The sequence below is a fragment of the Apium graveolens genome, chromosome 2 (genome assembly GCF_009905375.1).
Source record: "Apium graveolens cultivar Ventura chromosome 2, ASM990537v1, whole genome shotgun sequence".
NCBI classification, from domain to species: domain Eukaryota; kingdom Viridiplantae; phylum Streptophyta; class Magnoliopsida; order Apiales; family Apiaceae; genus Apium; species Apium graveolens.
In genome coordinates, this window is record NC_133648.1 from 131,553,884 (window position 1) to 131,625,972 (window position 72,089).

The 72,089-nt window shown below is 35.7% G+C and overlaps 3 protein-coding genes across 3 annotated transcripts; 1 reads left to right on the forward strand and 2 right to left on the reverse strand.

The window, feature by feature from the left end:
* Window positions 1-29,401: 29,401 nt before the first annotated feature.
* On the reverse strand, window positions 29,402-30,394 carry LOC141693333 (uncharacterized). The gene has a single exon (XM_074498404.1). The coding sequence runs from the start codon at window positions 30,392-30,394 to the stop codon at window positions 29,402-29,404; it is 993 nt and encodes a 330-aa protein (XP_074354505.1).
* A 6,990-nt stretch (window positions 30,395-37,384) lies between these two features.
* On the forward strand, window positions 37,385-38,652 carry LOC141706082 (heavy metal-associated isoprenylated plant protein 45). Its single transcript, XM_074508915.1, has 3 exons — window positions 37,385-37,585; window positions 37,687-37,762; window positions 37,911-38,652. Exons 1-3 carry the CDS (start codon window positions 37,538-37,540, stop codon window positions 38,234-38,236), a joined length of 450 nt encoding a protein of 149 aa, XP_074365016.1. The 5' UTR covers window positions 37,385-37,537; the 3' UTR covers window positions 38,237-38,652.
* A 9,227-nt stretch (window positions 38,653-47,879) lies between these two features.
* On the reverse strand, window positions 47,880-48,581 carry LOC141693346 (uncharacterized). The gene has a single exon (XM_074498421.1). It carries the CDS (start codon window positions 48,579-48,581, stop codon window positions 47,880-47,882), a length of 702 nt encoding a protein of 233 aa, XP_074354522.1.
* Between the last annotated feature and the right edge of the window lie 23,508 nt (window positions 48,582-72,089).

Here is a 72,089-nt window from a genome sequence, read left to right on the forward strand (position 1 = left end):
ATCAGCCATGAGAGCCAAGTTGACATATTCCACATCTTCATCCTCTTCTTCTCCATCAGCTGCCCAGTCTTTTTCTTGAGTAATGAAAGCCCTCTCCTTTTGCTTGAGCAGATCAAAATATTTCTTTTTTGTAATCTACTTGGTCAAATTTCTTCTTTTCAGAAGTTGTCTTTCTGCACTCACTTGCAAAGTGTCCACTTATACCACAATTGAAACACTTGAACTTGGATTTGTCCACCATGTTCTTATGAGGTTTAGTGGCTCTAGTGTTTTTACTAAATTTCATCTTTGCAAATCTCCTGGACAGAAATGCAAGATGCTCATCAATACCATCAGAGTCATCTTGGCTGGAGTTGTCTTCATTCTCAGCAACTTGCTCCTTACCCTTGCTTGATTCTGATTTGCTTGTGCCATCTTTGGAGTTTGATGTAGATCTCACAGTTTCTTGTCTGCATTCTTTCTCATTTTCAGCTACCAAGACAACTGAACCTCCTTTCTTTCTTCTCTTCTCCAATACCTCATCCTGTTCCAGCTCTAGTTCATAAGTCTTCAAGATTCCATATAATCTTTCAAGAGTAAAGTCCTTATAATCTTGAGAGTTTCTCAAGGAGACAGTCATGGGTTTCCATTCCTTTGGCAAGGATCTTAAAAATTTAAGATTTGAATCCTTCACCTGGTACACTCTACCATACAGCTTCAGTCCATTCAACAGCTTTTGGAATCTATTGAATGTGTCATTTAAAGATTCATTTTCTTCAAAATGAAAATACTCATACTGTTGAATGAGAAGCTGCATTTTGTTTTCTTTTACTTGTTCTGTACCTTCACACAGTAGCTGAACTGTGTCCCAAACCTCTTTGGCAGTTGTGCAATTTATCACATTATCAAACATATCCTTGTCAAGACCATTAAACAAAATGTTCATAGCCTTCTTATCCTTGTGGACTTCTTCTGTGTCTTCCATTGTCCATTCTGCTCTAGGTTTTGGAATGGATTGGCCAACAGCAATTGTGGCCGTAGCAACTGTGGCTACTTTGTAGGGAATATGAGGACCATTCTCAATGCAGTTTACATAACCTTCATCTTGGGAGAGTAGATGAAGGTGCATTTTCACCTTCCAATGGTGATAACTGTCTTTGTCAAGAACTGGGATTTTTACTCCAATATCCTTCTTACTCATCTTTGTTAGTTTCCAAGATCTTTAAACTCTTTGTGTGTCAAGAGCTTGCTCTGATACCAATTGTTATTCCTAGTGGACTAACAATGAGATTTACAGAAGGGGGGTTGAATATAAATCTCAAAACCTTTTCAAGTTTTGAGCAGTTTTAAAGGCTTTGTGTTCAAGATAAACAAGTGTGTGAATTGCTTTAAGCTAATACAGACAGATATATATTCAAGCACTAATGTAAGAACACAACAGACCTTAAAAACTTTTCTGGTGGATTTGTTGTTCCACCAGAGATGGTATTTCAGAAAATCTGTGATTCAAGATGTTGATCACAGCTGCGTCCTAGTACAAACTAGATAATTTTTTCTCTCAAGATTTTTCTAAACAGCACTGGAAAAAATTCTCTTCTAATTACTAGCTGCTACTTGGTTTTTATATATCACCAAGTGTACAAGTGAAGAAATACAATAATAAAATAAGTTCTCCACTTGTTTCTTCTCCATATCACTCAAGTACTTTGTTCACTATTGCCTCTTTGTACTAGAGTAGAACGGCTGCTTTTTCTGACATTCCTGAAATTAGGCTTCCACATTTCAGTTATCTCTGTCAACCCATGTGCCTCTGTCTGTTGTTACAACTACCACTTATCAACTGCTATTTAACAGAACATCCGTTGAAGCCTTCATCCGTTGATGGCTTTATCCGTTGATGTGTTAGCAGTTGAAGCTCTATTCGTTGAAGCTTTAGAGACATCCGTTGAAGCTTTGTTTCTCATCCGTTGAAGGTCTTTAAGACATCCGTTGATACCACTTCATTTATACAAAATTACAAGGCATGAAATATTTACAATTGGCCTTCCTATTTGCATATCTTCTAGTAGTCAACATGACTTATATTTTCTCTCAACTTCTAAGAATTATATCTTAAATACAGAGACTGAAATGTGCTACAACACTAGACTTATTTCTAAGTAAAGCTGCACCATCAACGGATAGCCAAAGTGGTCTTATCCGTTGAGGCTGCAAGCACTAAACTTCTACTTAAGTGTTTTGTTAAACATATCATCAAACTAATGCACATATATTCCTAACAACAATACTGTAGAAGGGGGTTGAATACAGTGTAAAATATAATCAAATCGATTTAGAACATAAGTAACAGAAAACAGATGTATTCGATATAATAAACTCTGTTACAATATGTTAGATATATTTGATAATGTCATGGCTAATATGTTTTATGTTTAGATTTCAGATCTTATTTGAATAGAACAAATCAGTACTTAACTGATCAGTACTTATACTGGACGTCAGAACTTAAGGGATATTAGTACTTATGTTATCAGGAGATAAGCATCAGGAGATAGATATCAGAACTTAAGTGATGAAGGACGATCAGATAAGGACAGTAGCTGATTAAAGTTAAGAAGATCAAGATAAACATAAGAAGAGATATGCATGAAGAAGGAATTCCGTAAAGAATGGAATACTTGGAAGGAAAGATATCTGATTGATATATATTAGGAAGCAGAATTATATTCCATATCAATTAGCGATTATCTTGTAACTGTGTAATATATAAACACAGACATGGGGTTTACACTATAAGTGTTATCATTATCGAGAATATTATTTACTGTAACCCTAGCAGCTCTCGTGATATTTTGTTCATCACTGAGAGATAACAGTTCCAGATTGTAACAGAGTTTATTGTTTTAATAAAGTTTGTTTTTTGTTACATAAGTTCTTGAAGTTTGATTTGATTGTAATAAACACTGTATTCACCCCCTCTACAGTGAAAGTGTGACCTAACAAGTGGTATCAGAGCCTTCTGTTAACACACATACAGTTAAAGATCCAAACACAATCATGTCTGACACAGAAACTCCAACTAAGCCTACCAAAACTGAGGAATCATCAAAGACATCAACTCAGAGTCGATATGAGACTATCAGAGTTCCCATATTGAGACCATCTGAATATCCCATATGGAAGGTAAGGATGACCATGTTTCTGGAAGCAACAGATCCAGAATACCTTGATAGAATCAAGGAAGGGCCTCACAAACCTACCAAGCTCGCTGTTGTAGTTGCAGGTGAAGCAGCAAAGACCGTACCAAAGGAAAAGAGTGATTACACTGCTGAAGATATAGCATCTATTGCTAAGGATGCCAAGGTACGACACTTATTGCATAGTGCCATTGATAATGTAATGTCAAACAGGGTAATCAACTGCAAGACTGCTAAGGAGATATGGGATGCACTGGAGACAAGATGTCAAGGAACTGAAACAGTTAAGAAGAACAGGAAGACAATACTCACTCAAGAGTATGAACACTTTGACTCTAGGACTAATGAGTCATTGACTGATGTATATGATAGATTTGTCAAACTCTTGAATGACTTGTCATTGGTTAATAAGGAGTATGATCTTGAAGATACAAACCTTAAATTTCTGTTAGCTCTTCCTGAATGTTGGGATTTGAAGGCAACAACAATAAGAGACAACTACAATCTTGATGAAACAACTCTTGATGAAATCTATGGAATGCTCAAGACTCATGAACTTGAGATGGAACAAAGAAGCAAGAGGAAAGGAGGAAAGTCAAGGACAGTTGCTCTCAAGGCTGAAGAGGAATCCCCCAAACCACCTTCCTCAAAGAAAGACAAGGGTAAAGCTCTTATCATAAAGTCTGATACTGAGTCATCAAGTTTTGAGAGTGATGATGACTCAGATTCTGAAAGCTTGCCTGAAACTAATGCTGATGAGGAGATGATGAAGCTGTGTGCTCTTATGGTGAAAGGAATCACAAAGATTGCATACAGGAAGTTCAGGAAGGGAAAGAAGTTTTCCAGGAAAGGTATAAGTTCTGATAAGAAGAATTTCAGAAGATCTTAAGGAAGAGGAGGAAAGTCTGACAGAGGAGATTACGCTAATGTTAAATGTTATAATTGTGGTGAGAAAGGCCACATATCTCCTGATTGCAAGAAGACCAAGGGTGACAAAGGCAAAGCTCTTGTCACAAAGCAGAAAAGCTGGACAGACACCTCAGACTCTGAAAGTGAGGAGAACTATGCATTGATGGCAAATGCTGATAAATCAAGTTCTGAGAGCAGTTCTGAAGTTGCTGAAACAAAGGTACCTCAGACTACTTATGCTTTTCATACTGATGATATTAATGAGTTGAGAAGATATCTTAAAACCATGTTTGTTAGTTATAGAGATCAAACTTTAACATGTGAAAGATTAACTTCTGAAAATCTTGCTTTTAGGAAAAGAAATGATTTCTTAGAAAAAGAGTTAGTCATGTTCCATCAAACTCAGAAGGATAGAGATGATGCTTTTTATGTTAGGGATGAAGTGCTAAAAATGAATGAATCTCTAAAAACTGAGTTAGAAAAGGAGAGAGAGATTATCAGAACTTGGACTAACTCTGGCAAAACAACTCAAAATTTGCTAAGTAGTGGAAACTGGAAAGAGGGCTTAGGTTATGGAGAAAATAAAAATGAAAAAGGAACTGTAGAAATTAAGCCTGTTGATAAGCAAAAGCCGAAGTTAAAACCTGTTAAGTTTGTAACTGAAAAATCTGAAAATGAGAAATCAGAAGTTAAAAAGGAATCAGCTTCTGACAAACTAAAACAGGAAAAGACAGTTGAAGTTAACATAGGCTTAATGACAAAGAAGCAGCTTAAGCATAAGCTGAAAGATGTTAAGAATGAAAACAAGGTAAAATCACCTAGGAAAAATAGGAATGGAAAGGAAGGTGTGAATAAAAGCAATAACTATAAATCTGTTCCTGATGCTCCTAGGAAAGTGTGTCATAACTGTGGAAGTTCTAACCATCTGGCTTCTTTTTGCAGGAAGAATAAGAATATTAACTCCTTATCTACAAAATCAGGAGTTAAGAGTCAGTCTGTTAGATACAAACCACAAGATCCTTGTTTTCATTATGGTAGTTTATGGCATTCCATTTATACTTGTAAGGAATATCATAGTTTGTACTATGATTATTATCAAATAAAACCTTCTTTAAAGAAAGTTTCTGTTGCTCTTTCTAGTGTAAGTTCTGATTCAAAGTCTGGTAGTATAAGTTCTGATAAGAAAACTGTTAACATAAAATCTGATGCTAAATCCGCTGCAAATGTTAACAAACCTAAAAAGGCCAAAGGATCCAAGCAAGTCTGGGTCCTTAAAACTAATAATTAGTGGTCTTTTTGATTACAGGGCAACAGGAAAAATATTTTAGTTCTGGACAGTGAATGTTCAGGACATATGACTGGAAATAAGGCCCTGCTATCAGACTTTGTGGAGAAAGCTGGCCCAAGTGTTTCTTATGGAGATGACAACATTGGAAAAACTTTGGGATATGGCAATATCAATCTTGGGAATGTCATCATTAAAGATGTAGCTCTGGTCTCAGGACTTAAACACAACTTACTGAGTATAAGTCAAATCTGTGACAGAGGTTATCATGTTGATTTCTTTCCAGAACATTGTGAAATAGTTAGTAAATCTAAAGAAAAAAATGTTCTGAAGGGATTCAGGCGTGGTAACATTTATGAAGCTAAGCTTTCAACAAGTTCTGATGGTTCTGCAATCTGTTTAGTGAGTAGAGCCTCAACTGAAGAAAGCTGGAATTGGCACAAGAAACTCTCTCATTTAAACTTCAACAAGATAAATGAACTGATCAAGAAAGATCTTGTGAGAGGACTGCCAAAATCAGTGTTTGTTCCTGATGGTCTTTGTGACTCATGTCAGAAGGCTAAACAAAGAAAATCTTCGTTCAAGAGCAAGACTGAATCATCAATTCTTGAGCCTTATTATCTACTTCATGTTGATCTATTTGGTCCAGTGAATGTCATGTCTATTGCAAAGAAGAAATATGCATTGGTCATAGTAGATGAGTTCACCAGATACACATGGGTGTATTTCTTGCACATAAAAAGTGAAACTGCATCTATCCTGATTGATCATGTCAAACATCTGGATAAATTGATCAAAGATTCTGTGAAAATTTTGAGGAGTGATAATGGCACTGAATTCAAGAATCTGATAATGGAAGAGTTCTGCAAAAATCATGGAATAAAGCAGGAATTTTCTGCTCCTGGAACTCCACAGCAAAATGGAGTTGTTGAAAGGAAGAATAGAACTCTCATTGAAGCTGCACGAACAATGCTTGAAGAAGCAAAGCTTCCAACCTATTTCTGGGCTGAAGCTGTGCAGACTGCTTGTTTTACTCAAAATGCAACACTCATTAACAAGCATGGAAAAACACCATATGAGATGGTGAAGAACAAGAAGCCAAATCTCAAATACTTTCATGTATTTGGATGTAAGTGTTTTGTTCTCAAGACTCATCCTGAACAGCTATCCAAGTTTGATCTAAAAGCTGATGAGGGAATCTTTGTTGGATATCCACTTTCTACAAAAGCCTTCAGAGTCTATAATTTGAGAACAAAAGTGGTCATGGAATCTATCAATGTCTCTTTTGATGACAAGAAGATCACTGGACTTGAAGATTGCATTGATCATGATCAGCTGAGATTTGAAAATGAAGATTCATATTCTGATACCTCAAGTCCTGACAGTCTAAGTCCTGATACTGTAAATTCTGATGGATTAAACTCTGATGTTATTGAAACTGTGGTGACTACGTCAAAGGAAGATGCACCAATGCAGGGGGAGCATACTCAAGATATTATCACATCTCAAGAAGCATCAGAACATACATATGGCTCTTCAAATTCTGATTCGTCAAGTTCTGATAAGCCAAGTACTGACAGTACTGAAAATCTAAATGCTGAAGGATCCAACTCAGAGAGCATAGTTTCAGGGGGAGCATCAGAAAATGAAACCGAAGACAGCATGAATCATGGGGGAGCATCCAGTTCTAGAGAAAATCTTCCATCTGCAAGGAAGTGGACAAAATCACATACACCTGACTTGATAATTGGAAATCCTGAGGCAGGTGTCAGAACTAGAACAGGTACTTCGAATGAATGTCTTTACAATTCTTTTCTTTCTCAGTCTGAGCCAAAGAAAGTGGAAGAAGCTCTTCAAGATGCTGATTGGGTGCAAGCAATGCAGGAAGAGTTGAATGAATTTGAAAGAAACAAAGTCTGGACCTTAGTGCCAAGACCTAAGAATAGATCGGTTGTTGGTACAAAGTGGGTATTCAGAAACAAAACTGACAGTGATGGCATAATTGTAAGGAACAAGGCAAGGCTGGTTGCAAAAGGATATTCTCAACAGGAGGGCATTGACTATGATGAAACATTTGCGCCAGTTGCTAGGTTAGAAGCCATAAGGATATTCATGGCTTATGCTGCTCACAAAAAGTTTACTGTCTTTCAAATGGATGTGAAAAGTGCTTTTCTCAATGGAGAATTGGAAGAGGAAGTATATGTTGAACAACCTCCAGGCTTTGTAGATTCCAAACATCCAGATTATGTCTACAGGCTTGATAAAGCACTTTATGGACTTAAGCAAGCTCCTAGAGCATGGTATGAGACTTTAGCTCAGTTTCTTCAGGAAAGTGGATTCAACAGAGGAACTATTGACAAAACACTGTTCTATCTCAACCATGGCAAGGACTTACTTTTGATCCAGATTTATGTTGATGATATTATTTTTGGGTCTCCAAATGACAAACTTTGTAAAAAGTTTGCCAAACTAATGCAGTCAAGATATCAGATGAGTATGATGGGAGAACTTAGTTATTTTCTGGGCCTTCAAGTCAAGCAGAGTGAAGAAGGAACTTTTATTTGTCAATCTAAGTACACCAGAAACTTGCTGAAGAAATTTGGAATGCAAGACTGTTCAAGTGCATCCACTCCCATGGCCACTGCAACAAAACTGGATAAGGATACTGGTAATTCAGTAGATATTACTGATTACAGAGGTATGATTGGCTCACTTCTCTATCTAACTGCTAGTAGACCAGATATCATGTTTGCTACCTGTCTTTGTGCAAGATTTCAAGCAGATCCAAGAGAACCTCACTTAACAGCTGTAAAAAGAATCTTTAAGTATCTTAAAGGAACAGCTGATCTAGGATTATGGTATCCTAGAGAATCAGATTTTAAATTAATAGGTTACTCAGATGCAGATTTTGCAGGTTGCAAAATTGACAGGAAAAGCACAAGTGGTAGCTGCCAATTTCTTGGAGGCAGGTTGGTTTCTTGGTATAGCAAGAAACAAAAGTCAATTTCCACATCAACTGCAGAAGCAGAGTATATTGCTGCAGGAAGCTGCTGTGCACAGATTCTTTGGATGAAGAATCAGTTACTGGATTATGGGTTAACATATTTCAAAATCCCTATTTACTGTGATAATCAAAGTGCTATTGCTATGACAGGTAATCCAGTTCAACACTCTATGACAAAGCACATCAGCATCAGGTACCATTTCATCAGGGAACATGTGGATGAAGGTACAGTGGAATTGCATTTTGTTCCCACAGATCAACAAGTAGCAGATATCTTCACAAAACCACTGTGTGAAGCTACCTTTACAAAATTGGTAAATGAACTTGGAATGATTTCAGGTTCTTTCTCTAAATCTGCTTAAACTTGTTCTATGTTATCAGACTTTATGATCAGTATTTACAGAATTAATCTCTTTGTATATTCTGTGCATTAATTGATAAATGTTTTTAAGTACTGACTGTTGTCTGATACATATCTCTTAACTCTAATAAGTGATATATCTGTTTAAGTAATCATTCTATCCTATGAGGATAATTGTGCTAGATACTGACCTACTAGTCTTCAATAAACAAATGATCCCATAAAAGAAGTAATTATTTCTGTGGAAATCTTATGACACAAGCAAATTCTGATACTTGAGCTTAGTTTAGTTTACTTTGTTCATCTTATTACTAAGTCCCAAATTAGAATAATGCTACTCATCTGTTTAAGTTCTGATTCTAGTAAAACTGCTGAATGTACTAAGTGCTGATCAACCTCACTTATCAAAAGAAGAAGAAAAAAAAAATCAAAGAATAATATCAGGTACTCCTTTGAGATCTAGAGTAAAAATGTGAATGGGACGACCCAAGTGCATAGCTGGTATTAAGTAAATATGCATTAGAAAAGCAAAATATTTTTCTTGGTGACTGTTCACACTCTATGATTACTGGAGAAATACTCTGATAATAGCATAAATTCTGATAAGCAGTCGTGACTCACTTACACTGAGAAGCCACTGTAAAAGAGAATTTTAAAGATCCATAAAATAAGCACAAAAACAGTTGAGGTGGGCTCATGCATGAACTCATTTATCAGTAGGTTTCAGGATAATGACAGCTCTTTAGCAAAATTTTAATTATGACTTATTTCTAAGATGTACTGAAGTAGATCAGACTTTACTCTTTATTAGTTATTTAGCTTAATGCACACACAAATCACTCCATATGAATGATGAAATTTTTGTGGTGGTCTATGTTCTTTTAGACAAACAGTCACTGTGTCCCTTTGCACAAATTCTGAGGACACGTTCTAGTTATATGGTCTGATGATTAAGTCCTGAAGACTATAACTCAGAACTTGTATGAAAACTTACTAAGATAGATATTCCTTGTTCGAGTTAAGACATTATGTTCTGATGACTGTTAAGTTCTGGTATAGGTCTAAGTTCTGATTTTTCAGTCTAACCCTTTACTTGACTTATCTGTGAGTAAAATTTGGTAACAGTCTCAGATTAATTTCGAAATGTTGAAGTGGAAGATAAATAGTCTATGGTTAAAACATAATGGCACTAGTCCTTGAACAGTTCACTCTTGTTACATGTGCACATTCCTTTTCCAATGACTATTATTCTTTTTCAAGTCTAGGGAGACGAGGTAGACTTAACTCTATCTGTCAGCATTAAATATCTTCGCGTCTCCTGGCATTCTCTTGCCTATATAATCAGCCATTTCACTTTAGCCCTTTCATCAATTTTTCTCACAATCTTAACTTCATATTCTTTTTCAAAAGCATCATGGTTCGATACAACATGTTTTTGAATTACCAAAATTTTCATATGGAGCTTAGCTGCGCCGACTGGCAGCAGGAGTGGCATGTAACTGCCATTCCTGAAGAGATATGGGGCTCTGTCCCACAGGCGGTGCTGAACCAACTTCTGTTCTTCGAGATGGACTATCAGCTTCATCTTGATCGATTGGAAGAGGAACGGCGGGAAGCTATCCGTCAGCAAGAGCGAATCATTCGACTCGCTATCTTGTTTGTCGAAGATAGGAAGAGGAAGATGACTTAATCTCGTCTTCTTCCTGTTCTTCTTCATCCTCAGCTTTGTCAGGCTTCTTAGCTAGGACTAAGGCTGTTGATGTTAGATTTAGAAGCTTAGGACAAGAATGTAAAAGTTCTGATGTAATTTCAATTTCATCAATGTATTATTTTGATATATTAATGGAATTTGTTTTAAGTCTTCTGATCTTGTCTCTGAGAAATTTTGATACGCATTGATAAATCCTGATAAATATTCTGATAAATTGTGTCTGATTTTAAGTTCTGAAAATGTTTTATCAGTACTTACTTAACTGATTGATTTTACTCATTCTCACACACAGTTTTTTCTCGGAATATTAATATTGCAGAGTAAAATATTTGAATTAGTGGGAACAGTTTCAATTTTAAATTAAAACTGATTCACCTTGATTAATGGAATCTAGGTAAGTGAAACGGTTTGTTTTTCCTTGAAAAACTGCAAGTGGGTGGTAATTATTCCTTATTTACCGTGCCCATTACTTTTTGCTTTCTCTATGAAAAACAGGTGTCAAGGTATTTACCACTACTTTTCAATGCATGTCTGCCATGTGTCCTCAACGGTTACTTTTTGTGTATAAGTAAAAGAGAGCAAAGATTGTCAAATCTTTTATTTACCATTATATTTTATCTCTCTCTTTACTTTTAACCTCTCTCATCTCCTGACGATTTTCTTTTCAGAGGCATTTTCTCAAACACATTACAGGTTACCGTTTTCTTATCAAAACATAATGGCACCCAAGGACATTCTCTTTGATGGAGCAAAGTTTGTTCCTAATAACTTCTCTGCGATACTACACACTACAGAGGCACCCTCTGAATTTCATTTTATTCAAGACTTTCTCACAAGTTCTGATATTGGGTTTGCTCTAACTGAGCCTACATCAATTTCTGGGGTTCAAGTACTGGAGTTTTGGAGGAGTGGAGTATATGACAATGGTGGTGCTCACGGGTCCCCAAGTTTAATATTTTCATCAGGGGAAAATGAGTATGTTGTGACTCTGTCTACAGTTAGACAGGCATTACAGCTTCCTGAGGACTGTGTTTATTCTACTGTTGATGACTCAGTTCTTCAAAATATGATGGTTAGTCTGGGATATGAAGGAACATTGACCAAGCTTGGACAGTTGAAGAGATCCTTCATACGGAGGGAATGGAGTTTCTTCTTTGATTGCATTACCAAAGCTTTCGCCAACAAATGTACAAATTTTGATGCAATTCCCATATTCAGCCAACAAATCGGGTATGCACTTCTAAATCACACTGATTTTGATTATGCACGTGCAGTTTTGGGTTCTATTGGGGATAGGATGACAGAAGATCGCAATACTGTATATTTTGCAAGATTTTATCAGCTTATTTATAATTTTTGTTGTAATTCCCCCCAAAATTTTGGTGATCTCATTCCATCTTTCAGAATAGCTAAGAGAGCTTTTACTGATTTATTATCTTCTGATAATAAAAAGGCTGTGTTAAGACCCCTCTTAATACCTTTATCTGTCAAACAAGCCTTAATCACCTATGATCCTGTTAAGTACACTGCACTTTATCCTGATGTTCAAATATCAGAACCTGGTTCATCAGCACCTACCATCTCTACTCAGCCACCTCAAACCTCTCAACCATCTCTCAGAACATATCTCAAGTCCTATGTGAAACCTACATCTTCCAAGCCAAAGAGAACAAAGACTGTTTCTCACACACCTCAGAAGAAGAGGAGGATCACCTTGAGAGATGACTCAGATTCTGAGGAACCGATTCTTTCTTCAGAACATGTGGTAACTGCAGCTGAGAAAAAGATTTCTCAGAAGGATTCTGAACTTGGAGGATCTAAGCTTCTCAAAAGGCTTAGAAAAATGACAATTCCTGACACTTCCAAGGACTCTAAATTACCAAGGACATACAAGAAACAGAGGGCAAAAAGGCCAGTTTCAGATGATGATGAGGAAGCAGCTAAGGAAGGGGCTCAGGAATCTCTGATCTCACAAGAAAAAGAATTTGCTCCAGTTCCTTCTTCTCCATCCACTCCATCTCAGGAAACTGTATCTGACAAGGCTACTTTCCCATCTGTGTCTCTTGGTCATCAAGGCACAAGTGCTGATAATGCTGATCAACACTTAGTTGTGCCTGGAGTAATTTTCTTAGAAGCTCCAACAACAACAAATCTTTTGCCAACAACTGTTACTGATGCTATTAAAACTCCGGAATTATCTAAGTCACCTTCTCTGCATCTCGACACTGATGATCAGACTTTAGGTGAGCATCAGGATTTGGCTGTTGATCAGAACTTAGCATCAGATCAGCAATTAGAGGATGCTGACGCCTCCATTGCTACTCACACTGCTATTATATCAGATGATGCTGATTCTATAAGTTCTGATGCTGCACATGCTGGAGATACTGGTGATGCTGCTCCAACTGCAAATACTGATGCAGCAGGTCCTTCAGGACACATTCCTCTTTCAAAGTCTGAACTAGTAAAGAAGTATGTTACAGAGGAACCACCAGTGCCTTGGAGTGAAACTCCTGCAGGACAGGAGTGGACTAAGGAATGGAACTCAGTCTCATGTATTCCATCTGCGTTACATCTTACTGAGCACTTTACTAAAGCTGATGAAATGTTAAATTCTGATGATTTCAAAGCTCAGCTTCGTGTCACTGCATTGAGTACTAAACATTTACAAGGTCTTCATTCAACTACTCATGCCGAAATACACAAGATTCAGGAGAACTTTACCAAACAAGAACAAGTTTGGAAACTTGATAAGAAAAAGTTCTTTCAACCATCTATGGACAGGATTGCTTATATTGAGAAGACTCAAGATCGCCAACAAGCACAGATTGATAAAATTCTGCAAAATCAAGCTTCTCAGCAATCACAACTGACAGATATCCAATCTTCAGTGGAATTGCTTATCTCTCTTCTACTTCCTGCTGATGCCAAAAAGGGGGAGAAAGTGATTAAGTCCAAATGCAAGGATGACAAGACACTGCAAGGAAAGGATGATGAAAAAGATGACCAAGGAAACTCTGGAATGGGTGGAGGTCATAGTCAAAGTAAAAGATTCTCATCAAGAAATGCTGAAATTGCAAGTCACAGGATAAGTTCTGATACTGGGAAGAGATTAAGTTCTGATACTGGTAAAAGAATAAATTCTGATGAACTTCTAGATCTTGATGAAGAAATGTCAAGACAGTTATTTCTTCAAGAAAATCCAGGAATGGACTTGGAAAGTTTAAAGGAAGAAGAAGCTAGACTTAAATCAGAGAAAGTCACATCTAAATCCGAAGCTTCTGGTAAAAAATCACTTCCAAAACTGAAAGGTATTGTGATTAAAGAAAAGGCACAAACTGAAGCAACATTTGCTAAATCACAACCAAAGATAGATCCAAGATCCAAGGGTAAAGAAAAGGTTGGTGAACCTGTTAAAGTCTATGTACCTCCTGAAGATGAAGAAATTACTGATGACAAAGATAATCTTGCTCTGATTTCAAGAAAAGTTCTTAAAACAACCTCTGACACAGCTCAAGTTGTTCAGAGTCAAGAAATTAAAAGTTCTGATATTCAAAAGAAGCAAGTAACCTCTGACACAGCTCAAGTTAACTTGATATCAGAAGGAAGATCAAATACACTCCTACCAGGATTCACTAAAGCAAAACAAACTCAACCTTTGAAGACTACTGCAAGTCGTTTTGAAGCTAGAGTAGTTACTGGAAAGGAAGCAAGAGATAAAACTGGATTGGGAAGTGCTGATGAAAGAAGAGTACACAACACTACTAATGATCCAACTTCCTTGTGTGAACCAGGAATTGGAGCAACTCCTGAAAGATTGAATCAATTGGAATCTGTACAAATGGTTTACCATACCTACTTGAAGGAACACATCTTGTTGTATTTCATGACAGATGGTAGGGTTTATCATATAAGACAAAATGCCATTCCATTGAAGTATTTTGAAGAATTGGAGCATGTATTATTCTTACTTCAAGTGGATGACAGATTGACAGGGACTGCTGCAAATTATTTGAAAGAACAGATTCAGAGACAGAAAAGACTTTATTCTGTTAAGTCTGACAGCATATATGTTCCAAAGTACAGAAATCACAATGGTGATATTGTTGATATGAAGCCTAATACTGCAAAGATCAGAACATATCTTGGTATTAAGGGGCTTGAATTCAATCTAGAGTCTAACAAAGCTTATGTCATAAGACTAGATCGGGAGTTGAGAAGAGCAAAGATTAATGATCTCAGAGCTGCAATATTTCAAACTGGTGAAGATACTGCAGAGCTTAAAGATGTCAAACGGAGAATGATTGATGAACTCAGATATGCTGAGAAATGTTTGTTGAAGAATTATCTCAGAACAACTCCTGACATCAGAGAGATCAGAAAATAATGAAGCCAAGTCAAAGATCTACAACTACTTAAATTCTGATGTGTATACAGACTAAAGTTGTTATCAGAAGTTGAATTGGTAAAAGCTTTAAGGACTGTAAGTTGTAGTTATCTTGTCTATTTCTCATGCATTTGTACTTAATGTTTTTGACATCATCAAATATCTGTTAAACTTGTATATTTTGCTAATTTACAAGTTGGGGGAGATTGTTAGATATATTTGATAATGTCATGGCTAATATGTTTTATGTTTAGATTTCAGATCTTATTTGAACAGAACAAATCAGTACTTAACTGATCAGTACTTATACTGGACGTCAGAACTTAAGGGATATTAGTACTTATGTTATCAGGAGATAAGCATCAGGAGATAGATATCAGAACTTAAGTGCTGAAGGACGATCAGATAAGGACAGTAGCTGATTAAAGTTAAGAAGATCAAGATAAACATAAGAAGAGATATGCATGAAGAAGGAATTCCGTAAAGAATGGAATATTTGGAAGGAAAGATATCTGATTGATATATATTAGGAAGCAGAATTATATTCCATATCAATTAGCGATTATCTTGTAACTGTGTAATATATAAACACAGACATGGGGTTTACACTATAAGTGTTATCATTATCGAGAATATTATTTACTGTAACCCTAGCAGCTCTCGTGATATTTTGTTCATCACTGAGAGATAACAGTTCCAGATTGTAACAGAGTTTATTGTTTTAATAAAGTTTGTTTTCTGTTACATAAGTTCTTGAAGTTTGATTTGATTGTAATAAATACTGTATTCACCCCCTCTACAGTGAAAGTGTGACCTAACACAATAGATCTGTCATCTCTCAGTGATGAATAAATATCACGAGAGCTTCTAGGTTACAATGTATGATCTTCTCGATAATGATAACACATATAGTGTAAACCTATGTCTGTGTTTATATAGTACACAGTTACAAGATAACTTCTAATTGATATGGTATATAATTCTATCTCCTAAAATATATCAATCAGATATCTTATATAATTATTCTAGTCCTCTAACTCTTTCCTTGCATATCTTCTTCTTGTATTAGTCTCTATCTTCTACTGTTAATCAGCTTCCTTCCTTAACTGTAAGTCCTCTCGTACTTAAGTCCTGATATGACATTAAGTCCTGACTTCCAGTAAGTACTGATTCCAGTAAGAACTGATATTTCCTGTTTGTTAAGATCTGAAAAAACTAAACATGAAACATATTAGACATGACATTTCAAATATATTCAACATGTTATTTATGTTAATATTTATGTTCTTTAACTTAATATCACGAGTTCTACAATATTTGTCATGTGTTGAGCTAATATTTTTTAGTATTTCTTGATTATTGTAGTTTTTTAACTATTATTTTGAATTATAATTTTTTTATTTAATTTTATAGAGTTTGTTTTATGATTTTGTTTTTTAATTTTGTAATCCTTTATGTTATAAAAAATATAGGATGGAAATTTTTTTGTTTTTCCCTTAGTGTTAAGTGTTTTTACTTAATGTATATTTTTCATGTTTTGTGATTTTCAGTAATTTTATGTGTATTATAAATATTTTTATAAAATACATTTAATTATTTTTATATAATACACGTGGATTAAATATGTTATGTACTGTATATTTTTCTTCAATGTTATGTAATTTTCAATAGATGTTCTTGTTAGTGTTTGTGCCCTAGAGACAACATTATAATTTTTTAGTTTAAGACTTCTAGATTATTAATGTTTATGTTCTATCGATTATTTCCTTTATAATTTATTATGTCTTAAATTACAGTGATACAAATACTAGATTGATAAATGTCCTTTGAATATGATATGAATTCTATATCTCTAAGTACGTGACTATGAAATGAGATTATGATAATAGTATCAATATTCCTAAAAATCCCTAGTCGGGTATTATTATTAAGTGACAATAATAATGCATTAAGACTGGTGTATTTGTTGACTGATGATCACATCTCATTGATCATAAGTATAGTGTTACTAAAGTAAAAACCACAGGTAGATGTAAATGACACGGTGCTGGACAGACCCAATGTGAGTTTCTACATGTCTGTTGTGTCATAAGTAATTCTCACAGTGATAATGATGTAATGGTCCGTAGACTTGAAATTACCTTTTGATCGGGTAATGATAAAAGTGTATTTCGAGTATATTATGAATCCTATGAGAAATATAAATGATCTAGAAAGGATTTAGCCCTCCTAATTTTTGGAGTGATACTATTGGCCTCTTGTGTGAGCCGGGCTATGAAATACGTGGTCGCGCTCAAATGTTAATTTGATGTGATAGTCTACTCATTGATCAAAAAAACCTGGATTAAACTATGACGAGGATGATACATTATATTCCTCTAGTTTAATCTATAATATATGGTTAAAGGGATTATATTATATTATACATTATTCAAGAAATGTTTAATCGATCACCGATTTTATTATTATTACATGGTTAGCAATGATGTATTACGAGATGCCGCTTATTATTTACGATTTTAAACTCGTTTCTAACGTAAAAATAACCTATAGGGTCAAACATAAAGAATACTTGAAAGATTATTTAATTTAAATTGGATTTAAATTAAATTAAAGTAAATCGAATTATTTATAATATTGATTAAATTTGATTTAATTAAATGGATAAATAATGATATTCAAATTTAGTAATTTTAATTATAAAATTCAGTTATTAAATAATTAAGTGAGACTTAAATATTTTATAAAAAGAAATTTTGAATTAATAATAACTCCTAATTAGTTAAGAGTTATAATTTATTTTTCTACCATATATATAATATCTCTTATGTGGCTGATGTTGAAGGAAGTACTTTTATTAAAAAAACCCTAGCCACCAAGAGGGAAGATGGAGAGAACAAGAAGAAACGATTTTGTGCTAGTAGCCCAGTACACATCCAATCCTTGCGTACAAGCATTCATGTGGATACCGATAGAGCGTAGATCGCGAGAGCGAGATACGTGGTGATTGAACAAGTTTCGGATCTCCAATAATCAACCAATTTGTAAAGCTTCTTAAGGTAAACAATATGATCTACAAATTATATATCTATTTTTTGCATGGATCCTATAGTAGGTTTCAAAAATTCTGGTTTTTCACATTTTTAATTACAGCCTCCGTTGCGTTTTATGCCTCAAAACCTTTCAGTTCTGTACATTAATGTGTTTCATAATAATTTATATATTTTGTTCATATTTTTTTCATGACTTTTATTTTTTTTGTTATGTAATTATTTTTTAACTTTAATTTTTTTGTGTTATGTAATTTAATTTAATTTCTATATTCTGTAATTCAATTTAATATGTTTTATAATTTATGTGTTTGTGTTCTGCTATTTGGTATTTATATTAATATTATGTTCTGTAACTTAATTTCATGAGTTAATATTTGTCATGTGTTCAACTAATATTTATAGTGTTTTTCAATTATTGTAGTTTATGTAACTATTTTTCTGAATTATAAATTGTGTATTTAATTTTATAGACAAATGGTTTATTGAATATATAAATGGCTTGTTGACTATATAGTAAATAAAGTTATTTTCACTTTGCATCCCTTCGATTTCAGCTTAATGCAAATTGGGTTAAGAACTTTAATTATATGCAATATGAATCCCTTAGATTTCTATACTCTTAAAATAACCACCCCTTAGCAAATTGTCTGTCAATTTTGACAGTTAAATTCGGTTGAGTAGGGGTAAAACAGAGATAACACATATAAAATATTTGAATAAAACATTAATACATTTAAAATATTGGAAAAATAGTTAAAAAATTGATTTTTTTTAAAAAAATTGAATCAAGTGTTAAACTGATTTAAGCCTTTTTTAAAAAAATAATAATAATTTTTCTTAGTTTCTTTATTTAATTATTTCATCTTTAAAATATTCAAGTTAAATAATATTTTTTTGATATATTTAAAAATTATTACGCACATTATAAAATTTGTTATATACATACTCGCACTATAAAAAAATAACTATATTTTTTACATTTTATTTTGTAATTTTTCGAATTTTTAATATATTTTTTAAATATTTTATACTTAATTTCTCCATTTTACCCCTAGTCAACTGTTATTTAACGGTCAAAATTAATGAAAATCGGTCAAAAGGTGGGCATTGTAAGGGTATGAAAACCCTAGGGATTCATATTGCATATAATTAAAGTTCTTGACCCAATCCGTATTATGCTGAAACCAAAGGGATGTAAAGTGAAATTAACTCTAGTAAATATAATTAAACAACACATGTATGTGTATTTTAGGGTAGTGGGATGTATGTTAATTTTTTAAATGTGTATATGTTAGTTTTCTAAATGTCCGTTTAAGTTATTGTGTGCTACTTTCTAAATAATCTCAACCATTGAGATAAAATGAATCTGATGGTTGTCATTTAGTTAATTAGTTACTTAATCAAATGAATTAACAATTGATCTTTCCTCTTATATATATATATATATATATATTTATATATATATATCAAGAAACTTACCATTAATTAAACAAACTACGAAGTACAAACACAAAGTACTATTAATTTCATGAATATCGAAGATCATAATATTAGAATAAATGAATCAATGATACATGTTGGCTCTTGGATACTTGGATGAAAGAATCTTTGATACTTGAAACTTGAAAGAAAGATCGAATTGGGCTGGGTAGCTAGATTGAATTGGCGGCGATTTTAGAGTTTTCATTAGGTCATCTCATATACTCGGTACCCACTCATCTGATGGTCAAGTCGATATTTTATGTTCTGTTTAATATTTACTAAATTATATAATATATATAATTTAAAAATATAAATATATACATTTCAGTTAATTCGGTTAAAACCCAACCAAAATTTTGATAAACCAAACCAAAGCGATTTTATTTTGATTTGAACCAAAAAATTAAAATTACTTGGATTTAAAAAAAAATAAACCAAAGCGAACCAAAATTTACCTGTTCGGTTTATTTTTTCGATTTCGGTTCGATTTTGCACACCCGTACTTGCTCCAGAAAATTGTAAACTTGTTGACGCGCAACCCTTTTGTGAGAAGGTATGCAGTTTGTTCTCCCATATTGACATGCTACAATAGAAAAACTGAATTTTCCTTTACATGTTTAGTTCTGGCATGAAAATTGAATTTTCCGCCAACTTTATTGTTGATAAGTTATCAGAGCACACATGAATATTATCCTTTATCGGCTGATGTAAGTTCTTCAATAACAATATACCCTGTACTTTCCTGAGTCGCCATTGCCGCTGCTATATATTCATATTATGTGCTCGACAGAGATACTATTGGTTTCCTTTTTCTACACCATGATATTTCTCCAGACCCAAGAAGAAACGTGTATCCAGTAGTTAAACACCTCGTATTATGATCACATGCATATTCACCATCACAATATCCAATTAACATGCAGGCTCCTCCTTTCTTGTACATAATACCATAACCAAGCATCCCCTTTATATATCTCAAGATTCGTTGAACTACTTCAAGGTGATGCTTCTTCGAATTTTGCATGTAGAGGCTCACTACGCCAACTGTAAAATAGATATCCGACCTTGTTATAGTTAAATATATAAGGCTGCCTACCAACTGCCGATACATAGTAGCATCTTTTAAATCATTTCCTTCATAGGCTGACAACTTTATATTTTGCTCCAGGGGTGTTAAAATTGGCTTGCATTTAACCATTTCAAACTTATTTAACAAATCTTAGGCATATTTGTTTTAATTGAGAAATATCCCTTCCTGTGTGCGATCAATCTCAAGACCAAGAAAATGCTTAAGTTGTCCAAGATTCTTCATTTAAAAATAAACAGACAATTTGTCTTTGATTCGGAGAATTTCATCATCATAATATTCTGTAATAATTAGGTCATCTACATAAACTAGCACAATTGCTAGCTTCCCTCCTTCAGATTTAAAAAACAAACTAGAATCTACGGATGTTACCACATAACCATTTTGTGTAAGAAATTCAACAATCTTACCATTACATCCTCACTGATTGTTTTACTCCGTAGATCGTCTTCCGAAGTTTACACACATAATCAGGATGTTCTTTACTCTCGAAACCTACTGGCTAATTCATGTAGATCTCCCTATAGCCTTGTATATAAGACATCATACATATATGTAGACCAAGAACAGTAATTCTGGTTGTTCAGCTTTTTGATTCCACCGACTTGAAGATCTGCCATCTTTTTTACGAAAGATATCACCACATCGAACCTCCGAGTAATAGATCTGATACCAGAATGTTGAACACAAGATATGGTTGTGAAAGACTCACTATTTCATAACCGACAAATATCTTTTAAATAGCACATAAATTACATGTCGGTTACACTATTTTCGGTACTTGCACAATGATATAATATATATTTTAAATGATTAATGTTTCCATATTAATTCTATTATGTATTTAATCGAACCTTTAATAATTAGTTTGTAATATTCTATTGTAGGAAGCAAGTAATTCTAATTTGGAAAGGATTGGAACTAAATTAGAAGAAAATTCGGATTTGTTGGATTGTTTGCGGGGGACTCGTTGTTTAGGCCGTATTTTGAGTTTTGTATATCAGATTTGGGCGGTTCAACAGTCCACACAAAGATAACGAGATTCTATTTAATTAGAGAGTGGTCCGGACTTCAAAATCTATTTGGATCAGCCCAGTAACAGCAAGAAAAAGTCAGCTATAATTTTGAATTTAGAATCCTATTCAATTTTTGAAACTCTTGTTTATTCCTAGAAATAATAAAAAAAATTATATATTAGGTTTATAATATTAGAGATAAAAGATATGTATCGATAGCCACCAAGAGGAGTGCCAAGAAGAGGAGAAGAAGAACTTTATGTTTGGAGATTTGAATGTCAACAACATTGGGATAATTCTTCATTCTCTATACTTTGTATTGTATTCTAATCTTCTCATGAACCTTATCAGTTTTATTATTATTATGGTTGGCTAGATTTTTATTGTTGGATGGTTGTTTGAAGCCCTAAACTTTATGACAATTATACAGTTTTGATTTTCTGAGATGTGTTCTTGATTGTGCATGTATATACATCAATGCTTATAGAGATGCATGAATTAACTATGGTATGTGGTCATCCAGTTATGTTTAGTGATTGTTATCTCTGTGAAGTCAATTAATCTTTCTATATGATCATGGGATTGGTTGTATAAGTGTGTAACTCGTTTTAACCTTTCTATGTGGTCATGAAGTTATATGGGTAGCGGAACTTATTTCTATGTGGTCATGACAGGTTCTCTATAGGTATCATTCAGAATATATCATATAAATTTCAGAATTATGTCATGAGTTTAGGGTGGATCGACATGTTTTCCAATATATTTATTTAGACCAAGAACAGTAATTCTGGTTGTTCAGCTTTTCGAATCCACCGACTTGAACATCTGCCATCTTTTTGACGAAAGACATCACCACATGGAACCTCCGAGTAATAGATCTGATACCAGAATGTTGAACACAAGATATGGTTGTGAAAGACTCACTATTTCATTACCGACAAATATCTTTTAAATAGCACATAAATTACATGTCAGTTACACTATTTTTGGTACTTGCACCATAATATACTATATATTTATATATATTTTAGATGATTAATGTTTCCATATTAATTCTATTATGTATTTAATCGGAACTTTATTAATTAGTTTATAATATTTTATTGTAGGAAGCAAGTAATTCTAATTTGGAAAGGATTGGAGCTAAATTAGAAGAAAATTCGAATTTGTTGGATTGTTTGTGGCGGACTCATTGTTTGGGCCTTATTTTGAGTTTTGTATATCAGATTTGGGCGATTCAACAGTCCACGCAAAGATATCGAGATTCTATTTAATTAGAGAGTGGTCCAGACTTCAAAATCTATCTGGATCAACCCAGTAACGGCAAGAAAAAGCAGCTACAAATTTGAATTTAGAATCCCATTCAATTTTGGAAACTCTTGTTTATTCCTAGAAATAATAAAAATACTTTATATATTAGGTTTATAAGATTAGAGATGGAAGATACCTATGGATTGCTAGGGCTGCACAAAGGTCAAAAACCGGACCAGACCGGACCGACCCGGACCGGACCGAAGACCGGATTTTTTCGGAATTAAGGACCGAGGACCGGAGCGGCTCTATCCGGTCTTGAGACCGGACCGGACCGGAAAAACCCGGACTGGACCCGGACCGGGACCGGACCGGTTTGGACCGGTTTAATTAATATTTATATAAATAATTTTTTATATAAATTTTTTTAATTTTTTTTCCAAATTTATATACATTAAAAATTTTGTTACTTGGTACGTTAATAAAAATTTAAAAATAAGTACATATCTTATTATTTTAAAAGTAAATATAAAATCTTAAGAGTATGAATATATTATTTTATTACATGAAGTACGGAATTTAGTAATTTAAAGTGTCGTATCGATCTATTTTATTATATGAATTTATTATCTATTAACTTGGATCAATAAAAAATGATATGGGTGAATATTTAATATTTATATATAATCTTATAAGACATAAACTAAATGTAAAACAATTATATATATGAATTCAGGTCCATTCAGGTCTGGACCGGATTTTTTCAGGTCTTGGACCGGACCGGACCGAAGACCAGATTTTTTCAATTATAAGGACCGGGGACCGGACCGGGTATGTCTGGTCTGGTCCAGGTCTTGGACCGGTAGACCCGGTCCGGTCTGGGTTACAGGCCCAGACCGGAATTCTGTGCAGCCCTATTGATAGCCACCAAGAGGAGACGCCAAGAAGAGGAGAAGAAAAACTTTATGTTTGGAGATTTGAATGTCAACAACATAGGGATAATTCTCCATTCACTATACTTTGTATTGTATTCTAATCTTCTCATGAACCTTATCAGTTTTATTATTATTATGGTTGGCTAGATTTTTATTGTTGGATGGCTAATTGAAGCCCTAAACTTTATGATAATTATACAGTTTTGATTTTCTGAGATGTGTTCTTGATTGTGCATGTATATACGTCAATGCTTATAGAGATGCATGAATTAACTATGGTATGTGGTCATCCAGTTATGTTTAGTGATTGCTATCTCTGTAAAGTCAATTAATCTTCTTATGTGGTCATGGGATTGGTTGTATAAGTGTGTAATTCGTTTTAACCTTTTTATGTGGTCATGAAGTTATATGGGTAGCATAACTTATTTCTATGTGGTCATGGAAGGTTCTCTATAGGTATCTTTCAGAACATATCATATAAATTTTAGAATTGTGTCATAAGTTTAGGGTGGATCGACATACTTTCCAACATATTTATTTAATCCTTTACGAATAAAATTTTCCTTGCTTACTAGTTAATTTAGTTGTTAGATAAACAAAACAAATCCATTCTTGATAATATTATTGAAATAGAAGAAAAGTGAGCTCTTGATCCTCGGCGTAAATCGATACCCTATTTACTCTACATCACAAATGACACAAAAAGGGTTTAAGTTGAGTCACACCACACCACTACTAAAAAAATGCTACGACTAACTGCATAAAAATTGAAAAAAAATAACCAACGGACTACTTCCATGACTTATTCCTACTAATTTATCCTAGCTTAAAGATAGAAAATAAAATAGGTAGACAAAAAAAACATCAACACTCAGTAAGCACTACTAAGAGCTGATGTTGACTTGTTCAATAGGGGGATTGTTGGGTTTAAATCCAATAAGTTATATGGGCTTGGTGATGCAAGATATAATTGGATTGAGTAATAATTGTATTGGTAAACAATTATTATCATAATTGGGTTAGACAACTATTAAATATTCTATGTATTGGTCACAAGTGTGAAGATTTGGCATCAAGAAAGGAAGACTTACATAAAAAGTATGGGAAGACTTATAGAATAAGTATGATATATTTTGGTGGTTAAGTTTTGAATGACTATATATACATATTCATATTGTGTTTGATAGACGAGAACAATGTTTAAGATGTAGGCTTAAGCATCGCTCGTGAGCGGATGCTTAAATATTATTAAACGTACGCATGCTTGATTGTTTGGAATACCATTGAGGTGTTATATTTTGATTGTATTATTGATAATTATGTGAATTAATAATACAGATTGGGGTGGTTTTTCCTCGCCATTTATTTTATGTGTGTGGTGAGCATTGGTAGATTGAATATCGAATAATTCTAGATGTTTCCGCCTTACCGACAATGTGAGGCCAGAACCCACATTTACCAACAATATGTTAACAACAATATGTTAACAGAATGCTTTATGATCCAGAATAAAGATGGGAGGTTTGGACATGCCACAACAGTTAGATGCTGATATTTTCCTGTAGACCAGTCACATCTGGCAGTAGAGATCACTTCTATCAACAATGAGGTATTACAAGTAAATGACAAGTTTTCTGGCATTCATTTATTGCCATGATACACAGAGTTCCTGGCAGTTCCAAAAGGTTTAGAATATATAGGCTTATAAAATAAGAATAAAGAAGCTAATGGTTCCGTTCGATGATCAATTGTCTGCAGACTCCAAAAGGTATTCATTGAACAAATGACAAAGAGTGTGTTCATAATCATATAATGAAGTCCTGTAAGTAGGTTGTGTCATAGCATACCTTGTGCGAGATATATTTCAATAGTACTCAAATGGAGTTATTGCGCACTTCAGCATTCAGAAAAGGCTTATGACTTAGAGATTGAATACATGAGAAAGCAGTTGACGAGCTTTAAGGTGACATAGTAGTCGCACAGTGAAATTACTCGAGCAACAATTTTGGACATCACTGAATAGATGAAATGGTTTGCAAGTTTGCATCTCCGTCTATCATACATAGTTTATGTTCACATCCAGGTCTTTCGATTGGAGTAGTTGAATAACATGTATAATCTCTGGCTCTGTAGTGATATTTAGAAGATCCAAGCTCATACTGTTACAATATAGAATCGATCAATATGAACTCATTTACAATTCATCTACAAGAAGTTCCTGAAGGTATTGATTACTAGTTACAGATTGAGTGTTTTACATTTCTTAATGAAGGAGATAAGAAAAACTACTACTTGCTATATGAGCATTTCTATTCTTTTATATTAGTTATCTATATGCTTCTCAGGTGCTCATTCTATTATTCTGTTACTACAACTAGCCACGTGAGAGCTGTGACTTAGCTTAGTTGACAGCTGTGATTTGATCGATGTCATCCTCCTGTTGTGGTGATGTATCAGTGATGTCACATATATCAACATCCCCCCTCAAACGAGGCATCCCAGAAGTCATGCCAAGTTTGTGCAATAGTGTGTTGAACTGTCCAGAAGGCAGGATCTTTGTAAAGATATCAGCTAGCTGAGAAGAAGTAAGAAGATAAGTAATCTGCAAGAGACCTTCTAAGACTTTATCACGGGTAAAATGAACGTCAATTTCAATGTGTTTCGTATGTTCGTGATGAACAGGATTGCGAGCAATATGGATGGCACTATGGTTGTCACAATGAAGAGTCACAGGTTTGAGTTTGGTGAGGCCTAGTTCTTTAAGTAGTCGTACCAACCAAGTTACTTCGGAAGCAGCTGCAGACATAGAACGGTACTCAGCTTCAGAAGAACTTTTAGAAACAACACTTTGTTTCTTTGATTTCCAACTGACTGGGGAATTCCCAAGAAATAAAACATATCCAGAAATAGAACGTCTAGTATCAAGACAAGCACCCCAGTCAGAATCAGAGAAAGCTTGGAGAGTTAAATGATCATTGGCCTTTAAAAGTATACCCTGGCCAGGTGTAGAAGCTACATATCTGAGAACATGAAGTAAAGCTTGATAATGTGGCAAGCGGGGAAGCTTTAAAAACTGACTTAAGTGTTGTACACTGTAAGACAAGTCAGGACGAGTATAAGTAAGGAAATTAAGCTTGCCAACTAAACATCTGTAATGGGCAGGATCAGAAAAAATCTCTCATTCATCATCTTGGAGCTTGAGATTTAAGGGCAATGGAGTAACCGCAGGTTTGAAATCTGTAAGAGATGCTTCTTTTAATAACTCAGTGGTGAATTTCTTCTGAGTCATGGAGATTCCTGTAGGCAAATACCTAAAAAATAGCTTAATTTCCCCAAATCTTTAATGCTGAATACAGTGTCAAGATAAAGTTTAAGAGCACATATACTCTGATGATCATTCCCTGTGAGAATGATATCATCAACATAAACAGCTACAATAGTTATAAGCTCATCAGTTCTCTTAATGAAAAGAGAATAATCATTTTTTGATTGTGAATATCCCTTGAAAAGCAGTTCACTAATAAGCTTAGAAAACCATTATCTTGAGGCTTGTTTCAAGCCATATAATGACTTGACAAGTTTACATACCTTGCTTTCTGGATTATGTAACCCAGGTGGTGCCATCATGTATACTTCCCCGAGTAAGTCGCCGTGTAAGAAAGCGTTGTTGACATCTAACTGATGCAGCAACCAGCCTTTATGAGCAGCCAATACAATAAGACACCGAACAGTTGCCATTTTTACCACTGGAGAAAAGGTCTCCTTAAAGTCAATTCCCCATCTTTGATTGTAGCCTTTGGCTACTAACCGTGCTTTGAACCTTTCGATACTACCATCAGCTTTTCGTTTGATCTTGTATACCCATTTGCACCCGATTGGTTTCTTTCCCATAGGTAAAGAAACTAGATCCCATGTATGATTGTTATGTAAAGCCTGAAGTTCTGTATCCATAGCAGCTATCCATCTAGGATCAAGACTTGCTTCTTTGAATGTAGTGGGTTCAACAACAAGGTCATGTTGAGAAAGTAAAGCATGAATATAAGGAGACACCCTTGAATATGAAACCAAGTTGCACCAATGAGAAGACTGAGCAGACTGGCAAATAAATTCATTGTATTTTGAAGGAACCTTAGTCTGTCTAGTACTTCTTCGCAGAATAATATCAGTGTCAGGTGCAGATGAAGTACTGATATGATCAGAATCAGAATCATTATGTGTAGTATGATTATGATCAAAAGAAGAATGCTCATGAATTGAGGAATTTAAAGTGTGAAAAACATCTGGTAGAGGAGTATCATGAAATGGTGTGAAATTTGTACACGTAGGTAAGAAGAAAGAGGGTGGAGAAGATTTATTATGTTTAAGGTGAAAGGGAAAATGTTGCTCATGGAAGATAATGTCCCTGGATGTGAAAATTTGTAAAGATTCCATATCTAAAACTCTGTAGCCCTTTTGGCCAGCAGGATAACCAATAAAAGTACATGGTTTTGCTCATTTATCAAACTTATTTCTGTTGTTTTGAATTGTATTCACAAAACATAAACATCCAAAAACTTTGATATGCTGCAAATCAGGTGGAAATCCATATAATTTTTCATAAGGACTGGTAAAACCTAATACCTGTAATGGCATTCGGTTGATAAGATGAACAACAGATAAGACACACTCACCCCAGTAAGCAATTGGCAGTTTGGACTGATAATATAATGCTCGGGTTGTATCAAGAATGTGCCTATGTTTACGTTCAATAATGCCATTCTGTGAGGAGAATATGCGCAACTTTTATAATGAATTATCCCTTTCTGTTGATAAAAAATCTTCAAATTACCTTCACAAAGTTCTGTAGCATTGTCACTACGAATAACTAAAACATCAGCTTTGAATTGTTTCTTTGCATAGGTCATGAAATTCTGAATAATGTCAACTGCTTCTGATTTATGAGTCATAAGAAAAATCCAGGTCATTCTGCTATAGTCATCAACAATTGTATGAAAAAACCTTTGCCCATTATATGTAGGAATCTTGAATGGCCCCCAAGTATCAACATGAATCATATTTAAAATATGTTCTGCTCTAGAATTGCTTTCATGAGGGAAAGAGGCTCGAGATTGTTTTGCTGCTGGACATATCTGGCAAATACCATCTAAAGTAGAAGATACAGCATCTGGAAGATGCTTGATGTGAGATAGAAAGGGTACAGGCAAGTGACCCATCCTGAGATGCCATAATTTGGTGTTGAGCTCTGCATTGTTAGTGTTAGATAAAAGAGAAGTAGAAGTAGCTGCAGAGTGAGCTATCGCTACCGTAGAATGGTCCTGTATATTTGAAGGTTCTTCAGAATGACTACTATTTGACAAGTCCTTCAAATAATACAGGCCATCTTTAAGACTACCAAGAACTTGTGGCCTCATCGAAGGCCCCTGTAGAAAACATGAATTGTTAGTAAATGTTACTGAACAATCTGTGCTCTGACATAGCTTGGGAATGGAAACCAAATTGAATCTAAAATCTGGCACATATAAAACATCTTCAAGTATTATGTCAGCATTGACAATCACTGTTCCAACAAGTGTAATAGCTACTTGTTTACCATTAGAGATAGTGATAAAATTGTTATGTCCTTCGATATGATGGTAGTTGGTAAATAAGGAAAGATCAAAACACATGTGGTCGGTTGCACCACTGTCTACTATCCACATGACACCAAATAAAGATGTAAAGCAAAATTTACCTGCAACATTTGCTTATTTGTTGCAGTGACCTCCAATGTCATCTGATTTGTCTTTCCCAATTAACTGTAAAAGTTGTTGATATTGAGCTGTAGTGAAAATATTAGAAGAGTCCATCTTTTTATCAACATCATCCTCGCCATTCTGAGCTATAGTTGCAACCCTTTTATCAGATTTATAAGTCTGTGGATAACCATTCAACTTATAACATCTTTGAATGGTATGACCCTGCATCTTGCAATGATCACAATAGAAATTAGCTCTATTGTTTCTTGAATCAGCTCTGTTATTTCTTGAATCAGGAAAACTGATATTTCTTGACTGTTTGAACCTATCTTGTCCAAACCTTCTGTTTACAGCAAGTGCTACAGCATCATCTGATACAGGAGATGTTTGATACAGCTTCTTGTGATTCTCTTCCTGGATCAGCAACCTATAGGCATGAGAAATGCTAGGCAATGGGTTCATGACCAAAATACTGCCTCTTATGACTTGAAAACCATCATTAACTTTCATCAAAAATTCCACCAGTCTTCTATCTTGTTGTAATTTCATCATCTTTGCCGTAATTTCACAAGTACAATTTGTACACTTGCACATAGGCATAGTATCCACTGAATCCAACTGATCCCATAACATCTTCATTTTCGTATAGTAACCTGAGATGTTATCATGACCCTGCCTGATATCATGAAGTGCTTGATGTAAGGCATATAACAATGTTCCAGAGGCTTGCCCAAATCTCTCTTCAAAATTCAACCAAATATCTCGAGCTGTGTTGAAATACAAAACACTCCTGGAAATATCCTGATCTAAAACTCCCAATATCCATGAAATCAACATATTGCTACATCTATCCCACGCTCTGTAATTAGGATCAGTAGAGTTTGGTTTTGTTACAGTTCCGTCGACAAAACCTATTTTGTTCTTAGCAGCTAAGCTTATTAACATCGATCTCTTCCAATCTCCATAACTACTTCCATCAAATTTCATCAAGACAAGTTTCATACCGGGATTATCAGATGGATGAATATAGAAAACAGATGAAGGATCCTATGATGGATCTTGTGTATGTGTTTGTGTTTGTTCAGCCATAGCTTTTTCAAAGAAAGTTTGATATCAAGAAAGTTTAATATCAAGAAATGATGAAAAATCAGATAAAACCTAAAGATTTGTATTACTAATTCTTTAACAGAAATCACAAGAATCACACACGTGATGTAATCAGGATATCATGAAAAGTATAATCTCAGAATCATAAAAATGGAGATTGAAATCACCTTAAAAAGACGAGAATCGAAGAAAGTTTTACAAAATTGAAACACAGGAATGAATCGCTACGAATCGCGATGAATCGCTGCGAATCGCGATGTAGAACAAGATCAAAATTATCACCGGCTGGCTCTGATACCATGTTACAATATAGAATCAATCAATATGAACTCCTTTACAATTCATCTATAAGAAGTTCCTGAAGGTATTGATTACTAGTTACAGATTGAGTGTTTTAAATTTCTTAATGAAGAAGATAAGAAAAACTACTACCAGCTATATGAGCATTTCTATTCTTTTATGTTAGTTGTGATATCCCATATTTTTTCAGAACTATTATTATTATTATTTGAATATGTTTAGGTGATTTTCTGATTAGGAAGGAATAAAATGGTGGATATTTTATTCTTGTTTGACGAGTTGGTTTTATTAAATGGTAATGTGCTAATTGCTAAATGTTATATCGATCTTTGTTAAATTCTAAAAATAGTTACTTAAATGTATTATTTTTAAAAGTTTATTTGAAAACCGATCATTTTATTGATATCGGTAAATTGAGTTCATTTAGTAATATTAGGGATTGGATGGATATTATGTCTGCTATGTGGTGTATATAATATTAATTGTGTGAGACTCAGTTGTGATTGAGGATTATTTGTATTATTAATTACTGAGTCGTATCGTTTTGTTTTTATCTTTAAAAGTGATTTTATTGAATATTTAATTTCATAAATATTTAAATTATCTTTAAACTTATTTTTATGACTTTATAATTACAATAATTATTTTTGGGATTTTATAAAATTTATAAATCAATATTTCATCAATTATTTAGCCCTGTATGATTTTCTGATTTCATTTATTTATAAAATTCGTATTTAATTCCAAAATTCTTCAAAAATTACGAAACTCATAATTATTTAAGTTGGAATATTCGGAGAATTTTAAAATTATTTTGGGAATTTTTGGGATTAATTTTACCCGCGCGTTGAATCATTTAATTGTTAAAAACGGGTATAAATTGCGTTTCAAAGATTATTTTAAAATTACAAAATTTGTGTTTTTATAAACTTCGGGATATTTGTAACATTTTAAGACTATTTTTATGGTTTTCTGAATTTGTTTCAAGTGTAGCTCGGTTCGTTAATTGTAAAATACGGGTATAGTGCGCAAGTCAAAAATACTTTAAAAATTACGAAATTTTCATTTTACTAGTTTTTTTATTATTCCGAGAATTTTAAAATTAGTTTCGGAATTTTCTGAATTTTATTTATCCGTAAGTTTATTCGTTAAAACGCAAATTGCGGGACGGAAGTGAGCCGTCAGAAGTTTATACCAATCCTATTTCTACGTGGCAATTTCTCAAGGTAGGCTGTGATACGTGTATGAATTCTATAGTACCCCTCGATTCTTGTCAGTTGTGCATCGAATAAAAGGGAAAAAAAACAAACGAAAATAAAAACACACGCACACAACTTCCTCTCTCTCCTCCCTCTCTCTCTTCTCTCCTCTCTCTCTCTCTACCTTATTCCCCCACTCCGTTCCACCGCCACCCTGGTCTCCTTCCACTCTCTTTTTACGTCCAATTTCTTTCTGTCCGTATATATTTATATACACGAAATATTCAAAAATTCATATCTTATAAACTGTTTATCCAAATTTCAATTATTATATATATAAACGATCAGCGCTTCGATATCTACGCATAGGTATATATATTGCGAGGTTTTGAGAAGAAAAATTGTGGAGCATATTTTCGATTTTAATTTATTATCGGGGCATAGAAAAGGAATTTGAAGGTGTTGATTACTCCACATGGCATCTCAGCGTGTGTATGTTTACGACTATGAATTTCGGATTTTTCTGGAGATTGTCTTCGGGGTGATCAGAATTTATTTTGGGTAACGATTTTGAAATTTCGCCTTCGTACTTGTGTATATTATAGCATATTAGTGTTTATATATTTATTTCATAATTTTTTGAAATTGTTGGAGAAGTCACTTTTGGTCCGAGTTTTGGTTCAGGTGGTCGTGTTATTCATTTCTGGAGTGTTTATACATGTAAATATAAATTATTGTGTTGATTGTTGTTGGTGGTGTCGATATGATATCGACTGGCAGTCCGAGAAATAGAGGAGGTGCTTTCCGATTTCCAAGAAAATACTATTTTTAGTTCTGAAGATTATTATTTTTATTCTTATTCGAAAATAAATCCAAATTATTTAGTTAATGAATTTTAATGATTATTTAATTCGAGTTAATTATTTCTTATGATTTAAAAATTCCGAAAAATAGTTTCGAGCTTTAAAATATTATTTTCAAGGCTCGAGTAATATTATTAAATAACTTATTCTTATTTTATTCGTATTAAATAAACTCTTCATCCGTTTATTACGGAACGAACGCGTATAGACTCAGAAAAATATTCTGCTTCTATTAAAAATACTTTCGAGACCCAAATTTTTTTGTTTCGAAAGGTCGCTTGTTTTACGAATCATTCTGAGTCGATTTTTATTCGATAAATCATATTTTTGACCCGATTTCCGTTTTAAACGTACCGAGTCGACCCTTCTGATGAACCGAGTCTTATGTGATATGAATTATGTGATATATGAGTTATGTGCTTATATGCTATGTGAATTATGTGCATATGTGGATCAAGAGTCCTGTGTTTGTCTGTTGTATTTATGTGTGGGTTATCGTATGGGTAGACGATAGGCTTTTGACGCGTAGTTCGTCGAGTGATTATCGATTAGACGATTAAAGTTATATATTTTAATTATATATGCGGATCTCTCGAGTTGATCGGGACAAGACGTTGGATAAAGAATGAGATGGAATGGTATTGGGTATCTGGCTTCTAGCAATCGCAAGAGCAACATATTGATGGAGTGTTGAAAAGAAAGATGGTGATGTTTTGAGACAGAATGTCAGAATAGATGCGTCTTTACGAGTCTGACTAAGTACTAAAACCCAAAGGCAAGTATCCCTATCATCACTTATTGTTAAAGTGATATTTATTTTAAATATTATCATGCAAGTATTGATTTCCCTATTCAGTCGAGATAGATAACTGTTTTACATATCGATGAATTAAATAATTCTGTTTACACAAGTACCCTCTGCTATTCTATGTTCAGAATAGTACTATTTTACTTATCCAATTATCGTATTTATAAATATTTTGGATTTTGAGAAAAGTGATTTGGTTGCGAATATTCCTACCCAAGAATTGGGGGAATAAAATTATGTCGGGTGTCGGTTATTATGACCCCATCTCAATAAAAGGTTTTAAGATTGGATCATAATTGCGTAAGTGACCGGGACGGACGGTCCAGCGGAGGGCTATTTCTAAGTGCCATATGGAATATTATGACACAATTTTTACCACAGGCAGGTATATTGCCTTTTTGTTTGAGTACTCGTGTTTTTGGGGTCACGTTTCTACGAATCATGACCTTGTGCTATCATACGGGCCGATCAGCATGTGATAGTACGTCCGTCGGAGAATGACCATAATCTAAATTATCATATCATTTTTTATATTCATAGAATAAATGATTTATCAACTGTTTCTATTTTGGAATAATGGTGAAATGCAGTTTTGATTCAGATTCTGATTTATGTTGATACTTACGTTGTTGTTAAATATCAAAGGTGGTATTAGTATAGATGATTGATGTTGACTTTAGTATGGGTGTTGTGAGCATCAAAGTTCGTATTGATATCTAATTTGATATGACAGCAAAACAAGTATTAATTTGAAGAGTTCGATTTTGAGTAAAGTTTATGATTCAATCCATACTCATTGTTTCTTGTTATTATTGTTTACGATATTTCCGTAAACACTATTTTACGAGTTTGATTCTCGTCAAGATTCGAAGTATTGCCGAAGAATTTCGCTCAAAAATATTAAAATGGTTTTGAATACAATTAAGGAATCAATTATGGGGTTCCTCGACTAAAATTTTATGATTCAGCAATTATGATTTTAAATGTTCTGCTCCAACGCAGGGGCCGGTTTTATATCAAAACGAACCTATATTCGCTATAATGATCTTGCTGAGCATTTCTTTCGCTCATACTTGCCTATTTTCAAATTTAACCTCCAGTGAGGATTAGCTTGCGCTACTTAGCTGCGTAATTCGAGGAAGCAAAGAAGAAGCTTTTGGAAGGTGGTTGGTCCAGGATTTGCGAACTAGTGTAACTTTTAGTGTGTAAAGTTGTTTATATTATATTATATTATAGTGGTGTATTTTATAGTTGGGCCTAGTATACTTCTTTTCGAAGTTATACTAGGGGGTTTAGCTTTGATTTGAGAATTGTTGAAAAGAATTTTAAAAGAACGTGAAAAATTTATTGGTGGAATTTGGATTTCTTGTTTCTAGAACTGTAACCTTAAAAGATCTTGGATTAGTTTGGGGTCATTTATGATAAATATCTTCCGCTGGCATTTATTTATTGATTTAACAGGTAATTTGTATTGAGGTTTCATAGTGACGACCAAATTCCTTGACCCCGGATTTGGGGGCGTCACATTAGTTATCTATATGCTTCTCAGGTGCTCATTCTGTTATTCTGTTACTACAACTAGCCACGTGAGAGCTGTGACTTAGCTTAGTTGACAGCTGTGATTTGATCGATGTCATCCTCCTGTTGTGGTGATGTATCAGTGATGTCACATATATCAACACATACCATGAACCATTTTTCAGTATTCTACGTTTGATAATCTTCTTCACTGCATAACATACTGTTATGATAATATGTCCCTTCTAAATGTTTGCTATATCATCTTTGCCTAGACTCAAATTTTAAAGACTTATGTGTTCTATATTTTAAGTGGCTGCGATGTCTCGGTGAATATAAATTTGCACAACAGAAGCTTCTGTAAATCCATTTGTGAAGTTAATTTCATGGTATATTGAGTTTGATATTAGGAAGAGTATCTGAAAGTTAGTTACATGATGGCTGATACAACTTTAAACTATTATATTAAGTAGGAAATTACTTGAGAAATGCTTGTATCTGTTGGTGCAACGGAACTCAATAGCTATTCTCGAAGATTTTTATAAATTATAACCCCAAAATGATGCCTTACGATAAATCTTATCTTTAGGCCATTCAATCTGCTCTCCTGGTGCAAGGTGTGTTAAAGAGTATAAGATGATGTTTAAGCATTTCTCTACCATCTTAAGGTTTTAGTGCGACTGATTACGTAACATGATATCAGAGTTCAGTTTAAAGAGAGACTCAGAGTTGAGTCCTCCCACCCCTATTTATTTAATTTAAATATTTATTGTTTGTATTGATATTGGTGTTAGTTATATTTGTCGTTGTCAATCGTTGCGAAAAGTATTGTATAGTGTGACTGGTTACTTAACAAGGTGCAAGAAGCACCATTCAGAGACTTTATGAGTTGCTTTTTTTGCATTCTGTCTGCAATGTGTCAGTAATACACAGAAATTTGAAAAGGTTTCGCAGCTACAAGTGTTGTAGAATTTACAGCTCCAGCAGTCCAGCTCCAGACCAAGGAACAGACTTCCACGGTACAGTACTCTTACGAAATACCAGTTTCCTACTTATGGGCGGATAGGATCGGTCTTTTATTGGTGGAATTGATGTGAATGCAGGGGGTCATTAACATTTATTATTCAACCACCAATAAGAAAGCCCATTTAGTGACTATTGTGTGCCCTTGCGCACACCATAGAAAATCCCTAGAATTAAAGCACTGTTTTTAAAATTTGAAATGATTCCGTCAAATGGATCTCACTTGGTCTTGAAGTACACAATTAGTTGTGAACATCTAGAAGACTAGAACCTGACTTTGTGTGTATCATAGGAGTAGCAATTGTATTAAATCTTTACAGAATTTTAGATTTTTGAAAGGTCTAGGGATATTAGAGTTATATTTTGATTTTGGGGTCGAGGAATGTACTCTTGTATCCGCTAGAATATCAATGGCTGATCCTAGATAAATACTGGTATAAAACTAACAACTTTTTGTGTTACAAATCCATTATTGTTTAAACACTTGAAAACTTGTTACAGACTGAATGACTAATGTGTCTATTGAACCTGTACAATGTGGAACATGCAACAAAATAATGTCTTGATTTTTTCAAAAATAAAAATAAATTATACATATTACTTCTTACGTCCCTAAAGTTCTTCACATATTCCTGAGCATCAGGGTATATATTCCTTGCTGCGTGACCACGGACCACGAGTAGACCAGACCAATTGATGTCATCGCCATTGGTGTATATAAAAAGATGGTGCTTAACAGAGGCTGAAAGGTACTGGAGATGCCCATATGAATATGGCTGCTTGCCAGTGGCCTGTCTGTAATATATTCCACACTATTATTTGCCAGAAGAATGCAATGCTTTTACCATCAACTACCTACGTGGATTAGCTGGCTCAGGTGCTCACTTCTCCTCAGCAACCACTTGCAATATCCGAGCAAATTGAGTCTTTGAGAAATGTGCAAATCCAATGTCAAACGACGTACCTTATCTGCTAGTCACCAATGGTTTCGGAATCACTAGAGAGAATATTGGAGTACCATGAAGATAAACATCGCAGATTATTTGATAACTTCCAAATTCCGTTTTCAGCTTGTGCTTCACATTTACAACATGTTTGCATAGGTACTAGCATAGGGGAATCTACATATTATATGTAGGTGGCCTAGTGATAAGACATAAAGCACCAATAAGATAGTTTCATGATCAGAAAAAAAAAACATACTTGATTTCAAGTTTTCTTTATATGCCCTTCTCTCTACTTGTATCTGTTCTACATAATATACTAACACAATCAGTGTATAGGAAGGGATTAACACGCTGATCAACAGAGCCAAGCATCACTGACAATGCTGGGTCGCTGTTTTAAGCAGCCACAAATGTCGAATGCCTTATCCGTAAGTCAGGCTTCTTACTCAATTAACTTTTGCTTTGTTTTGCTTGGTTATATTAGATCGCATGTGTAACATACATACATTTCCTGTGTATTGTTGGATAGATTGTGGAACTATTGGTACATATGGATTGCGACGGATGTGAAAAAAGAATACGAAGAGCAATCGCCAAAATAAATGGCAAGGGCACCATTCCTTTTTTTTTTTTGAACCAGCAAATATTGGCATAATGCTAGTGCAGAAACACAAATCTACACTATCAGATTCTCTTTACTCAATCAAAATTAGTAATCTGCAAAGAATCTCAACAAATTTAGCATGTTTTCAGGTGTAGATACCTTGGAAATTGACATGGATAAGCAAAAGGTTACAGTTAAAGGATATGTGGACCAGAGGCGGGTGCTGAAAATTGTAAGAAGAACAGGAAGAAAGGCCGAGTTTTGGCCATACCCATACCATGATGAGTACTATCCTTATGCATCTCAGTACTTGGATGAATCAAACTTTACATCTAGCTATAATTACTATATGCATGGCTACAACGAAAGTATTCATGGATACTTGCCTGCTGGCCTTCCTTACTCCACAATCATTGAAGACGAAGTTGCTGATCTTTTCAGTGTTGAGAATGTCCATGCTTGCAGCATAATGTGACAGCATTGACCCCTGGAGTCTCAAAATCAGAATCTCCTATAACCCTTCTGGTTCTTCTCATATATCTTTACTATAACACAATAGTAATTAATATTTGAATCATAAACATTAAGACAAGCAACAACATCATGCAAAAATATCAAGTGTAGCCATAAAAATAAGATTCCTTGGCGCCATCTATAGCTGTCTACTTTCTAGTCCTGTTTGATCTCTTTATGGATCGAATTAGCTTTCTATTAGTGGTGACTGGTGACGAAGGGGAAGAAAAATAATTTAAGGTTAGACTGCATGATGACATTCAAGTTGTATATATGAAACCTTAGACTTGTAGCAATTCTATAATTTAACGAAGATGGAACTTTCAATTGGAATTTGGAACCAAAGACTTTCTTCTTTTCATGTAAATAGTTGAGGAGAAAATCAGTCACTGCCTCTGCTTCTTTTGCAAACATGGAAATGTTGAACTTTCATGCAAATATGAGTATACATAATCAGTACTGTTTGCCAACATTGCTCAGGTTCTCATCACTAAAGGGTAACTACTTCAAGGAGAATACTACATACATTACATAAAAAGGAAAAGAGTTATTTTCACTTTACATCCCTTCGGTTTCCGTATAATGCGAATTGGGTCAAGAACTTTAATTATATGCAATATGCATCCCTTAGGTTTTACTATCCTTATAATGACCATCCTTCGGCCAATTTTTGTTAATTTTGACCATTAAGTAATGTTTGACTAGGGGTAAAATGAAGATATTAAGTATAAAATATTTAAAAAATATATTAAAAATTCGAAAAACCTACAAAATAATATGTAAAAAATATAGTTATTTTTTATAGTGCGAGTATCTATATAAAATTTTTATAATATGTGTAATAAATTTATATATATCTTAAAATATTATTTAACTTGAATATTTTAAAGATGAAATAATTAAATCGAAAAACTAAAAATATACTATTATTATTTTTAAAAAAGGCTTAAATCGGTTTAACACTTGATTCAATTTATTTAAAAAAAAAATTATATTTTTTACTATTTTTCCAATATTTTAAATTTATTAATGTTTTATTTAAATATTTTATATGTATTTTTTCCGTTTTACCCCTAGTCAACTGAAACTTAACGGTCAAAATTAACAGAAAATTGGCTAAAGAGTGGTTATTGTAAGAGTATAGAAACCTAAGTGATGCATATTACATATAATTAAAGTTCTTGACCCAATCCGCATTATGTAAAAATCGCAAAAATCGAAGGGATGCAAAGTGAAAATAATTCAAAAGAAAAAATAAAACCATTAGTTATTTTTGTAACTTCTAACAATAAGGTACAAAGTGATTTCTTTAATATAATCAGACTGGATATAAAGCCTGCCAAATTTCCGTAGCCCTGAAATCGTCATTTAAGTTTACAAGAAGAATGTAAATATCCAGATTCAAGGTCAGATTGCAGACGATAATGAGGCGTGAACCAATAAGTGCTTAACAGTGTATTAGTGTCAAGTCATAGGTAGTAACTCGGTTGATATCCTAGTAGGTACCACTTGCCTAAAAAACTTAAGCAGGTTGTACGAGTACAGCCGGCAATTTCGTACATGAAACGATAACACGACACGAAAACGACATAAAAATAATGGGTTTGATTTGACATTTTTGATACACGAACACGAAAGTACACGGATGAATTTAGTGTCGGTTTTGGGTTTACACTTGGGTATACGACACGAAACAAAAGTAAACGAAATAAATAAATATTTAATTAAATTTATCAAAATTTTATGAATACATATATCTTACAATAATAATATACATCTAATAATTACAGAATATAGATACAAAATAGATTCAAATTTAAATTTCATTAGACTTGACTGCACTTGAGTCTTTATGATTTATTGACTTAAGACTCGACTAGTAAAAACTTAATATTTAAATATATATTTTATTTATCTTTATTTTTATTATTAATTTTAAATTATACGAAACGTACACGAAATGAAGGTACACGAACACGAAACGAAATGAATCTTTAACGGTTCGAGTTTGGGTTAGACATTCATGACACGAAAGTACACGAAACGAACAAAGTGTCAGCTCTAGGTATGAGTTGTGCGGAGAGATATGCTACTGCAACCAAATTACAACAAAAGTAAATCGGCTGGCATCACAGGCAAACGGTTCAGTCTCTTATACAAGATTCAACGGTTTTTATTACTCTTTTCATCTGATAAGAGTTGTTCTTTTATATAGGAAAGAAGTTCACTGTTTTATTACCAACCAAACTGGTAAGAAGCTGAGTGAACTAGTTAGGAAATGGTTAATTAGTGTACTTCTCTTTCTGTTACGCTCAGATTCCTTCGGATGGATGAACAGGCTTCGGCCTTCGTGTAACTGTCTTCGGCGGTGACCTGAAAGAGAAGAGAATGCAAGGGATTGTTCCCCCATTCACCTCCGACATGAGAATAAGAATCTGTTTGTAAAGTGGGTAAATAAGTACAAGAAAAGTAGAGTGTTTGAGAGAATGAGAGAATGTTTTTTATTTCTTACTTTTCAGGGGGTTTTATACCCAATCTGTCATTAATGTTCTTCCGTTACTCATCCCCTGGAAGTTCACTGTTTTATTACCAACCAAACTGGTAAGAAGCTGAGTGAGCTAGTTAAGAAATGGTTAATAAATGTGCTTCTCTTTTTGTTACGCTCAGATTCCTTCGGATGGATGAACAGGCTTCGGCCTCCGTGTAACTGTCTTCGGCGGTGACCTGAAAGAGAAGAGAATGCGAGGGATTGTTCCCCCGATTCACCTCCGACATGAGAATAAGAATCTGTTTGTAAAGTGGGTAAATAAATACAAGAAAAGTAGAGTGTTTGAGAGAATGTTTTTTATTTCTTACTTTCCAGGGGTTTTATACCCAGTTCTGTCATTAATGTTCTTCCGGTACTCATTGTTAATGAGGGAGTAAAAAGAGGGCGTTGTGCCTCTCTGTTTCCAACGGTTGGAAGACGAAGTGGGCCTCAGCCTATGGTACTCCGTGGGCCTTCGGCTCATGGGTCTGTTGGACCTTCGGCCCAATAGTATAATTGTCAGATGGGCCTTTGTTCAGTGGGCCATATTTGGCCCATAGCCAACATGTTCGTGTCCTTCGACTGGGCCTTCGGTTGGGTCGATGGACATCAGTTTTGGCCCATATTGGGGCGAAGAAACCCTAGGGCGACTGTTCCAGTTTTGCCTTGATCTTCGTTCGTACACGTTGCAAGTTTGTGGAAATTTGGGAGTGCATTAATGTGACAGCTGTAAGCACGTCGTTTCATGGCTTAATCTCAGTCGTTGAATCTTAATCGTTTCAATCTGGGACGTCCATTTCAAAGCTCCCCAAACGTCGCCCTTTTTGGCACCTAAACTCATTTTTGAGCGCCTATATAAGAGTCACAGTGTATCTCTTTTTGCTTTTATCATTTTATGGCATCCAAATACAAACAACAGCAATCTTTTTCGAGTTTTCCAATCACGGGTAGCAACAACTCCACATTCCCAGATCATCCCATCTCAGCTAAACAACATCTCCAAATCAGTAAGTCTCTTTTTCCATTTTAGTGCATTTTACACTTCCATGCAAGTTTAGCAGTTTTGTTGTTTCTGCATGTAAGTCCAGAGGTTCTTTCCTGGGCTTTGTATGTGTTATGGGGTTGTTTTTGGCTTTATGGGATGTTTTCTGGGTAGTTAATAGGGGTTTTGTGGGGTTTTGTTTGTTTAGGGGTGCCCAACGGGTTTAAAGAGGGCATGTGAGATGTTCTTTAGTCAAGAACTCTCTTCGGGGGGTTCTTGGCTGTAGAACATCCTTCGAGAGCCGACTTAGGGTGTAGGTGTTTTGTCTGGGGTTTAAAGATGGCAGGCGAAGGGTTTCTGAGGGGAAAGAACTTCCTTCGGGAAACTTGTCTGTTAGAACATTCTTCGGTTGTCGGCTCCAGACACTTTCTTTGTTCGCTCGGTTCTAGGACATGTACTCGGTTTTTTGTTCTTTTTATTTTTCTTTTTGGTTTAATCCGAGTACATGGACTAAGGTATCTCTGTTTTCGAATACAGGGACATGGACCGAGCGAATCCTCCGGCGGAGACTTGGGACCAGAGGTCAAATAGTTTGGTGGGGACATCTTCTATTCGTCCAGAGAGGATGAGAAGATATCTTTACGGTTCCGCAGAGAACTACCCGGCGGCTAACAACCAATCGGAATTGTCGAAGGAGCGGGTAGGTCAGATGTATTCTGGATTCTTCGATCCCCGGGGCTTCTTCTAGCTTTATGCTGCCAAGTAGAACGAACGGATTTACGACACCCCAGGAGTGCCAAGGGGCTACTGCGACTGTGCTGTCGGGGTTTCGGAGCCGGCGTTCAAATGCAGCTTCAGAGTGCCAGTGTTGAAGATTTTGAGGCATCTCTTCAGCCAGACGGGGATTGCCTTGGGACAGATGGACCCCAACGATTTCATTCACATCAACTTTTTCCAGATAGGTGCCTTCACGCCGGAATTCGTCCTTGCACTCGGCTATTCTGGTATCACTATGATTTCCGGAAGAATCCGAAGAGCCCGGGTTTCTACACCATTGCTCGTCGGGCTGGGCGAGCGGATTGGACGACTACCAATTCCAGCAACAAGACCACCCACACCCATTGGTGCTTCATCAGTGGGCCTAAGCTAGCCAGGATGTCGGTGTGGCGTGATGTCAATGCTTCGCTTCTCCTTATGCCGAACTTGACAGAGGAGGAGAAGGATAACTATGCGGCATTGGTGGATGTTAATGTGGGCAAGCTCGGCCTCGAGGAGTTTCGGTACAGGGACCGGCTCTTGAGTTTGTGGGGTGGGGGTAATAAACTCTTCCCTCGTCTGTTTCCTTTCCCTTATAGTTGTTGGATTTTAATCGCAGCGGGGTCATGGCAAAACACTTTTACACATACAAAATCCAAATAAAAGCATATAAATTGTGGTAAAAACGTAGGGATCGATTACTAACCTTTAATATGCGATCCAAGAGCAACGATCGGAGATCCTTAGCAGTTGCTCCTCAAGTGTGAAGCACTCCACCGGTATCCACCAAGAAAACGATGTTAAGGAGGAGGAAGGAGGTGGAGAGAATTGGGTTTTCCAAACTTTTTGGGTTTTTGGGGTTCAAAAAAAAAATAAGATGTATAATAGTATATTTATAGGCAAAATTTTCAGCTGAAATTTTCCCATAAATATTATTATTATTATCCCATTTATTATTCTCATTAATAATTAAAACACCTTTTAATTATTAATCCTTTTTTTAAACACTTTAGAAATAATTCTCTCTCTTGATTTAATTTTCAAAAATTAAATCCTTAATTAATAATATTAAGAACTTTTCTTAATTAATTTATAATCAATTAAATCTCATTTAATTAATTATTAAATTTGCCAATTAATTATTTATTTCATAAATAAATAATTATCAGCCATTATTAATTAATTCATCCACCATTAAATCATTCTCTTTTTATGGTGTGACACTGTAGGTTCAATATTAAGCCGGTAGTAGAAATAAATAATAATAAAACTATTTTATCATTATTTATATAAATTCTCTAATTTATTAAATATGATTAATTAATTAATCATATTTATTCTACATCGTGAGGGATACTTCTCAGCATATCGCGACTATCCGGATAATATGAATTCACTGCTTAGAATACCAAGAACCTATTCAGTAAATAGTTACCGTACAATAAACTCCTTCTACCCTACAATGTCCCGATTAAATACAAGGCATGGATCTCGTGTCAAGCCTATCTAATTTAATCACTTGCTTACCATTTACTATGCGTAGTTCTATGCAAATTAGAAACTCCTTTCTAATTTCATTCACTCTGGCCAGAGATTCCTGAACTAGCATAAGTGGATCAGCCTTGAACATTCGCTTTCTTCACTGGAAGGGGTAGATCCTTTATTGATCATACACTATCTTCGTGTACAAATTCCTATACCCAGTAGAGCCCTAATAATTGTCCCTGGAGACTAAGAACTAAACCAAAGCATAGTTCAGTGTACACAAGATGACTATGATGACCTCAAGTCTAAGGATATTTGTACAACTATCACTATATGAACAACTGCTGACACGTGAGTGAACTCCATCAGTTGTTCAGCTGTGCGAGTCATGTTCAGTGAACTTATTCTATAATAAGCACCTACATACTAGCTATAGTGTCACCACACAAATGTCTATGAGAACAGACATCCTTCATAATGAAGCAAGCATAGTATGTACCGATCTCTGCGGATTATTAATTACCAGTTAGTAATCCTACGACCAGGAACTATTTAAGTTTAGAGTTATCATCTTTTAGGTCTCACTATTATGATCTCATCATAATCCATAAAAAGCTTTACTCTAAACTATGGTATATCTTATTTAAACACTTAAATAGATAAAGCCCGTAATAAAAACAAAACAAGTCTTTTATTAATATCAATGGAATCAAAACAGATTACATAAAAGGTTATTCCTAAATCCTAATACCTGATTGGACTTAGGACATATTCCTTTCAATAGTTTTATTACACTTTTATTTTTTTGCATAGTTTCTTTCCTTTCATCGTTCGTCATCTTTTTTCTTATGTCTTCCTTATTTACTTGGTATACTGTATCATTTGTTGAGACTTGACTTTTCTTTTGTCTGTCGATTTTTAGTGTCTTCAAGAGAGGCCCTGATTGAGAGAAAGAAGGCCAAGGCGGCTGAGAAGAGGGCTGCAGAGGAGGCAGCTAAGGAGAAGGTTGCTGGGAAGAAAGCTACTCTAAAGCCCTCTGAGGAGACGGAGGAGAGACCCCAGTAAGAGAGGGTTTCACTGTTTCGTCGTGTCCCGCTTGCTTTGGAGGGCGGTGAGTGGAATGAGCTGGAGTTTATGGGGGAAGGGGCCCATCCCAAGAGGACCCGAAGCCATGATGGGGTCATTCAGACGTACCTTCATAGGTGGGGCATTCTGACGTCCGACCATACTATATATCCGGCTAGACAGTCAACAAAGGAGGTGGCATCGAACTTGTGCCACTTCCTTCAGCTTCCTTCCGACCTTCCTGCCTTTTCATCGACATCTACGACCGAAGCTTACACTGAGCTTCTGTCCTTTATGTCCCTAGTACGTAGTTAATTTGCATTCATTCGTCATTATCCTTCTGTAGATTTCTTATCTTTAATTTGACATCTTTGCCTTGTGATTTTTTTGCAGGCTGCTCCTTGGGCTACGGCCGTGGAGGACAAAGTTAGGGATATGGAGATTCGGATGACAGAGATGAGGGAGCTGGAGAGGAGGGCCACGGAGGCCGAGGAGGAGCTCGGGAGGGTGCAGACCCAGAACGAGACGCTGATCAGCCAGGCCAAGGTGTTGCAGGATGACAAGAAAAGGTTGGAGGGGGACCTCGACCGGGCGAATCGGAGAATCAGCCACCGAAATATCCAGCTGAAGAAGTGCCACATGGAGGTTCGGAAGATGAAGAGACGGCTAGACAGGACGGAGGAGCGCTGCTTCCAGTTTGGCGCTGATTATGTTCTGGAAAAGGCTCATGGCCTTAACTGGGATTATAAGCAGTTGTTTAGAGGATCCCATCGGCCGGCCAGTGGTTGAAGCCCATCCTGTCTCCTCCGGCAAAGACGAGGAGCTCTGGAATGAAGACCTTCAGTCTTAAGCTTTCAGCCCCAAGGTGCTTGATATGACTGAAGATGATCCTGTGGCGAAGTTTACTGTTGGTGTTTCCATGGTCATACCCAACTCTTGCAGCTGCTTCATACGTTCGTTTATTCTACTTGTAAATTTTTTTTGTAATTGATACTCCTGCCTTCGAGCTTTTGTAAAATTACTAGCCTTCGGGCTTTCATATTTTAATGCATCTTTCATCTTTTGTCAACATTATTTTTATTGCATAGTAAATTTCTGCATGTTATTGCATCTTGGGCTTAATCTTTTGCCTTAATAATATTAATTGTTATTGCATCTTTGGCCTAATCCTTTGCCTTAGCAATTTTTAGGATTTTTACTAATGTCCTTGTTACTTCTTATGTCCTTTTTCGGCCCCAAGTGTTAAAGGCCGAGGTCTTAGTTTAAAGAGAACCTCAGGATATTGACACTACTAAGGGCTTATGTTGGGCGAAGGAACAAGGAGGGTGGTCGTCTTCGGATTGCCCCTTGACCAGCGTTCCTTCGTTCCTTCGGTCAACATTGGCACGTCTAAAAAGTAGCTGATATCTTAAGCCAATAAGAGGATGGGCTGGTCTTCTTTGGGATCGCCCCTAGACCAGACCTTCATTGCTCTTTAGATTTAATAAATATATGTGTGATTTGAGGACGAAGGGTCCTGTCTTCTTCGGGATCGCCCCTAGACAGGGTTTTCTTCGGTTTCCTTTAACATCATGTTTTTGAACTATAAGGGAAGGACGAAGGACAAAGTATTATCTCAGGATTGCCCCTAAAGATTCTTTATTTGTCCTTGCCACGTGTTCATTACAAATTAGACAATATTTATGGAGGGAAGGATGTTTGATTTTTGTGGGATTGCCCCTAGATTTTATCCATTCATCCTTTTTTCATAAGCAAACCAAACGTGTTGGCCGAAGGGTTTATCTTTTTTGGGATCACCCCTAGATAATACTACTTCACCAAAGTTTATATTTAATAGAAGAAATATGTGACAAAGAGTGCATTTTCATTTATTATTAAACTTTTACACTTTTCACATAAAATTCAAAGAGAAGTACAAATTGACTTTAAAGGAAATTTCTTGCTGATAAAAATTTTGAATACGATTGGCGTGCCAGATGTTTTTGATTGCTTCGCCGGTTAGTGTTTCTAGTTTTTTTGTTCCTGGATGAACAACTTCGATCACCTTGTACGGTCCTTCCCAATTCGGCTGAAGCTTCCCTTGTTTTGCTGGCATGGATGCAGCTAGCTCTCTTATGACTAGGTCTCCTATTCCGAACGACCTCTTCTTGATGCCGGAGTCATAGTGTTGGATGCATGTAGCAGGTATTTCATGTTTCTTTGGTGGGCAGCCTCTCTTTCTTCTTCCAAGAAGTCCATATTTTCCAATAGTCCGAAGTTATTAGTTTTCACATTGTAGACCTCAGTTCGGTACGACTCCAAGCCTACTTTGACTGGAATTAGGGCTTCTGTCCCGTAAGCCATCCTGAAAGGAGTTTTCCCTGTTAAAGACCTAGGGGTCGTTCGGTAAGCCCACAAGATCCAAGGGAGCTCTTCGGACCACCTTCTTTTAGCTTCGCCCAGCCTCTTCTTTATTCCTTGAAAGATTATTTTGTTTGCCGCTTCGATTGCCCCATTCCCTTGCGGGTGGGCGACTGAGCTGAATCTCTGTTCAATGCCGAAGTGGTGCAGAAAATTTTGGAACTTGTTTCCGATAAATTGAGTTCTATTATCAGAGATGCAAATCTTTGAAATCCCAAATCGGAGGATAATCTGCTCCAGGAAGAACTTCTTAGCTGCTTCCTCGGTTATAGCTGACAATGGTCGGGCTTCGACCCATTTGGTCATGTAGTCCATGGCAATTATGCAGTATTTTGCTTGTTTTATGCTTGTTGGGAGAATTCCAACTATGTCAATAGTCCACATGGCGAACTAAATAGGGCTGAGAACTGAAGTCATTTCTTCAGGGGGTTGCTTCGAAACTGTGGCGAACAACTGACATTGTACACACTTCTTGGCATATTCACTGGCATCGGCTTTCAAAGTTGGCCAAAAGAACCCTTGACGAAGGATTTTGAAGGCGAGGGACCGACCGGCCAATTGCTCTCCGCAAATTCCTTCGTGTACTGCTTCAAGAGCTTGATGTTGTTCTTCGGTATTTAAGCATCTGAGGAGGGGCTGGCTGACAGACCGGCGATACATTCTTCCATTAATGATAGTGTAGCTCGATACCCTGTATTTTACCTTTAGTGCTTCCCTTCTGTCTGGAGGTAGGATACCTTTCTCTAGAAAGTTTCTTAATGGGGTCATCCAATCGACCCCTTGGTGAATTTTCAGACATTCTTTCTTCTTTATCGAAGGCGTCTTGGCTTCGGTGAGGTAGATAGAACCAGTTAGGCTCTGAGTCTCAGCCGAAGCTAGCCTGGAGAGGGCATCTTCCCGTCCATTGTTCTCCCTGCCAATTTGACTTAGCTCAAAAGTATCAAAATACAAGGAAGCATCTTTTACCTTGGCTGCATAAGCTTTCGTCCGGGGATCCCTTTGCTCATATTCTCCTGAGAAGTGCTTTACTACCAGCATAGAATCATTGAAGGCCCTCAGGTGCTTCGCCTCAAGGCTTCGGGCCAACTCCATTCCTGCAAGGAGTGCTTTGTTCTCTGCTTCATTATTTGTCAGAGGAAAGTCAAATCTTATAGCCTAACATATCTCGAACCCTTCGGGGCTGGAAAGTATTAAGCCGGCCCCACATTTTTTCCCAACGACCGATCTATCTGCAAAGAGTTTCCATTTCCCGGGGGTCCGAATAAGCTGTTCATTTGGGTTGAGATCCTGCGGCCCCGAAAATGTGTATTCGACCACAAATTCAGCCAAGGCTTGGGCCTTAATCGTCGTTCTGGAACATATTCAAGATCGAACTCCCCAAGTTCGATGGACCAGGCTACCACTCTTCCCGAAGCTTCGGGCTTTGTCAAACTCTTCTTTAAAGGTTGACTGTTGACAACTTAAATTGTTCGGCTTTGGAAGTAGTGTCGCAATTTTCGGGAGGCCATAACCAACTCATATGCGAATTTTTTGGCGTTGGGGTATCTCGTTTCTACATTCTTTAGGACATGAGACACATAGAACACAGGGTGTTGATTATCTTCATGATTTTTCACAAGGACTGCCCCTAGCGTTCTGTCGGACACAATTAGGTAAAGTTGAAGCGTTTCTTTTGGATCAGGCCTCATTAAGAGTGGTGCCTTAATGTGGTATTCTTTCACTTCTTCGAATGCCTTTTCACATTCAGGCCCCCACTCAAAATTCTTTGACCCCATAAGCACGGCAAAGAAAGGGAGTGCCTTCTCGGCTGATCTGGAGATGAAACGCCAAAGGGCGGCGAGTCAGTCGGTCAGATTTTGGATGTCTCTAATGCATTTAGGGGCTTCCATGTTAATGACTGCTTCGATCTTCTCAAGATTCGCCTCTATCCTCATGTTGTTTCTTCGGAGCATCTCGAAGCACTCTTTCAAGTCTTCAACATGATCTTGGAACAGTGACTTTACAATCATGTCGTCCACATATGCTTCCATGTTCAGACCGATCTGTTCCTTAAATACTTTGTTCACCATCTGTTGGAATGTGGCTCCAACATTTCTGAAAGGCATCTTAATATAGACATAGGTCCTTTTCGGAGTTATGTACAGTGTCTTGTGCACATCCTTATCATTCATGGCAATTTGATGATAGCCAGAAAAAGCATCCAAAAAACTAAGTACCTGGTAGCCAACCGTTGCGTCTATCAGTTGATCGATGTTGGACAGGGGGTAATGGTCTTTCGGGCATACCTTATTAAGGTTCGTATAGTCCACGCATATCCTCCACTTCCTGTTTGATTTTTTGACGACCACCACGTTGGCTAACCAGTCTGGGTATTCAATTTCCTCTATGAACTTGGCCTCTAACATTTTTTCTACTTCGGCCTCTATTACCTTCTATCGTTCGACTGCAAAAGTTCTCTTCTTCTGCTTTACTGGTTTGGCTTCGGGTTGTACGTTCAAGCAGTGCTTAGCCGTCTTTGGATCCAAACCAGGCATGTCTTCCGGCCCCAGGAGAACACATCATGGTATTGCCGAATTACAACAATCACCTTTTCCTTCAGATCTGATTCCATGTTTTTTCCAATCCGAACCATTTTTCCCGAATGGCCTGCGTATAGCTCTACCTCTTCGATTTCCGTTGCGGGTTTGGCGATCGGACTTGAAAGATCGGCCCCAAACTTTTCCAACTCAATATTCAGTGTTTCTCTGCTTCCAATGATCTCTACTTCGGCCCTTTTTCTCTTCCCGGTTTCGTCCGGCTTCTCATAGTCCTGGTCTTTCTCCAGGTATTCCAATATTATAATTCGGGCAGTTTTTTTATCGCCTCTCATTTCTCCTACCCCTTTCTCAGTTGGAAACTTGAGCTTGAGGTGAGGTATAGACTCCACTACTTCGAAGGTTGACAGGAATGGCCTTCCAAAAATGGAATTGTATGGGCTCTCAATTTGAACCACGTAGTGAAAGGAATATGTCCTAAGTCCAATCATGTATTAGGATTTAGGAATAACTTTTATGTAATCTGTTTTGATTTCATTGATATTAATAAAGACTTGTTTTGTTTTATTACGGGCTTTATCTATTTAAGTGTTTAAATAAGATATACCATAGTTTAGAGTAAAGCTTTTTATGGATTATGATGAGATCATAATAGTGAGACCTAAAAAGATGATAACTCTAAACTTAAATAGTTCCTGGTCATAGGATTACTAACTGGTAATTAATAATCCGCAAAGATCGGTACATACTATGCTTGCTTCATTATGAAGGATGTCTGTTCTCATAGACATTTGTGTGGTGACACTATAGCTAGTATGTAGGTGCTTATTATGGAATAAGTTCACTGAACATGACTCGCCCAGCTGAACAACTGATGGAGTTCACTCACGTGTCAGCAGTTGTTCGCTTAGTGATAGTTGTACAAGTATCCTTAGACTTGAGGTCATCATAGTCATCTTGTGTACACTGAACTATGCTTTGGTTTAGTTCTTAGTCTCCAGGGACAATTATTAGGGCTCTTCTGGGTATAGGAATTTGTACACGAAGATAGTGTATGATCAATAAAGGATCTACCCCTTCCAGTGAAGGAAGCGAATGTTCAAGGCTGATCCACTTATGCTAGTTCAGGAATCTCTGGCCAGAGTAAATGAAATTAGAAAGGAGTTTCTAATTTGCATAGAACTACGCATAATAGATGGTAAGCAAGTGATTGAATTAGATAGGCTTGACACGAGATCCATGCCTTGTATTTAATCGGGACATTATAGGGTAGAAGGAGTTTATTGTACGGTAACTATTCACTGACAGGTTCTTGGTATTCTAAGCAGTGAATTCATATTATCCGGATAGTCGCGATATGTTGAGAAGCATCACTCACGATGTAGAATAAATGTGATTAATTAATTAATCATATTTAATAAATTAGAGAATTTATATAAATAATGATAAAATAGTTTTATTATTATTTATTTCTACTACCGGCTTAATATTGAACCTACAGGGTCACACCATAAAAAGAGAATGATTTTATGGTGGAGGAATTAATTAATAATGGCTAATAATTATTTATTTGTGAAATAAATAATTAATTTGCAAATTTAATAATTGATTAAATGAGATTTAATTGATTATAAATTAATTAAGAAAAGTTCTTAATATTATTAATTAAGGATTCAATTTTTGGAAATTAAATCAAGAGAGAGAATTATTTCTAAAGTGTTTAGAAAAAGGATTAATAATTAAAAGGTGTTTTAATTATTAATAAGAATAATAAATGGGATAATAATAATAATATTTAAGGGAAAATTTCAGCTGAAAATTTTGCCTATAAATACACTATTATAGACCCTATTTTATTTGAACCCCAGAAACCCAAAAGTTTCAGAAAACCAAATTCTCTCCACCTCCTCCTCCTCCTAAAGTCGTTTTCTTGGTGGATACCGGTGGAGTGCTTCACACTTGAGGAGCAACTGCTAAGGATCTCTGATCGTTGTCTCCGAATTAATTTAAAAGGTTAGATTCGATCCCTCGAATTTTTATTCACGATTTATATGCTTTTATTTGGATTTTGTGTGTGTAAAAGTGTTTTTCCACGCCCCGCTGCATTTAAAAATCCAACAATGGTATCAAAGCATAGGTTGTATGCATATAGATCTGTGGTAAAAATTTCAGAATTTTATGTGCTTGTGAATTAATTATGATTTTTACAAGTTATATCATGGATTAATTTTGTCTGATGAGAAATCGTTTCTCATAATAATTTTGAATGTTGATCTGGGTTCTACAAGTGTTGTAGATCGTCTGGGTATTTTTTTCATAATTTTAGGATGTATAGATTTTTTATTATGAATTTTTGAAGTTGTTGCAATTAAAATTCGTAATTAAATAATCATATATATAAATTGTAAGTTTGTATATGTATATTATCTGCAATATATCTGCTGTTATGTCTGTTGAATGCACGGAAAGAGAGACACAGATCAGGTGAGACAAGGAACAACAGTCTGACAGCACGGCAATCGAAAAAAACAGCGACTGACGTAAACAGGCGAAGGACCACGCGTCAACCACGCGCGCGTGGGGCTCACGCGCTGGCGTGCCACGCGCGGCGCGTGGAAGACACGCGCTGGTGACGTCATGCTGACGTCATGCTGACGTCATCAGATGATGTCAGCACAGGGGTCAGGGGCGCGTGGGCGCGCGTGGGGGAGGTCTGACACGCGCCTGACAGCGCGTGTGCGCGTGGCGGCGCGTGGGACACCTTCTCGGGGCGCGTGAGGGCGCGTGGCAGCTCAGAATTGGGCGATTTTGGTGCCGTTGGATTCGTCTTTTCGAGACGCTTCTAATGGTATATTATATGATATTTTATGAAATTGTTTTGAACTGTTTATAGCTAACAGAAGTGTTTTTAAGCTATTTTTGATCGTTGAAATTGCTTTTAAATGCTTCATGTGATACATAGAGATGTATATTTCTTAGTTCTATGTGCTAGATGATATAACATGCCTACCTTGATGTTTATTCATGTTGATATATGTGATATAGGCTTAGTTTATCATGCGATGATAGATTTAGGTGAACTTAAATAAACATAAGGCGTTTGTTAGACAACCTAGTATAGTGAAATTGTTTCATAACCTTAATAATAATATTATTAATACAATCATGAGATTCTTGTGTTTATGAAACACGTAATTGAATATGAATTTTCGATATGAGAGAAAGGATGATTCTGTCAACAACAGATTTCTATCTGTAAGAAAGGGTTATTAAGTGACGCCTCTTGACAATGCTCCACCCGATCTGGGAATCGTCTGATTATTGATTATTGATTTGAAATATTTAATTTAAAAGGAAGAATCTCTTTATAATATGATTATGATTGTAACGTAATATAATCCCTCTAAAATTAAATAATATCAAGTAGTAATTGGCCAATGATACAACGGGCTTGTGTCGGTCATAGCCTTCCAACATGATAGAAAAGTAGTTCTTATTTTTGAATCATTGTCGGTTCGTGCTACAGCCGAGGGCTTTGATTTCAAAATAAGAAATACTTGTCTATTACATAGAGATGTGTACATTGAATAAGAATCTAAAGGTCGGTACGTGCTACGGCCGTGGGCCTTTGGGGACTGATTCAACTATACGGAATGTTGGGTTAGACTTGACTTAGAATATTGAGTTTGTCATGCTACAGCCGAGACTCAATTATTCAAGAGGCTAAAGTTTGATTAGGGAATAACATGAGATGTAATTGACAAGAGTTGTCTGCCTATTGAACATTGCATGGCGGTTCGTGCTACAGCCGGGGTTGTGTAATGGAATGTAGGATCCCTATTCCCACTAGCATTATGAATGCTTAATTTTTCACGTAGGAGGTTGAATAAATTAGGAAAACTAGTGGGAGCCACTTATGAATAAAGACCCGATTCATATAGTGTTTTTAAATGAAATCGAATATTTGCTAAGTGTTGTTATGTGTTTATCATTTACAGATTTACTTTGTACGTTATGTCTTCTGCACTATCACTCAGGAGCATACTAGATGCTCACAAATTGACTGGTCCTAATTATGCCGACTGGCTTCGAAACTTGAGAATTGTTCTCAGGATTGAGAAGCTGGAATACGTGATTGACTCACCTAAGCCTACTGAACCTGCTAGTGATGCACATAATGATGAACATGTTGTGTATCGTAAGTGGATAGATGATGCAAATGTTGCTCAATGCATCATGCTAGCTTCCATGAACATTGAGCTACAGAAGCAACATGAGCATATGGATGCTCACACTATCCTCATGCATCTACAAGAGTTGTATGATGTGGCGGGGAGGACAGCTCGATATGAGATATCGAAGGAGCTATTCGGGTGTAGGATGTCTGAGGGATCATCTGTGAATGACCATGTACTTAAGATGATCAATTTGATTGAACGTCTTGGACAACTTGGTTTTGCCATGGATGGGGAGCTGAGCCAAGACTTGGTCTTGCAATCGCTTTCGAGTTCGTTCTCGCAGTTTGTTGTGAACTTTCACATGAATAAGTTGGATGTCAGCCTGCCTGAACTCCACAACATGTTGAAGACTGTGGAATCGAATTTTCCCCCTAAGAAGAGTTCTGTTCTTCTAATTGGTGAAGGTTCCAATCCTAAGAAAAGGAAGAGGAACTCTTCCAAGAAGAAGAAAGTGGGTGAGAAAATGCCGGTTCCACCAAAAGCTGAAGACCCCGAGAGCAAAGTTGTTTGCTTTCACTGTAACAAGGTGGGGCACTGGAAGAGGAACTGCAAGGTTTACCTTGCAGAATTGAAGAAGAAGGGTAGTGAGACTACCGCTTCTGATTTAGGTATGTTCATGATAGAAGTGAATATGTCATTTCTACTTGGGTATTAGATACCGCCTGTATTTCTCATATCTGCAATTATTGCAGGGACCAAGGAGAAGTAGGACTCTTGAGAAAGAGGAGGTGATTCTACTGATGGGAAATGTAGCAAGAGTTGCTGCTGAAAATGTAGAATCATTTCATTTACATATGCCTACGGGCAAGACTATTGTTTGAAATAATTGTTATTTTGTTCCCTCGATTGTGAGGAATATTATTCCCATGTTAGACTTGGCTGGATTTTTCATTTATTATTGAGAATAATGAATGTTCTATTCTTAGAGATAATATTCTTTATGGACGTGGTACTTTAAATAATGGTCTGTATATAAGTGACATAATTTACTTCAGATTGAACAAACTAATAAAAGAAAAGGGATGATGAAAATCTCACTTTATAGTGGCACTGCAGTCTCCATTTAGTGGACATGGAGAGAGGGCTGCAAATTTGCTAGGAATGGTACACACAGATGTATGTGGACCAATGTCTACGCAAGCCATGGGTGGATTTTCATACTTTATTACTTTCATAGATGTTAGATCTGGATTCGGATATGTGTTTGATGAAACACAAGTCTGAGGCCTTTGAAAAGTTCAAAGAATATAAGTATGAAGTGGAGAAACAACCAAACATAGTATCATAACTCTTCGATCAGATCGAGGTGGTGAATACTTTGATGGAGTGTTTCTAGATTATCTCAAAGTAAATGGTATAGTCTCCCAGTGGACTCCTACAGATTGGTATCTGAAAAGAGAAATCGAACTCTGTTAAACATAGTTCGGTCCATGATGAGCTATGCAAATCTTCCAGTATTCCTATGGGGTTACGCATTGGAAACCTCAACATATTTACTGAATAAGGTGCTTTCCAAAATCTGTTCCTCAAACTTCATATGAGATATGGAAAGAAAGGAAACCGAGTCTTAAACATGTTAAGATTTGGGGATGTCCAGCTTATGTCAAGTAAGTTGACCCAGATAAGCTGGAATATCGATCCGAAAATGTAGTATTGTGGGATATCCTAAAGAGACTTTAGGGTATTACTTTTGCACCGATCATCGGGTGTTTGTCTCCAGACATGCTACCTTCTTGGAAAAGGAGTTTATCCTTGAAGGAAACAGTGGGAGTAAAATTGAACTTGATGAAGTTCAAGAAGCACAAACTACTACAGATCGAGTGAAAACACCTGTTCTGACTAAGCAACCTTTTATGGAACAGCCCATTCATAGATCAGGAAGAGTGTCTCGCCAACCTGAGAGGTAATATGGCCTTGTCATTAAGAATGACAATGAGTTGTCGATCATTGATGACGACGACCCTGTGACCTATAATGAGGCTATGAGTAGTGTTGACTCAGAGAAATGGCAAAGTGCCATGAAATCCAGAATGGAATCTATGTATACGGTATACAAAAGATAGATTATAGCAGATGGCCAGGTGGAGACCTATAAGGCCAGGCTTTTGGGAAAAGGATTCAAACAAAGGTAATGGATTGACTTTGATGAAACTTTTTACATGTAGCCCTGTTAGAATCAGTTCGGATTTTGCTTGCGATTAATGTGGTTTAAAGCAAGCTTCTCGTAGATGGAACATCCGTTTTGATGAGACAATCAAAGAGTTTGATTTTATCAAAAACGTGGATAAACCATGTGTCTACAAAAGGGTTAGTGGGAGCGCGGTAACATTTCCTGTATTGTATTGAATTAGAGTTGACACACATAACAACATAGCAGACCCACTCACAAAGCTACTTTTTGAAAGTCACTTTGATCGTCATAAAGATGAGATGGGTATTAGATACCAGAGTGATTGGCTTTAGTACAAGTGGGAGATTGAAAGGAATATGTCCTAAGTCCAATCATGTATTAGGATTTAGGAATAACTTTTATGTAATCTGTTTTGATTTCATTGATATTAATAAAGACTTGTTTTGTTTTATTATGGGCTTTATCTATTTAAGTTTTTAAATAAGATATACCATAGTTTAGAGTAAAGCTTTTTATGGATTATGATGAGATCATAATAGTGAGACCTAAAAAGATGATAACTCTAAACTTAAATAGTTCCTGGTCATAGGATTACTAACTGCTAATTAATAATCCGCAAAGATCGGTACATACTATGCTTGCTTCATTATGAAGGATGTCTGTTCTCATAGACATTTGTGTGGTGACACTATAGCTAGTATGTAGGTGCTTATTATGGAATAAGTTCACTGAACATGACTCGCCCAGCTGAACAACTGATGGAGTTCACTCACGTGTCAGCAGTTGTTCGCTTAGTGATATTTGTACAAGTATCCTTAGACTTGAGGTCATCATAGTCATCTTGTGTACACTGAACTATGCTTTGGTTTAGTTCTTAGTCTCCAGGGATAATTATTAGGGCTCTTCTGGGTATAGGAATTTGTACACGAAGATAGTGTATGATCAATAAAGAATCTACCCCTTCCAGTGAAGGAAGCGAATGTTCAAGGCTGATCCACTTATGCTAGTTCAGGAATCTCTGGCCAGAGTAAATGAAATTAGAAAGGAGTTTCTAATTTGCATAGAACTACGCATAATAGATGGTAAGCAAGTGATTGAATTAGATAGGCTTGACACGAGATCCATGCCTTGTATTTAATCGGGACATTGTAGGGTAGAAGGAGTTTATTGTACGGTAACTATTCACTGACAGGTTCTTGGTATTCTAAGCAGTGAATTCATATTATCCGGATAGTCGCGATATGTTGAGAAGCATCACTCACGATGTAGAATAAATGTGATTAATTAATTAATCATATTTAATAAATTAGAGAATTTATATAAATAATGATAAAATAGTTTTATTATTATTTATTTCTACTACCGGCTTAATATTGAACCTACAGGGTCACACCATAAAAAGAGAATGATTTTATGGTGGAGGAATTAATTAATAATGGCTAATAATTATTTATTTGTGAAATAAATAATTAATTGGAAAATTTAATAATTGATTAAATGAGATTTAATTGATTATAAATTAATTAAGAAAAGTTCTTAATATTATTAATTAAGGATTTAATTTTTGGAAATTAAATCAAGAGAGAGAATTATTTCTAAAGTGTTTAGAAAAAGGATTAATAATTAAAAGGTATTTTAATTATTAATAAGAATAATAAATGGGATAATAATAATAATATTTATGGGAAAATTTCAGCTGAAAATTTTGCCTATAAATACACTATTATAGACCCTATTTTATTTGAACCCCAGAAATCCAAAAGTTTAAGAAAACCAAATTCTCTCCACCTCCTCCTCCTCCTAAAAGTCGTTTTCTTGGTGGATACTGGTGGAGTGCTTCACACTTGAGGAGCAACTGCTAAGGATCTCTGATCGTTGTCTCCGAATTAATTTAAAAGGTTAGATTCGATCCCTCGAATTTTTATTCACGATTTATATGCTTTTATTTGGATTTTGTGTGTGTAAAAGTGTTTTTCCACGCCCCGCTGCGTTTAAAAATCCAACACGTAGAACTTCACAGGTTTTTCTACAGTATATGGTAATTTACCCAGTAGGACGGGAAGAGTGATTGTTCCCTCAAACTTTATGGGGTGTCCTCCGAAGGTGTAAAGAGGAGCTTCGTTGCAGGGCTCCAACTGCTCTCCAGCCAGGTTCATTTTGCAGTAAGTCTTGTGGAACAGTTTGTTGGCTGATGTAACACCCCCAAATCCGGGGTCAGGGATCCGGGTTGTCACGAGTTCCATTTCCCTTAATAACACACAATCTTAATACCAATCAACTGCTCTGTACTGTGACCCCACAATAAACACACACACCACAAGTTATAGTCTCAGAGATGAATATCCAAAAATAATCAAAAGTCGTTTTATTCCACAATTATATGTCAATACACCTTAAAAGGTTTTCTGGATAATTTACATTTCTTTGCCATTATTACAATTCATAATATACATAAGTCCGGTACATTATTAGTTGAAAACTTAGCCTATTGGTAATTTCTACCTCAGCTACAGCGGCCTCAACGCTTCCAGAAAGCTGCGGAACGTTTCCTATCCGCTTGCGAATTGGGAGCTTGGTCCTGTTCATCTTATCTATCTGATGTTGTGTGATGAAAGAAGAAAGCAAGGGTGAGCAGCAAGCCCACCAAAATAATATGTATAATGATTAACAATATATGAGCCTACTCATAATACTCATGAAAGTCTTGGTCAAAAGAAATGAACCAAGTTTGATATCTTAATGCGATGAAGTCGCAAAATATTCAGTATATATACATATATACTTTTCAAAATATTGGAAGTCCTCTTCCATGCATAATATACACAAAGTCCCAGTGTATAACTGTATAAAAAAATATCGTTGCAAGGTGATCTCATATATCTAACCTTGTCTCAACGTTTTTCTGAAAATCTTTGTCATTCATAAGATAATTATTAATTAGATATAAGTTTAAAAGATGAAGTTACCAAATACTTCACTACACTTATATCATTTATAAAGCTACTTGAACTACCATTGTTCAAAGTATAATGAGCTTTCAACAGTTCATCACATAGATGAGACTACAAGACAAGATTTGAATAGATTAAATCTTTAAAATATTATTAAAGGAAATGAAGTTATGACATACTTCATTAAGTTCTGATATATATATATATATATATATATATCCACATATACATCTTCCTTTATACATTTCCTGAAAACCTCTGTCATGTAAAGTATGAACAGAATTGCAATATCCAATAAGTTTGAAAAGGAAAAGAATTTTGGCATAAACCAGATATCTTGCTGATCAGGCAAAGATACCCATAAGTAACCTTTTCTACTAGTAGATGGACGAATTCCCCACTGGTCATCACCCTGGTCGTAATAGGACCTTATGCTGGACTACCACTCAGCCACTTATGCATTTGATGGACTCCCACTGAGCCACTTACACTATCATGGACGCCCACTGAGCCCATGTTACTTATGCCGACTCAATAGATGGACTTACTTCCCGAACGTTGGGTAAGTAATCAATTCATTTACCAAAACTGCAACCGTGTTGCGAATATAAAATACACCACAGAGCCGGATCCCTCAGGTTTTGAGCGAGTATTTAAATTCCCTTAAAAAGGAAGATCTTAAATATAAAAATGAGTTTTGGGATCCGCTCTAACTTTTAAAAATCATTTTGAAGACTCGAAAACACTTTATAGAGTGTTTGGAGTAAAGCTGATTTAATGAAGTAAGATTTTCTTTGTTTTGCCTTTTGACATGAATCACAAAGGCCATCAGAAGCAAATACTGATTTTGGCAGTCCACTCACAAGATCTTTCTTGACTAGTTCATTTATATTGTTGAAATTTAAATGAGAGAGTTTCTTGTGCCAATCCCAGCTTTCTTCAATTGATGCTCTGCTTAACAAACAGATTGCAGAACCATCAGAACTTGTTGAAAGCTTGGCTTCATAAATGTTACCATGCATGTATCCCTTTAGAACAACTTTGCCTTTAGATTTGCTTACAACTTCACAGTGTTCTTCAAAGAAATCCACATGATAACCTCTGTCACAGATTTGACTAACACTCAGCAGATTGTGTTTAAGTCCTGAAACTAGAGCTGCTTTTTCAATGATGACATTTCCAAGATTGATATTGCCATATCCCATAGTTTTTCCCATATTTCCATCTCCATAAGAAACTCCTGGGCCAGCTTTCTCCACAAAGTCTGATAGCAGGGCTTTATTTCCTGTCATATGTCCTGAACATCCACTGTCCAGAACTAGGATGTTTTTCCTATTGCCTTGCAATCACAAAGACCACTAATTATTAGTTTTAAGGACCCAGACTTGCTTGGATCCTTTGGCCTTATTAAGTTTGTTAACATTTACAGCGGATTTAACATTAGAGTTTATGTTAACATTTTTCTTATCAGAATTTACAGTATCAGACTTTGCATCAGAACTTACACTAGAAGGAATAATGCTAACTTTCTTCAAAGAAGGTTTTATTTGATAATAATCATAGTACAAACTATGATATTCCTTACAAGTATAAATGGAATGCCATAAACTACCACAATGAAAACAAGGATTTTGTGGTTTGAACATAACAGACTGACTCTGAACTCCTGATTTAGGAAGTAAATAGTTGATATTCTTATTCTTCCTGCAAAAAGAAGCAAGAGGGTTAGAGTTTCTACAATTATAACATTTCTTTCTAGGAGCATTAGGAACAGGCTTATAACTATTGCTTTTATTCACACCTTCATTTCCATTCCTATTTTTTCTAGGTGGCTTTACCTTGTTTACATTCTTAATCTCTTTCAGTTTATACTTAAACTGTTTCTTTGTCATTAAGCCTATGTCAACTTCAGCTTGTTTATCCTGTTTTAATTTATCAGAAGTTGACTCTACCTTAACTTCTGTCTCAATATCTTTTATCTTTTTAGAATCAGACTTCACAGTTTTAGCTACAAACTTAGCAGGATTTATCTTTGGCTTATTAGTCTGTTTAACAATAATTGGCTTAATTTGTTCAGTTTCTATTTCACTTTTATCATCTCTATAACCTAAGCCCTCTTTCCAGTTTCCACTACTTAGCAAATTCTGAGTTGTTCAGCCAGAGTTAGTCCAAATCCTGATAATCTCTCTTTCCTTTTCTAACTCAGTTTTTAGAGATTGATTCAATTTTAACACTTCATCTCTAACATAATAAGCATAATCTCTATCTTTTTGAGTTTGATGGAACATAACTAACTCTTTTTCTAAATAATCATTCCTTTTCTTAAAAGCCAGATTTTCAGAAATTAACCAATCACATGATAAACTCTGATCTCTATAGCTAATGAATATGGTTTTAAGATAATATCTCAACTAAGTAATATCATCAGTATGAAAAGCATAAGTTGTTTTAGGTACCTTTAACTCAGCAGCATCAGAACTGCTATCAGCATTTGCCATCAAGGCATAATTCACCTCATTTTCAGAATCTGAAGTGTCTGTCCAACTTTTCTTCTTTGTGACAAGTGCCTTGCCTTTGTCACCTTTTCCTTTCTTGCAATCAGGAGATATGTGGCATTTCTCACCACAATTGTAGCATTTAACATTTGAGTAATCTCCTTTGTCAGACTTTCCTGCTTTGCCTTCAGATCTTCTGAATCCCTTCTTATCAGAACTTTTACTTTTCCTGGAAAGTTTCCTTCCATTTCTGAATTTCCTGTAGGCTATTTTTGTGATGCCCTTCACTATAAGAGCACATAATGTCATCATCTTTTCATCAACATCCATCTCAGATAAACTTTCAGTTTCTAAATTCTCAATATCATCATCAGAGATGAATCTGAATCAGACTTTGTGATGAGAGCCTTTCCTTTGCCTTTCTTTGAGACAACCACTTTGGGGGACTCCTCCTCAGCCTTAAGAGCAACTTTCCTTGACTTTATCCCATGTCTCTTGCTTCTTTGATCCATCTCAAGTTCATGAGTGTAATAACCCCAATTTTTGGAGATTTTTGAAACCCGGATGAATAGTAACTTTTGCTGACAATGCTGATTAAGAAAAATTATCAGACCACGATATATAGGAGTACTGTTATGGAAATTCTAAGATCGTATTAGTATTCCATAAAAAAATAAGTGTATGTAAAAGCTGTCGGATTTTGAAAACGAGCACTTTTATTTTTCCCCGAGATTTCCACCAGACATTAAGGGATTTAAGGAATTAATATTAAGATGAAGGATTTTAAATTCAAGGATTATAAAGGAGAATTAATTTAGGTATTAAAAATACCAAGAAGATTTTATCAATAAAACCATTAAGGTATTTAACCAAACGATCAATGAGATTGAGTGATAACCGGACAAAGAAATGAATAACGACTCTTGTAAATACCTTTGCAAGTGGCAAGGCAAGTGGATGGTTGATCAAACAAGAAACCAAGTGATAGTTAGGAAGGAATGGCTAGTTAATTATATAGTTAACTAGGGATGATCTCATCTCACCACAAATAACCAACACATGGCAAATGGTGAGATCATCTTCCACTAACTCCTTTGTTTATTATTAACCTAGCAAAATATCAAGACAACCCATCATTATCCACCACATTATTCCACCAACACAAGAAAGCAAAAGCATTTCCTCCCCCATTTCCATTGCTCTCGGCCAAAACAGAACCAGCACACTAAAACTGCTATATCTCCTTCATTTCTCACTCAAATATTGTGTTCTATAGCTCGTTGGAAAGGTATTGAGATGGCCTACAACTCTTGTTCACAAGTCTCGTCCAAATAATCAGGGTAAGACCCGCATTTTTACAGTTCTTTAAATCGGACTTTTAGAAACTTCAAAGCCTAACTTTGTGTTCTTGATTTCTTTGGAAAGATCAAGCTTGTAGGAGGCTCCCTAAGGCTTCCTAGCAACTTAACACCTCCCAAGTAAGGTATAAACTTCAAACCCTAGCCTTTACTTTATTTGTTAGTAAGTTTAATGGTTGGTTTTGTGAAATGAGAAGCATGGATTGTGATTATTAGTAGTTTGGTTTGATTTGGAAGTGTTTTGGTAATTGAAGCTTGATTATAGTTCATAGGTCTTGATTGTGGTTGTTTGAGTTGAAATCCTTGGAGATTATGGACTGATGTGGTATGGTTTAGGTGAAGTTTTGTTGTATTGATGGTTATGAGTTGGTTGGTGGTTAATTGGAGTAGTTTAAACATTGGTAATCGCGTAAACATAGTCGTCGTAATGTCCGATTTACTTTAGAATGCTTTTGTTCATAATATTTGGACCCGAGAACTCCCTGCTAGTTTATTACCATTGCCATTTTTAGATAGTTCATGTTACGAGCTTCGTTTTGATATATAGTTCGTTTGATTCCGATGTACGGTTTAGGAGAAACGATCGTTTTAAGTAACGGCGTTTCGCGAACGAAACTTTTCCCCTCGCCTTACTTTGAAACATAGGTTAAAGACCAAAAAGGGTTAATTAGTGTATGAAAAAATTATGGTAAGAGTGTTAGGCAGTTGGTAAGACACTTGCGAAGGAATCGCCTTAAAACTTGTAATGGTTAAATTATAAAAAATGGTGGAGCCGAGGGTACTCGAGTGACTTAAGAGAATCAGTAAGCGCAAAGCGAGCGTTAGAGTCTAAGGTAGTTAGAGTATCGATTTACAAGTGACTTTGGTTTAATTCCAACTTACTTGTTGTTTATAGGTTACCAGACTCGTCCCGAGCCTTTTATCACCCCCAGTCGCTCAGGCAAGTTTTCTACCCGTTATACTGTTGTTGTGATGTATATGTGTATATGCATGATCTTGTGATAAATGCATATTTGCTATTAGCAAATTCTTGCGATACATTGTAGCATGTGATATGGTATATATGCATGCCTGTTTCGTATTCTTGATTTATATATCTGTTGGTTCAAATACTTATTCGTTGCATAATACCTATGCTAGAGATAAACGGTATTTGCGTATACCCTTAGTATAGGGGATCAAAATGTGAACTTTTTCTAAAACCGGGAGGCGAGACTCCCGAGTATAATATATATTTATATATATATATATATTGATATAGTTTTTAAAACTATTAATCGATTAAGGTTTATTCGATAACTTTATTTTATTTAATGAATATTATTACGAATATTCATTCGAGGGCTTATGACTCCTTTATTTTATTTAATGAATATTATTACGAATATTCATTCGAGGGCTTATGACTCCTTTATTTTATTTAATGAATATTATTACGAATATTCATTCGAGGACTTATGACTTCTTTATTTTATTAAATGAATATTATTTTGAATATTCATTCGAGGGCTTATGACTTCTTTATTTTATTAAATGAATATTATTTTGAATATTCATTCGAGGGCTTATGACTTCTTTATTTTATTAAATGAATATTATTTTGAATATTCATTCGAGGACTTATGACTCCTTTTATTTTATTATTTGAATATTATTTGAATATTCATTCGAGTGCTTATGACTCCTTTATATTATTTATTGAATATTATTTGAATATTCGTTTGAGGGCTTATGACTCAGTTTATATTATTTAATGAATATTCTTTGAATATTCATTTGAGGATCTATGACTCCGATTATTTGCTGAGATATATTCTTTATTTTATTAAAGAATAAGGTGTCGATAATCAAACTTATCTTTGATTATTCAAATAAAGATAGTACTTTCGTATAAGTATATCTTTGGTTATTTAATACTCATTTCAAGTATAAGTTTTAAAACTTCTACTTCAATTATTTTTATAAAGATTATTCTTTATGGGAATATTATTTAAATAATAATATTCAGATATTTTCTAATATATTGGGACTGATTTATTTCATTAAATCAGCATTACTCCAAACACTCTTTAAAGTGTTTTCGAGTCTTCAAAATGATTTTTAAAAGTTAGAGCGGATCCCAAAATTCATTTTTATATTTAAGATCTTCCTTTTAAAGGGGATTTAAATACTCGTTCAAAACTTGAGGGATCCGGCTCAGTGGTGTATTTTACATTCGCAACGATGTTGCTGTTTTGAGAAAACATCTTGATTACTTGCCCATCGTTCAGGAAGTAAGTTCATCTATTTGAGTCGGCATAAGCAACATGGGCTCAGTGGGCGTCCATGAAAGTGTAAGTGGCTCAGTGAGAGTCCATCAAATGCGTAAGTGGCTGAGTGGCAGTCCAGCATAAGGTCCTATTGCGGCCAGGGTGATGATCAGTGGGGAATTCGTCCATCTACTAGTAGAAAAGGTTACTTATTGGTATCTTTGCCTGATCAGCAAGATATCAGGTTTATGCCAAGGTTTTCTCCTTTCCAAATTCATTGGATATTGCAACTCTGTTTATAATTTTCATAACAGAGGTTTTCAAGGAGTGTATGAAATGTATATATATATATAGGTGTATATATATATCGGGATTTAATGAAGTATCTCATAACTTCATTATTTATAATGATATTCAAAGATTGAATCTATTCAAATCTTGTCTTGTAGTCTCATCTATGTGATGAAATTTTGAACTGATTATAACTTGAACGGTGGTAGTTCAAGTAATATTTGGAAAAGATATAAGTATATTGGGGTATCTTGTAACTTCATATTTTCAACTTATAGCTAGTTAATGATTATCTTATGCATATCAAAGATTTTCAGAAAAACGTTGAGACAAGGGTAGATATATGAGATCACCTTTCAACGATATTTTTATACAGTTATAAACTGGAACTCTTTGTATATTATGCATGGAAGAGGACTTCCAAGATTTTGAAAAGTATATATGTATATATACTGAATATTTTGCGACTTCATCGCATTAAGATATCAAACTTGGTTCATTTCTTTTGACCAAGACTTTCATGAGTACTATGAGAAGGCTCATATATTGTTAATCATTATACATATTATTTTGGTGGGCTTGCTGCTCACCCTTGCTTTCTTCTTTCATCATACAACAACAGATAGAAAAGATGAACAGGACCAAGCTCCCGATTCGCAAGCGGTTAGAAAACGTTATGCAGTCTTCTGAAAGCGTTGATGCCGCCGTAGCTGAGGTAGGAGCTACCAATAGGCTAGGTTTTCAACTATTGATGAACCAGACTTATGTATAATATGAATTGTAATAATGGCAAGGAATATGTAAATTTATTCAGAACCTTTTTAAGGTGTAACGGTTTATAATTGTGGAATATAAGGACTTGTGTTATTTTTGAGTGTTCATCTCTGAGACTATAACGTGTGGTGTGTGTGTTTATTGTGGGGTCACAGTACAGAGTAGTTGATTATTTATTAAGATTGGGTGTTATTAAGGGAAATGAAACTCGTGACAACCCGGATCCCCGACCGCGGATTTGGGGGTGTTACAGATTTGGTATCAGAGCTAAGCGTTATAAACCTCAGAGATGATGTGACGTTAAGATAATAAGTTCACTAAGATAATAAGAACTCTTGCCAAGTTCCTAGTCGGGCTACCTAACGTAGCACTGACAGTTAAAACCCTTATGGGAACCCTTATAAATATCGTGATAGAAGCGTAGTTCGTTATCGTATATGATAGCGGGACTCCGAACCCTGAGGTTGAGGAGCAACAATGCGATGATGTTTTATTACTTATTGGAGATCAGATTATGGATCCGATAGAGCGTCCTAACGCGGGATCGGATGATGTTCATGTTGAGGATGTTGTCCTAGAAGGGATAGTTGCTGAGGAGGATCCTATGGAGGATCCTGACAAGAATGAATAAAGGACCACTGATGAATTGATGACCATGGTTAGGTCGACTACCAGAGGTAGAATTGGTCGGTCACTATCGGAGGTTCGTTCAAGTTTGTAAAGATAGTAGCCCCCTTTAACGCGGCTTACTCGTAAGACTGAGAAGTTTGAATGGACAGAGAAATACGAGAACAACTTTCAAGAACTGAAGCAAAGATTGGTGATGACCCCTATGATGGCGTTGCCGGATGGAAAAGGAGATTTTGTGATGTGTAGTGACGCTTCGCATAAGGAATTAGGGTACTTCTTATACAGCACAACAAGGTAATCGCGTACGCATCAAGACAATTAAGGGAATATAAAATTCGATATCCCCACCCATGAGCTTGGGCTCGTGGCAATAGTTTTGCCCTAAATATTGGAGGCACTACTTGTATGGAGAGAAGTACGAGATTTACACAAGCCATAAGTGCTCTAGTGCATTTTCACGCAGAAAGAGCTCAACATGCACCAAATGAGGTGGTTAGAGATAATCAAGGATTACGATTATGAGATTCTTTATCATTCGGGGAAAGCCAATGTGGTGGCTGATGCCCTTAGTAAAAAGGAGAGACTCAAGATGATAATGTCTTTGAGAGAGTTTATAAGAGATTTTGAGAAAATGGAAATAGAAGTGAAGGTAACCGGATCCGGTACCGAAAAGCTGTTTGAGATTGCAAGACAGACCGAATTATTGGAAAAGAACATATTGTGCCAGAAAAAGTGATGAATGAAGGCAGAGAGCCAACAAATAGATATGAGATTAATACCGAGAAAGACGATAAGGGAATAATGAGGTATTCCTATAGAATTTGGGTTCCAAATGTTTAAGAGCTTAAAGATGAGATCCTAAATGAAAGTCATAGTTCAAGGAATAAGATTTAGGGCAAACCCTGAATGTGATAGTCAGGGAGGACGCCATCAAGATAGAAGGAACCCATAACATAATGAAGTGGAAAATGAGAATTTTAACGTATAAGATAACCCCAAGTATGGGAGAAGGATGAAACATTTCATACTGAGAAAATAGAAGTCGAGCAAGATAAGGAGACCCGAGACGGTACTCCTATATAGAAATTCATGGACCTGTCTAAACAGAACTTATACTTTTATTCCCAACCACCACCTTAAGGAAACAATGCGGTAGGAAATCCTTTCATGACCTTTAAGTCACTAAGCTCTCAGAGTTCCAAGGAACAGTTTGACCCAGTCGAGGCAACAGCCTGGCTAAAGGAAATATAGGAATTATTTGAGATTCTAAATGATTGACGAAGAACAAAAGACTGTTTTTGTCACTTACCCCCGTAAGAGAGAGGCCACCCGTTGGTGAAAGGCCAAGAAAGGCACGGAGCCAGAGGTTATAATAAACTGATTAAAGTTCAGACAATTGTTTTCGGGAAAGTACTTCCCAAGGTTATGGAGGTAGTGTAAAAGCTTTAGAGCCAGAACAAAAGCGGACGAGTATGATGAATTATGAATCTAAGTTATAAAAGTTGTCAAGATTCGTTCTGAGGACACGAATCCAGAATGACGGGATGTTTGAAATCAATGCTTATGTTGTGTTGGTTCATGTAATGGTTGTAATGGAAACGAAAATAAAAGACTGAAAAGGGAAGGAGTATAAAGGGATATAAAGGAAATAGAGTTGAGAAGTGATAAGGGAGTTAGGTATGGGAAACCCTAAGAAACCCTTGCAATAAATATAGAGAAGTGTGTCATCATCAGCGCGATGGTGACTGATCATGAGATAAATTCAAGGTTTGAAGGCGTAAGCGATATGTAAAGTTAATTCCCTTGAAGTTGACAGTATTCGATGAAAATTTGAGATAGATCGATTGATTAATAAGGAAACACGGATGGACTGAGGAGACAAGAAAGTAAGAAATTAGGAAAATTGGATGAAGGAAGTGACCTTCAAGAATGTAAAGTGTAAGACCGGGGGCATGATACTCAGAAAGGGAGACGCCAGGTATGAAAGATATCCCAACATTGAGATGACTGTTGAGATAAATAAAAGAGGTAAATGAGTAGTTAGAACTAAAAGGTTCACGTTGAACACGACAAACATCTTCTAGAACATCCCTATTATCATTACTGAATCAGGAAAGAAAAGCGGATAACCGTTCTTATCTTTTGGAGGCCATATTGATTGACCTCATTTTGAATACAGATGTTATTGTGAAATTAGGCATATACTATCAAGGTGGGAATGATTAAATAAGATACCCTTATCAGGGATATATGACTTGATTTATCCATGGAAGGATGCATGTACCTTTTAAAGGTGGAATTAAGGATAGAACATCGGTAACTTAAAATGAATCCTCGGGGAATGCATAAAGGTTGGAATTTCACCCTTAATAGGGATAGTGTGAGTTTTGACAGTATGAATTGGAAAGGATTAAGGTAATAACAACCTTTAAGAATCAGTGGAGAAATTTTTCAAAAGTATATAGACAATGATTCTGGTATTAATAAATGGTATCTTGATATGCCTTGTATCTAGGGAATACAGGAGGAACGATTCAAGGATAACCTTAGAGGTTTTACAAGGAGAAAGGTAATATTCAAAATTCTCAAAAATAGAAACGTTGATAAAGGAAATATGACGTAATTATAATGATGCCAAGTGGGGCACGTGTTAAACCACGAGAAGGTATGGATCGAACCAGTAATGGTCGAAGTTGTTCAGGGCAATTAGGAATTAAGATAAAAAGATGTTCTAATTACGATTGAGAGTCAGTCGTGACAGTGATTAACCTCTAAAGACTGAGGCAATAACTTATGGAAAAATGGTAATATTTTTTTTTACTCATCAGATTTTAAGGAAAACATCTTCACATAAGCTGTGATTGAAATAAGGTAGAAAATTTATTTGGAGGTGGTTAAAATGACATTGAATGTAAGGAAAATTTACTATCAGGAAAGGCCAAAGAGGTGGCCGACACTTTAAAGGTAAGAGGATAATTATAGGCGCTTGTGCCAAAGGAATACAGTGATGATGGTTAAAGCTATGCAGGTTGTATTATGGTTTGGAAGATTGACATTCCTTCTGATGACTGTGCAATACCCAACTGTAATAGTAGTTGGTAAAGGTTTAATTCGTGTAATCGCCATGAGCGGGCTATCTATCTCAGAAGGTACTATCTTGAGAATAATCCAGGACAATATTTCAAAAAGGACTAGACGAACCTTTGAGTTAAGTCTTCTATCGAAGGCATATGATTAAGAATGGTATTAACCTGCTATCGTTGCTTTGATTGAAACTCTTCTGCAATTTTATCTGCTTCATGTCATGTATGTATGGCAGGATAAGGAGTGTTCTGCATGAATCATGAATGGTGATTATGTTACCTCCTTAGAAGGATTTGATACGACATATATGGACTCCGTATGGTTAGATATTAAGATTTCATGGAAAGTGAATGACGACAGTAGGTCAGTGGTGGACCATAGTAATGCAGCAATGATTCTGCGAGTAATGAGCTGATTACAACCATGAGAGTTGTATTGGAATGGATGTTGAGATTGAGTACCACTAATCGGGTCGTGGTAATGTATAAGTTATCATTGATAGACTAATTAAGTAGAGTATCTACCTATTGAATATTTATTCCTTCTTATGAAAAGAGAGTCGTATTACTATATGAGGAAGGTTGCGGTGCAAGCATAGAATTCTAGTAACGATGATGTCTAGAATGAGATCCCAGATTCGATTTTCGATGTCGAGGGAGTTTCAAAGGTGATTGTGTATAAGCTCGAGGAAGAGCATGGGTCCATAGAATGATGGACGGAATGGCGAAAATATTTAGGCATGTGAAATGTGATGCTACAATACTTGATGTTGATATAAATACATATATGTTTTGTTCTCCTATGACAAACCTCTATAGTTCAAAGGTAGGTTCCAAGCCAGATATTTTGTGGCAGTATATTTTTTCATATATACAATTCTCTTCAATTCGTTCTTTTCTCTTCTTTTCATTTCATGTAAGCTGAGAAGAACAACCCTTCCAGAAAGGGGAGGTATTGCCGAATGACTATCTATCTGTGTGATAGAAGCCTAGTAGGATACCATCTATTGTTTAATTGCTTGTCAAGTACTAAAGGCTGGCCACCTTCTGTACTAACTATGCGATATAACAAGTGTTCATGATCATAGTGATCTCTCAATAAATTCTTTTACTTCTATATGAAGGATTAAGCTTTCGAAAATAGAAACAGCTGAAAAAAGAGTAATAAAGTTGTGGTAGTATTCGGAATGGAAACACATTCGTGATACTAAGGTTGGCATGGTTATTAAAAGGTTATAGAACGCTAACGAGCAAAAGTATAACTAGTATAATATTAGGAACGGAAGGTAGTAGCGATTACGAACTGGAAAAGAATGGGTATTGAGAAGCAAAAGCTCTAATGTTAAAAGCTATAATGAGAGTCTGTGCAATAGACTTGAAAGAATTTGGAATGATCACTTAACACGGATTGAGTTTTCTTACGATAATAGATCATATATCAGTATTGAGATATCGCCTTATGAGATCCTTGAGGGAAGACAATGTCGATCTCCCTTATGTTAAGATGAAGTTGTAGAGCGCAAGATGCTCAGACCCGCAGTAGTCCAAAGGATCAAGGATATAATAGATTTTAATCAGAGGACGGCTGGTAGTAGCCCAAGATGGGAACATGAAGTATGTTGATTTGACACGAAAGGACAAGGAATAGGAAGTGGGGGACCTAATGTTGTTATAGGTATTCCCTTGGAAAGGAAGGATGAGGTTCGGAAAGAAAGGGAAGCTAAGTCCACGAATTGTTGGACCCTTGGATATATTAAGACATATTGGGAAGATAGCATATGAGCTAGCCCTACCCCCGAATATGTAGCAAGTTCATAACGTATTCCACGTATCAATGTTAAGAAAATATAATTCGGATGCCAGATA

What these genes read in the sequence shown, in the direction of transcription:
- LOC141693333 (XM_074498404.1), bottom strand. Translation starts at nt 30,394, where the DNA reads ATGAAACTTGTCTTGATGAAATTTGATGGAAGTAGTTATGGAGATTGG.
- LOC141706082 (XM_074508915.1), top strand. Translation starts at nt 37,538, where the DNA reads ATGCTGGGTCGCTGTTTTAAGCAGCCACAAATGTCGAATGCCTTATCC. An exon ending in AAATGTCGAATGCCTTATCC is followed by an intron (nt 37,586 to 37,686) that starts GTAAGTCAGGCT and finishes ATTGTTGGATAG; the next exon opens with ATTGTGGAACTATTGGTACA. An exon ending in AGCAATCGCCAAAATAAATG is followed by an intron (nt 37,763 to 37,910) that starts GCAAGGGCACCA and finishes GCATGTTTTCAG; the next exon opens with GTGTAGATACCTTGGAAATT.
- LOC141693346 (XM_074498421.1), bottom strand. Translation starts at nt 48,581, where the DNA reads ATGGAGTTGGCCCGAAGCCTTGAGGCGAAGCACCTGAGGGCCTTCAAT.